The 71,019-nt window shown below is 48.8% G+C and overlaps 1 protein-coding gene across 1 annotated transcript; it reads left to right on the top strand.

Moving 5' to 3' along the window:
• The first annotated feature begins 21,714 nt into the window (after positions 1 to 21,714).
• On the top strand, positions 21,715 to 67,384 carry SFRP1 (secreted frizzled related protein 1). The gene is made up of 3 exons (XM_050940244.1): positions 21,715 to 22,783; positions 34,723 to 34,800; positions 62,855 to 67,384. Exons 1-3 carry the CDS (start codon positions 22,240 to 22,242, stop codon positions 63,175 to 63,177), a joined length of 945 nt encoding a protein of 314 aa, XP_050796201.1. The 5' UTR covers positions 21,715 to 22,239; the 3' UTR covers positions 63,178 to 67,384.
• The last annotated feature ends 3,635 nt before the right edge of the window (positions 67,385 to 71,019 follow it).

Here is a 71,019-nt window from a genome sequence, read left to right as displayed (position 1 = left end):
AAGGGGAAGAGGAGGGGAGCTTTCTAAAAACCCTCTTACAAGCGTTCTATAAAGCTGTCTGTGTAGAAAGGCAAAGTTCCCCCTCCTGGCCCTCAACCCACTCAAGAGCTCAGTTAGCAGCTCGGGGCCCTTTGTGCCACAGGAAATCAGACTCAAGGCAGCATCGGCCAAGTCTCTCACAAGCTGGCTCAGGCAGTGGCTGTGGGTAATGGGAAGCGATCTGCAGACTAACATGATTGTCTTTCCAGCCAAAGGGGCCAGTATCCCCGCTGTACACCAGGCGCTGCCCTGCGGCAAGACGTGGTATGTGACACGTCCCCCTTGGGATGCAGCCCTGCAGTCAGCAACCCAGTGAATTAATAGGCCCTGATTCAGGGAAACACGTAAGCACGTGCTTAGCATTAAGCACATTGAGCTCAGTGGGATTTAAGCACATGTTAAAGTTACATGAATGGGGCTGCTTCTCGGAATTGGTGCCGTATGGGTCTGTGATGGGATGTTCTCCCCACACTATTCAGGTAGCTAGAGGAGGCAATTAACCACATAGGCTGCACCTGGAAGGGAGCCAGGGCTCAAGAATGTTTAATTAAGGACAAAGGTCACCTGGGCAGGAGCAGGCTTCTCTAGAGCTAAGAAGCTGAGCCCAGACGGGGGCTGTCACAGGGCCTCACAAGAAGCCAAAGGGGAAGGAGCCCCAGGGAGCAGAGGAAGCTTGGATGGGTGATAACCCAGAGGATGGAAGGAGGAAGTGGGGCAGAGCGCAGGGAAGTAGCAAGCACGTCAGGGAGTAAAGCAGACCCAAGCTGTGGAGTCTGGGGTCCCTGGGCTGGAACCCAGAGTAGTGGGCAGGCCTGGGTTCCCCTCCCAGCCACAGGGGAAGTGGCACAGTCTTGGACGCAGAGGACTGCCTGGAATGGCGGAGAGACAGCTTGTTCAGAGACCTTTGCCAGACCCTGGAAGGGGAGGATTTGGCCAAAGGGCCAAGCCATGGAGAAGACTGTCATGAGTCCTGGAGGGTGAGCTTGAGACGATGGGCTGAGCGACTGCAGGGAGGGGCATCTGACTGCTGGTGAGCTAGTTCCCAGTTGAGCCTGAGGAGGCGCACCAGTGGTGAGTAGTGAATTCCATTACTGGTGCCCTTTGAAAGCAATGAAAAGGTTCCCACGAGTGTTCTCCTGGGGGGCAAGCTGGAATGGCTACACTGCAATTTTATAGCCCCCAAGCCCTGTGAGCCCAAGTCAGCTGACCTGGGCAAGCTGCGGGTGTTTTATGGCAGTGGAGACATACCCTAAAAGGCTGATTTTCGTGTATTCATTCTTCTCTTCAATACTCAGGGGCTGTGTATCTTTTCTGCATTAGTTTTATAGGCACCCCAGAAAATCCCTCAAGATCCCACAAATCATACCAACACTCGTAAGCTGTTGGCACTGTAGCTAATGAGATGCTATTTTAAGAGGTTATTGCCAACAATTAAATCTGGCTGCATTTTTTGGTTTTAAAATTGTTTGTAGCAACTGTGCTTACCCTGTATATAATTTCAACAAGTGCATAGGAGAATCTGCCACAGTTCAGAATAGTTGCCTGATAACTTTTCCTGGCCCTTGCATAAAGGTGTTATTGCTGAACAAAAGTCAGAATGGAAAACAATTGTTTATCTTAGCAGCAATAATCCTGGGTTATGATAAAAGTGGTTTGTTAGCAGAGATATTAAGGAATGACTGATGCAGCAACATGCAAGAGTTTTTGACGAGCCTGGATTTTTCCTTTTGTAGAACCAAATGCAAACATACTGTTTTATTCCTGTGTTCCTGGAATAGAGGCAGCAACTCATTGGGTTGTAGGTTTCCTTCTTTCCTCAGGTTTCAGAGTAGCAGCCGTGTTAGTCTGTATCCGCAAAAAGAACAGGAGTACTTGTGGCACCTTAGAGACTTAACAAATTTACTCTGAGTAAGGAAAGATCGGAGAAGATGGTTCTAACCAAGCCAGCGCTGAAACTTTTAAAATCATATGCTTGGTGCCTAGATGCCATGGTTACTAGTGCTCTATACCATACATCTGTAGGTATCTAGAAAGAACAAAGGCCCCAGACCCAAGCTATGTGGGAAGTGGCTGCAGGGCCAGGTATTCGGGTTGCTGGATGGGATGCAATGTATTCTTCATGGAAAGGGATCGAGCCTTGCATGGCTAAATGTGGCTGCGATTTGAGGGGCTGGGAATACTCTTTGTAAAACTATTGATCAATTGTTACAGACTTTAAAACTCCTGTGACTGAATGGTAGCAAACATGTAGCAGTTGTACATGTATCTTTATAGCTCCATGTGGAAATACGTTTCTGCTTGAGAATATGATGAGGTACATGGATAGGTGCTGTCTGTGTCTAGATCAGGGGTCAGCAACCTTTCAGAAGTGGTGTGCCGCGTCTTCATTTATTCACTCTAATTTAAGGTTTTGCATGCCAGTAATACATTTTAACGTTTTTAGAAGGTCTCTTTCTATAAGTCTATAATATATAACTAAACTATTGTTGTATGTAAAGTAAATAAGGTTTTTAAAATGTTTAAGAAGCTTCATTTAAATTTAAATTAAAATTCAGAGCCCCTCACACTGGTGGCCAGGACCCGGGGAGTGTGAGTGCCACTGAAAATCAGCTCACGTGCTGTCTTTGGCACACATGCCATAGGTTGCCTACCCCTGGTCTAGATGCTCATATGGGTGCCCCACGGCTGATATACCTGCTGAATATCTCCTTCTTTGTCATACTCACACTGTGGAGGATGGCAGTTTAAGGTCATAGTCTTGGGGCTCATATGTTATAAGGAGAAAGACCATAGAGCATTGGTGTCTGGCCGCATTTCAGGAAAATAGAATGGGAGTTTTAAAGTTGGTATGATATCAATTTATCAGCTGGAGTTTTGGCAAGACACCTGGGCTAACGTTCCTCCTTTGGGTACTTTCTACACATTTTTTTACGCTTACTGCCTGAACTTGTACAGGATTTGTTCTGTGAATTATTCTCTGTTTTTTAATTGTATTCTATAGAGGCTAATTTTGTATCCTAAAAGCAGAGCTCAGGCAGGCCCTGCAGCATCTCCTAATGGTGAAGGATAGCATAGAACCTGAGCAGAACAAGCACTGCTACTTGCAGTCTCCTTTCTCTTGGGGAAGTCAGGGCAGTTAAGTTAAATGTTATCACAGAAACACAAAGGAAGGAAAATTATTTCCATCTTTAACTGAGCCTGTTAGCCTATCTCCGCTCAATTCGGCAGTGTCTCTGACTCACGTACCTGAACAAATTGCTGCTGCTGATCAACACTGTGTGACTCTTGCACCTTGACATGGTTAGGATCAAATTCTGCTCTTCTGAGGCCTCAGGACTGGACGGTTCCTCCTCCCTCCAGCCATGAGCATCTTTCCAGCTGATTCTGTGACCTGTCCCCAGGATGCACAGGGATCTCCTGTGGGTAGCAAAGCTCAGTGAGTTGCTGGTAGTTGTTTCGGTTTAGTTTTCTCCATCACTGCCAAGATCAATAAGGCTCAAAGTGTGAAACTCGGTACTGACAACCAGAAGCCAAATGCTGATGATATCATCAGGTCTTGGGCTGGATCCAAATGAGCTGACTGTCACATCCAGGAAGAAATCAGGCCCAGACTTCAAAGGTGGAGCCATTGTGGAGAGGATAATTAAATCTTTTACTGGGCAAGACGACTCCACATTCTGGAAGTGGAGGTCCCCATAATGGGTTCCATTGAAATGCACAGAGCTAGGAAAGCAGGGCTTTGCAGATGAGAAGGAGAAACCCAGTTTGTCAGAGACATGAGGCTGGGAGATCAGACGTGGTCAGTGGCTGAACGTGGGACACAGATGATGCAACTTGTGGCTGCTATCTGCTATGACAGAGGCATGGCCTGAGGACAGTGCTAGTCTCCATGCTATGCTCTGTCTTGGCCCCAGAGCTAGCCTTCGTTGCATGCTTGGACCATTAGTCTGTGTGGGACGCACCTCCAGTTTAAAGATGAGGGCTTCATTTTGTGTCAGTCAGGGCAGTACTCGGGCTCCTGGCAACCCATCGATGCTGCTCTTAGTGAGGCAGAGTTGGGGATGCACTTCAGTTAGCATCTAGGTCTTCTGAGGCCAGGCTGAATGCTAACCCCACTAGCTGCGTGGTCGGGTACTGTTCTGCACTATAACAGCAAACACCTTACCATAAGCCATGTGGGCACACAGGAAGGTAGAAGAACCTGATATAAGAACGGCCATACTGGGTCACACCAAAGGTCCATCTAGCCCAGTATCCTGTCTTCCGACAGTGGCCAATGCCAGGTGCCCCAGAGGGAATTAACAGAACAGGTAATCACCAACTGATCCATCCCCTGTCACCCATTCCCAGCTTCTGGCAAACAGAGGTTAGGGACAACATCCCTGTCCATTCCGGCTAATAGCCATTGATGGACCTATCCTCCATGAACTTATCTAGTTCTTTTTTGAACCCTGTTACAAGACTTGGCTTTCACAACATCCTCTGAAAAGGAGTTCTGCAGATTGACTGTGCATTGTGTGAAAAAATACTTCCTTTTCTTTGTTTTAAACCTGCTGCCTATTCATTTCATTTGGTGACCCCTAGTTTCTGTGTTATGAGAAGGTGTAAATAACACTTCCTTATTTACTTTCTCCACACCAGTCATGATTTTATAGACCTCTGTCATTTCCCCCCTTAGTCATCTCTTTTCCAAGCTGAAAAGTTCCAGTCTTATTAATCTCTCCTCATATGACAGCTGTTCCCATACCCTTAATCATTTTTGTTGCCCTTTTCTGAATCTTTTCCAAGTCCAATGTATCTTTTTTGAGATGGGGCGACCACATCTGCACGCAGTATTCAAGATGTGGGTGTACCATGGATTTATATAGAGACAACATGATATTTTCTGTCTTATTATCTATACCTTTCTTAATGATTACTAACAATCTGTTCACTTTTTTGACAGCTGCTGCACATCGAGTGGATGGTTTCAGAGAACTATCCACAATGACTCCAAGATCTCTTTCTTGAGTGGTAACAGCTAATTTAGACCCCATCATTTTATATGTATAGTTGGGATTTTGTTTTCCAATGTGCATTACTTTGCATTTATCAACATTGAATTTCATCTGCCATTTTGTTGCCGAGTCACCCAGTTTTGAGAGATCCTTTTATAGTTCTTGGCAGTCTGCCTCGGACTTAACTATCTTGAGCAGTTTTGTGTCATCTGCAAATTTTGCCACCTCAATGTTTACTCCCTTTTCCAGATCATTTATAAATATGTTAAATAGGTCTGGTCCCAGTACAGACCCCTGGGGGACACCACTTATTTACCTCTCTCCATTCTGAATACTGACCATTTATTCCTACCCTTTGTTTCCTATCTTTTAACGAGTTACCAATCCATGAGAAAACCTTCCCTCTTATCCCATGACAGCTTACTTTGCTTAAAAGCCTTTGGTGAGAGACCTTGTCAGAGACTTTCTGAAAATCTAAATACACTATATCCACTGGATCTCCTTTGTCCACATACTTGTTGACCAACTCAAAGAATTCTAGTAGACTGGTGAGGCATGGTTTCCCTTTACAAAAACCATATTGTCTCTTCCCCAACAAATTATGTTCATCTATGTGTCTGACAATTTTGTTCTTTACTATGCTTACCAGCCTGTAATTGCCAGGATCACCTCTGGAGCCCTTTTTAAAAATTGGTGTCACATTAGCTATCCTCTAGTCATTTGGTACAGAAGCTAATTTAAATGATAAGTTACAGGTGACAGTTAGCAGTCCTGCAATTTCACATTTGAGTTCCTTAAGAACTCTTGGGTGAACACCATCAGGTCCTGGAGGCATATTACTGTTTAGTTTATCAATTTGTTCCAAAACCTCCTCTAATGACACCTCAATCTGGGACAGTTCCTCAGATTTGTCACCTAAAAAGAATGGCTCAGGTTTGGGAATCTCCCTCACAGCCTCAACCATGAAGACCGATGCAATGAATTAATTTAGTTTCTCTCCAATGGCCTTTATCATCCTTGAGTGCTCCTTTAGCATCTCAATCATCCAGGGGCCCCACTGATTGTTTAGCAGGCTTCCTGCTTCTGATGTACTTAAACATTTTTTTGCCATTACTTTTTGAGTCTTTGGCTACCTGTTCTTCAAATTCTTTTTTTGGCCTTCCTAATTATATTTTTACACTTAATTTGCCACAGTTTATGCTCCTTTCTAATTTCCTCATTAGGATTTAACTTCCACTTTTTAAAGGATGCTTTTTTGCCTCTCAAAGCTTCTTTTACTTTGTTGTTTAGCCACAGTGGCTCTTTTTTGGTTCTCTTACTATGTTTTTTAATTTGGGGTATACATTTAAGTTGAGCCTCTATTATGGTGTCTTTAAAAAGTTTCCATGCAGCTTTCAGGGATCTTACTTTTGGTGCTGAACCTTTTAATTTCTGTTTCACTAACCTCCTCATTTCTAGTTAGTTCTCCTTTCTGAAATTAAATGCTACAGTGCTGGGCCATTGTGGCGGTTCAGTTTAAAGGTAACTGAGTGTTTTCAGCTCCTCCTGACTTTGCAAGCTCAAGGATAGTGCTTTCTGCACTGACTAGCATCCCCTTTCTCCTTAAACTTGGAATGAAAGTGACGTGGGAGTGCTGAAGCCTGCATGTCTTTCTGCACTGCAATTAAAAACCTGTAGCTGGCCTGTGCCAGCTGATTCAGGCTCCCAGGGCTCGGGCTAAGGGGCTGTTTAATTGCAATGTAGAAGTTCTGACTCAGGCTGGAGCTCAGGTTCGAGGACCCTGTGTGGAGGGAGGGTTCAGAGCTTGGGCTGCAGCCTGAGCCTAAACGTCTATGCCACAATTAAACAGCCCTGAGCCCGAGTCAGCTGGCATGAGCCAGCCGCAGGTGTCTAATTGCAGTGCAGACAGACCCTAAAAGCCTTAATGAATGCTGGAGGTTTGACAGCATCCAATTGTAAAGGTGTGTGTGTGTGTGTGTGTGTGTGTGTGTGTGTGTGAGACACACATGCACAACTGATGGCTCCTGCTCTCCTGTCTCTCTCTGTCCAGCCATCCAAGAGCTCCTGAAAAGGTTTGACATCAATGGGCTGATCTGGCTTCCTTTTTGTTTCTGTGCCTTGCCCTTTCCCCTTTGGCCTTTGCCCAGTCCCATGGGCAGCAGAGCTGGAGTTTGGCCACAGATCGCTGCACAGCTGGCCAGATCCTGGGCGTACAATGAGCCTTAGCTGATCTGTCTACAGCAGGAGTTTGGAGACTCTCTTGGTTCACTGTTGTCCCAGTGTGGCTGCGGGGAGAAGTTTGGTGTGAGGTGATGCCAGAGACTGCATCTTACGTGGGTGCTTATCTCTGTTAAATTACTGGGGCTCCCCGTTTAGAAGAATGATCCATTGCTACCCGACCAAACCCAGGCCCAGGTTAATCTCTCTGAGCGCTGGATCTGAGGGAGCAGCGTTGCGACCCGCTGGGCCTGGGGAAGCATGGCAGAGGCGGAAGTGGCTGCGCTGCTGTCATGGGATGGTTCTGACATGTTCCATTTTGCTTGTCGCTGCCTGGGGTGAGTTCTGTGGCCACACTAGGAGAGGCATTTCCCCTCCCATCTGGGGAGTCTGGGCTGGCTGTTTTTCCAAGAGAGTCTATGGCTCTCAGCTTGTGTGCGCGCTCCAGGTGTGGGATTTCTGCCGTGGAACATTTGTATCTATCCCTCACCCTTGGTAATGCCGCATCTGAGGGCACGGCTTTGTCCAGAGCGATTCTCGAGGGATAATGCACTGTCCAGACATGTCTTGAAACATTTGCGTGTGATGCCAGCTAGGGAGTCAACCCGTGAAATGGAAACTAAGCACAGTGCACATGCGGTCACAGTGGGTCCAGGTTAATCACTAGTGGCTGGGCCCCTCCTCCTCACCTGTTACAAGGGCGTCTCTGAAGTTCTCCTGGAACGGCCCTACATGGGGAAGATAGGGTTGCCAATCCTCCAGAATTGTCCTAGAGTCTCCAGGAATTCAAGATTAATCTTTTATTAAAGATTGTCATGTGATGAGACCTCCAGGAATACATCCAATCAAACTTGGCAACCCTAGCGGGCAGAGTCTATGTAGAGCAAACCCCTCTGTCACCCATTGCCTGCTTTGAAGCCAGGCAGGGTCTGCTGCCCCTCCAGTGCAGTCCCTAGCCCCTACCTCTATTTATTAGCAGAGATCACCCAGATTTGGTAATGATCTGCATAAGTTATTGTGTATATATCCAGATCACTACATCCTGTGACATCCTAGTTGAGTGTGTATGCACCTCTCTGTGTGCATGCATGTGTCCATATGTGCAGGGGGCTGGCAGGCTCAGAAGCAATGGGATTCTTGTGTGGACAAGTCTGTGCTGGGTAACCTAGTAGTGGGAAAAGCTGACAGAGGGAGCATGACACCAGGAGCTATTTGTTCAATCAATGATTTACCAGATGTGTACACTGCACTAAAGACTTGTAAACATACTTTAATGGCCAGCTGTAAATCCAGGCAGTAGCAATGCCATCTCCATCAGACACATTTTAGCAACAGCAGTGTGAAGACTTTGAATCCCTTTGCTTTCGGCTCTGTCAGTTTTGCAATTTTGCATGTAAATCAAAGAACAAATGTCCTTGGGTCAAAATTATTTGAATGCCAGAAAAGGTTTTAGGATCAGCAGCTTCTCCTTCTCTGGATTCCCTGCAGTTTCTTGTCTTCCCCAAATGGCATCTCCAGAACATTGGGTTTCCATTCAAGTGCCCTGAAGTGGATGGCTGTGTTTTCACTGACTGTATTGGAAGTCTTTTTTGTTGACCACTGAAGCAAAGCATCATTAGTGAGAAGTGCAGAGTGTATACAAAGAGGAACTTGCCAAATTACTAATAAGCAGAAACTCCATCCATCTTAATGAGACAGGATTAAGAAAATAGCAGCCTAGAATATACACAAAGGAGCGTTTCCACACTGTTTGTTTATTCATGTTAGAAAGTAGTTCAGAACGCCATCTCCGATGCTCCTTGGAGATTGTGACACAAGTTCCAACCGCAAACTGTTTATACTTTTGCAAATCATTAAGTAAATAATAAATAGATGGATTGTTCAGAAAAGCATTAAAGAGGAGACACAAACATCTGGCACCCAAACAGACAATCAACCCCTCTCTAAGCAGCTGGAAGACCTTCTCAATGCTGAATGAGTCAAATTTGCATGAGGAAACTAAGGGAAACGAACATGTTGATCATGTCATGGCTGAAATCTTCATTCTTGCAAGTGGGAATAATATCACACTGGGCCAAGCATGCAGTACCCTGGCATAGGACAACGGGGTGTCAAGAGGGGCCTATACCATGGCTGGCATCCCATCTTCCCTTCTGGACAACTGCGCCAAGTTAGTTCTGCTACTCAGCATAGCTGGAGGGTCGGTGTGTGGGGAAAGCTAAGAGGAACCAAGTGAGGAGGAAGTCAGGAAACAAAATCAGACCCTTTTGTATTCAGATTTTATTCTGGAGGGTTCGAAGAAGAAAGCTCAGAGGGCCAGAAAGCCACAGTGGGGAACCCAATATTTTTTCATGAGGCAGAGAAATTTGGCATACTCTGCAACATCTCATCATATTTATGTGCACAATGCAGATGTTTGAGGGAATCTGTGGCCCATTTGTTTTTCAGTTCATCGAGTCCATGTGACCCAGGGAAGCAGCTATCCCAACAGGGTTCCTTTTGGCATTTCATACTCTTGATTTTGCAAATTTCCAACACTAGTGAGAAATGCTCAGAGCATTAAATAAGGTGCAGCTCCACACTAAGGAGCAGATCCAGCTGGCCTGACTCATGCTGAACAGCACCTGGGGTGAGAGGTGGGGTTCTGATGAGCTACATAGGCAGTGCAGGCAGGCCCAGCTTACCCAGTGTGCATTAGGTGCACTTGCACAGGGCCCCAATCTCTGGGGTCCCCCTGACCACCAACCGCCTCAAAAACACCAGTAGCTCTCAAAAAAAACCCAACCCGGGGCCAGGAAAGAGGGCGGAGGAAGGGACAGGGGCCTGGCCAGGGCAGGGAATTGCCTGCACACTGAGGTGAGAGCCAGTGGGCTGGAGCAGGAAGCTGGGCCAGCCCCACAGGACAGGAGGTGCTGTGGGGTGAGGGCAGGGAGAGCTCGTGCTCCAATGCCTCCCCCCAGGGCAGGGATGGTACGGGGAGGTGAGATCCCAAGAGCCATAGTGCACGGGGCCCCAAAGTTCTTTAGCCCAGCCCTGACTGCAGGTGAAAAGCATGAGGAAGGACTGTTCCTCTCCAAAACATAGAGCCCTGCATTGTGGGGCTGGAACGCTCCGATATTCAGGTTCTTCAGCTGAGCCAGCCGAGGGCCCATGCAGGTTAAGTTACGGTGGCCGCTGTTGCTGTTAAATGTTGTGAGTCAGGTTGAGGCCTCCATCCTGTTACGCCTGGCATGTGATTTATGTCTCCGTAGTGGCTCACAACGCTGCCCCTGGGTTACTGTGGCAACAGAGCAGGAGTTTGCCCCCGCACCGAAGTCCCTGCACACCTGTGCTGCTGAGACACATTTTTCTTTTGTTGGGTAAGAACTGACATGTGGCGTGTTTCCCACAAGCAGCTGAGCCGCTTGCTATTTTATTGAACTCCAGTGCTTGCTGCATGCCATTTATAAGGACTTTATATAGCCAACAGTCCTGCTCAGCAGCCCCCACCAGGGCCCAGGTACAGCATGGACTCCTGGAGAAGAATATGTGGTATTACAGAGCTATTACAGGATAAATGTTTATAAGCCACTGTAAATATTTGCCATCCATTCCCTTCTGGGATTAAGGGCAGATAGAGTTTTCTGCAAGGTGCTGCCATGAGCGGTTGCAGCCAGTGAACGCTATATCGGTGGTGGATAGCTCTATAATGTAATGGTGCTCGTTTCCCATTAACAGGAGACATTGATGGGGTATAGCTTCAGCTCATAGAATAACTCTACGCCTTGATACTCAGCCCAGCCATAGGAACAATTATCCTACCCTGCGGTAGGCACTGACTGGCTGCAAAGTTTCCAGCAGGTTTCCAGGTAGTGCAGACTCAGGGAACATTCCTGATTGTATCTACCTGATTTAAACCTTTGAGCCATCTGCTGAGTAAAAACAAACAAGGCAGAACTAACATCCTGCCCAGCAGTCCAGCCCAGATACAGGGGCTATCAGTTTGGGGATGGGGTATCTAATCTAAAGCAAATATTCCCTCTGGTATTGCAGATGGCTTGACCCAGTGCATGGCTGTGTTGTAGGAGTTGTACATCTTCATGAGGAGTGGCACGGTCTAATTCATATAATTCACGGGGGAAGGGTGGGGATTTGGGCCTTCTCTACTCTAGCATTTTACTTCAAACTCCTGGTGGGAAGCTGGGGAGAAATGCCTGTGCAGGCAAAGCCGTGACTCTTCCATGCCCACAAACCAAGAAATGCAGTAACGGGCCCTGGGTGATTTGGGGAAGCAACCGTGCTCATTAGATAGCCACAGCTGCCACCCTGAATCCATCTGGGGGCTCCTCCATTTTGCTGCTCATGTGCTATGGCCTGTCATTTGACAAAACCCAGCTCAGTCAGCAGCTGTTGTTCTGAAAGAGCCTGGGGCTGTCGGGCATGGTGGCTAATTTGTTCATACCACTCAAGCTGGGCTTCCGTTGGGAAATCTGGGGAAAACTACATTCCACAAACCAGGGCTGCCCTGCACAGCACGTCCCCTGCCAGCCCACGGGCATCAAATGCGACCATCGCCTAAAATGCATGAGAAAGGTCAACTCAGCGAGGATGGAGAGAAAGGCTCCAATTCCAAAACCAGCATTCCCTGGATGCAGGGCAGTCCCAGACGCTCAGGATGGAGATGGATGTTGTGCTTGGGGACATGCCAAGGCAGGCCTCATGCCTGAGGGGTGGCACATGGGGCCAGGGGACCAGAGATGCAGGGCTCACAGCCGAGTACAGTGATAGAAGAAGGCTAATGGCATTTTGGGCTGTATAAGTAGGGGCATTGCCAGCAGATTGAGGGATGTGATCATTCCCCTCTATTCGACAATGGTGAGGCTTCATCTGGAGTATTGTGTCTAGTTTTGGGCCCCACACTACAAGAAGGATGTGGAAAAATTGGAGAGAGTCCAGTGGAGGGCAAGAAAAATGATTAAGGGGCTGGAGCACATGACTTATGAGGAGAGGCTGAGGGAACTGGGATTGTTTAGTCTGCAGAAGAGAAGAATGAGGAGGGATTTGATAGCTGCTTTCAACTACCTGAAAGGGGGTTCCAAAGAGGATGGATCTAGACTGTTCTCAGTGGTACCAGATGACAGAACAAGGAGTAATGGTCTCAAGTTGCAGTGGGGGAGGTTTAGGTTGGATATTAGGAAACACTTTTCCACTAGGAGGGTGGTGAAGCACTGGAATGGGTTACCTACGGAGGTGGTGGAATCTCCTTCCTTGGAGGTTTTTAAAGTCAAGCTTGAGAAAGCCCTGGCTAGGATGATTTAGTTGGGAATCGGTCCTGCTTTGAGCAGGGGATTGGACTAGATATCTCCTGAGGTACCTTCCAACCCTGATATTCTATGATATGGTCCTTGAGCCTGGGACCAGGGGAGAGAACCCATGCCTGGGGAGTGTGGAGGGGAAACTGGCTATGAGGCCCATGCTATAGAAAATGTCAGTGGGAAGAGCTCAGGATTTCATGGGTGTTTCAGGGACCCCTCATTTCTGCAGGCTTATTTGCATTCCGGATTTGCCTTATTAATTAACAACAGATTTCACAAATCCCAACAGTCTGTGCAGCAAATGCCCAGGTTTTCAATGTGTGTCCATGGAAGCCAGTTGTGAGAGCTAGCCAGCTAGGCTTCATATTTGCACTCTGGACAGTGGCAAGAGACTCCTCTCCCTTTCTCTGGGCCTCAGGTCATCTGCAGGGGAACAATGTGGCCTGCAGTGCTGGAGAGAATTCCCAGTGGGGCTGGCATGTCGCATGCTACTCGCTTCTCAGAGCCCCGGTTGGCTCACTTGACTAGTTTGTCACAGATTTATCCCAGCAGTAGGCCAGACACTGCAGTGGTAGGCACAGGATGGGACATAGATCTACAGATAGATATGGGGATGCCAGGACAGATAAAGGTTTCTCCAAAGCTGAAGTGATGAGGACTGACCCAGGTGGATGTTATTTACTGTCCCTCCCACACTGTTTCCTGTTTTATGCGGGTTTTCAGATTGAGCTGTAGTTCGAATGTAGATGGGCCCCTATTGACTCCCTCGGCCGGACTGTTGTGCTGATTTGATGGCAGCTTTGGCCGTGACTCTCCTGAAAGGCCTGCCCTTTGTCCCTGGAGCAGGTGTGACAGGCTTTGAGCTATGAATGGCCATGATCATTTAGCGAGAACTCAGGTTCAGCTGCACAAGGTAACGGATGAATCGCAGACCAGCAGAAATAAACATGTTGAATTGGACAGAACTTTCCAAGAAACAAACAAACAGAGGACTGCAGATCGTTGAAATTATGGATGTTGCAAAACATTTCATTATGCAGTGAGGATACATCACTCTCCTGTCGGCAAGCCAGCAATAAATGGCAGTAAAACAAAGTTACATGAAGATATTAGAGATGATGCGGTAATTTAAGAAACAGCTGGTTACATATTTATGAACTGCAATGGCTGAGTAAGCGTCATGCAGGAGAAGCTAATGCCTAACTTGGAAGGAGTTCCAGAGAAAGCAGTTCTTCTTGGGCAGAATTGTTACTTATGGGGCCTCATACTGTGTATTAAGCAATTTAGCGGGTCTAGACCAGAGTTGGGGAAAAGGACGAAAAAACGCTTTGATGGACAAACACAACATGTTTTGGTTTCTGATTTACTCCAGAATTCTGATGAGGGGTATCATGCCTGTAAATACAGATATTAAACATGATGGAGTGCAAAGACTGTATGGACTTTGCATTAGATTTCAAGAGAAAGTGTCATCCATGCTGCTGAGTACAGATCTATTTAATTTGAATAAAATCTGGCTATGAGCTAGTGACAGTTTCAGTCAGAGAGTCTATAAAAGCTGAGTTCTAGCAGGCAGAACTTAGAAGGAATTGGGATTTTTATTTTGACAGTATTGTTTCATTTGTTTTAATAATGTTGAAATATTAATCTATCAAAATGAAACAATGTTTCTGAACTGAAATACGTCAGGATTTTGACTTTATGTCTGAATTTGGGATGAAAACAAAATTTTGAAATGTTGGGATTTCCTGCTGGACAGAAATTCCATTTTGCAACCAGTGTTCATTGCAACATAGATCAGTGCTTCACTGCCATTTCCTGAGCCCCGAGCAGCAGGAAAGGTCTCACTCCATCCAACTGCTTCGCTTTATGCCTCTTTCCTGCAGCCAGTGGCACGTTGTGGTGAGGATTTCTCTTGTTTACTGCTGAATTCTCCACTTCATTAGTGTTGCTAACTGGCTTCTCTCTTCTCTTAGGCCTCAGGTGAAAGTGGCTCTTTCACGCTTCCAGGCTGCAGAGCTTCTTGCATTTACTTCTCAATGAGGTGTAGTTCCTGTATTAAATGGCACAAGCTGTTTAAGCAAAAGGCAGCAGCAGTAACAGGAGCTTTGTACGATTGTAGAGGAAAGTCCTTCACAAACTCCAGCACAGACGTCTGGGTACGTGCGCAGCGCAGAGCGAAGGTGCCTAACATTACAAAATACCATGGGCAGCTGATCTGTGCTTCCTGGGTGCTGGGATTTGTGGACAGTGCCCAGCTGGCTTTCACTGCAGCACCATGCTCCCAGCATGACACACGGTGGAGTCTCTTTGGCATCTATTTGAAAATAATAATTTGAATTCATAGCCTCTTTTCTCTGAGGAGCTCTGAGTGCTTTGCTGACACTCAGAGACAAACAGAAACACACAGGTTGGGGAATGATGTTTGCTGATTCTCTGGCTGTTTCTCTTCTAAAGGAGTCATTCTCCTTAGATCCAGACGTGAGCATAGCAGCAATTCCTGGACACCTTACGTGTAGTGTTACACAACACATGGCTTCACCTTTCTCCTGCCAGCTGCTGCTGGTGCCCTGATGGTGCAGTAGGGAATGCATGCAAGGAATAACCTGCCCCTTGGAAACAGAAGGACCACTTGCCTCCTTCCTATGGAGCAAGGGCAGATGGCTTAGGATGCTACCTCGCACGACTTACTATCTGGGCTATATTGGATGCAGAGGTAAATCTGCACACATTCCATCCTGTGCTGCAGTGTGCCCAAGTGATGAGTGACCCTCGGGGACTCCTGCAACCTGACAGAGCCAAGCCCTTCTGCACTCACATATCCCAGGTGACTAGCCCCTGCCAATGCTCCTACCCCCCACTTTGAGCTCACTCCTTTGGGAACCCGAAAGTTATTTGAAAGAAGGACAAAAGACAGGCTGAAGGGAAGCAGAGGAGGCCAGGTTAATCTGTGCCAGTAGAAAGCCTGATCTACATATTGACGTGGCTGTGCCTGCAATTTTCTTGTCATGCGTCATCCCAGAGCCCTGTAGGAGGCATCGTTCATTCTGAAGATCCGTGTGTCCCTGATGCAGAATTCCCTCCTCACTCAGATCCTCTGGGTTATAACCAGGGGTTGGGGCTCCCAGTCTGCCACTTTGTTAGCAGCGAGGGGCTCCCAGCGGCAGGTCTCCTCTCATGCGGTATACCACGGCCATACGCTGCAAGCTTGAGCTCTGCAGTGCTATGGGGCATCATTGCTACCTTTCAGATATGCATTGAGCCCCGTGGTGCAATGCACCCTTTCCATACAGGAAATGAGACAACTGCAGGGTCAGATGGCTGCCCCCAGTGCGCCCTCTTTCCATGACAAATGCATGGCTGTACTTGCCTTCTCGCTGTGTGGTGCCTTGTGTTCCAGTGTCCGTACTGCATGCCAATCACCTGTCACTCGGTATTATTTTTCATATGCAAAGCCCCTTTGAAACAGGCTGTATCCCACTGGCTTCTTTGGGGCTCCGGCTGTTAAAAAAATAAATAAATAAATTATAAAAATAGCATATAGTAAAGATAATTAAATCCAGCTCCCCAGGGTGAGTGGGGCACAAAAGCAATGCGCTGGGAGGTGGTGGGGGGCGGGTATGGGCCGAGGCAAGGCAGGAGTGGTGGAGATCAGGCTCCGGTGCCTGCCCACTGCGGCTCACGATCTAATGGTCTGTGTGCAGGGCAGGATTCTCCCTTGCTCCTGACTCTGATGGATCTGGCAGCCAGAATTCAGGACCCTGGACCCAAGGGAAGCAGGGGTTCAGGACCGAGTTTAGCTGGCTTGGTCACCAGGTGTTTCTGCAGGACGATCCACACCTGCTGCGCTTCCCATGCTGCAGTGAAGGGAGCTAGGGAAGTGTGTCACTGGGGATCCATGGGCCACAGCCCCGCCTGGGCAAGGAGCTCCATGTGGGCATGAAAGAGCTGGACCCCTCTTTGCCTCTCCCATGTGGCCAGGGCTCTAGGGCAGGAGGCATTTACCCCCAGTGCCAGGGGATGGTCGGACACCATTGGAGGAGTTCAGAAACTTTTTCAGCTCCATTTTTGCAGTCTGAGGCGTTTCCATGAAGCCCCATGAATCTCTAGGCTGTGCTCGGCTTCACTGTGAGCATGGCAGGGAGGGGATGCCACTGGAGCACCCAGTGTGAGGGCTCACCCAGGCTGGGGGTCATTGCTGGCGCCAGCTCACCTAGGAGCCGGGCCAGGCCTGAGGTGGTCCAGGAGAGAGGAAGAAGTAAATCACAGGCAGACGGCACTCGGAGTCAGGGCCACCCCGAGCGACAGGAGCTGAGGCAGTGATTTCTGAACACAGGCCAGCAATGTCAGTTCATGTGTCATTGTTGTACCCACCCCACCACAGCAGGTCCCAGGGTTCTCTTTACTACCAGGGGGGATGCTCAGGGAGTGGTTGTAATGGTGTCTTGGAGACACCAGGCTAGTTCCCACTTGGAAAAATAGCTCTCTGGGGCCGGAGGAGGGTGAAGACAGGAATGCTGGGCTGCCTGCACCCGGGATAGACATGCTTCCCCCTTTGTCCCCTAAACAATACAGCCTCTATTTTAGTCCTAGCGATTATCACAAAACCAACAAGACCTTGGGAAACAAAAGGAGCTGCCAGCCCCACAAAATAGCCCAGGAAAGTGTAATTCCCACAGAGACGTGTTTAACTCCTGTTATCACTGGCTGTCAAAGGGACGGGACCAGCTGGATACGGGAGAGATGATTCCTGGGGACACATGCCTGTTCTTACATCCAGCTCCACTTAGTGAAGTGGTCTGAAAAATGGCCCCACTCTCCAGGCTTGCTGCTTTAAATGAGAGATACCAGAGGTTTCTCTTTGTCCTCTGGCCGACATTTGTATGTTTAAAGCTGAGCAGTGAATTGTGTGACTGAGACATAGAAAAGTGTAAAAGCAGCAAAGAATCCTGTGGCACCTTATAGACTAACAGACGTTTTGGAGCATGAGCTTTCGTGGGTGAATACCCACTTCTTCAGATGCATGTGGTGGAAATTTCCAGGGGCAGTATATATATGCTAGCAAGCAAGCTAGAGATAACGAGGTCAGTTCAATCAGGGAGGATGAGGCCCTGTTCTAGCAGTTGAGGTGTGAAAACCAAGAGAGGAGAAACTGGTTCTGTAGTTGGCAAGCCATTCACAGTCTTTGTTCAATCCTGAGCTGATGGTGTCAAATTTGCAGATGAACTGAAGCTCAGCAGTTTCTCTTTGAAGTCTGGTCCTGAAGTTTTTTTGCTGCAGGATGGCCACCTTAAGGTCTGCTATAGTGTGGCCAGGGAGGTTGAAGTGCTCCCCTACAGGTTTTTGTATATTGCCATTCCTAATGTCTGATTTGTGTCCATTTATCCTTTTCCGTAGAGACTGTCCAGTTTGGCCAATGTACATAGCAGAGGGGCATTGCTGGCATATGATGGCATATATTACATTGGTGGATGTGCAGGTGAATGAACCAGTGATGGTGTGGCTGATCTGGTTAGGTCCTGTGATGGTGTCGCTGGTGTAGATATGTGGGCAGAGTTGGCATCGAGGTTTGTTGCATGGATTGGTTCCTGAGCTAGAGTTATTATGGTGCGGTGTGCAGTTACTGGTGAGAATATGTTTCAGGTTGGCAGGTTGTCTGTGAGCAAGGACTGGCCTGCCACCCAAGGCCTGTGAAAGTGTGGGATCATTGTCCAGGATGGGTTGTAGATCCTTGATGATGCGTTGGAGAGGTTTTAGCTGGGGGCTGTATGTGATGGCCAGTGGAGTCCTGTTGGTTTCTTTCTTGGGTTTGTCTTGCAGTAAGAGGCTTCTGGGTACACGTCTGGCTCTGTTGATCTGTTTCCTTATTTCCTCGTGCGGGTATTGTAGTTTTGAGAATGCTTGGTGGAGATTTTGTAGGTGTTGGTCTCTGTCTGAGGGGTTAGAGCAGATGCGGTTGTACCTCAGTGCTTGGCTGTAGACAATGGATCGTGTGATGTGTCCGGGATGGAAGCTGGAGGCATGAAGGTAGGCATAGCGGTCGGTAGGTTTTCGATATAGGGTGGTGTTAATGTGACCATCACTTATTTGCACCATGGTGTCAAGAAAGTGGACCTCCCGTGTAGATTGGTCCAGGCTGAGGTTGATGGTGGGGTGGAAGCTGTTGAAATCGTGGTGGAATTTTTCCAGAGTCTCCTTCCCATGGGTAGATGATGAAGATGTCATCAATGTAGCATAGGTAGAGAAGGGACGTGAGTGGACGAGAGCTGAGGAAGTGTTGTTCCAGGTCGGCCATAAAGATATTGGCATATTGTGGGGCCATGCGGGTGCCCATAGCAATGCCACTGATCTGGAGATATATATTGTCATCAAATTTGAAATAGTTGTGTGTAAGTATAAAGGCACAGAGCTCAGCAGCCAGTTGTGCTGTGGCATCGTCAGGGATAGTGTTCCTGACAGCTTGTATTCCATCTGTGTGTGGGATGTTTGTGTAGAGAGCCTCTACATCCATGGTGGCTAGGATGTGTGTAAAACACTCGATATCTGCCTTCCCTTCCCCACCCAGGCTGCTCTATGCGCGTGGCAGCTTCCCATACCCCATACCAAGTGTCTCCATGTCTCTCCTTTTCCAACGTGGATCAGCCATTGCACTCTGCTCCCATCTCGGCACCTTGCCCTTTGTTCATACCGCAACCGTCCCATATCAACAGACAGGGCCCTGCTCAAGGAGCTTTCGTAAAGGGCCACAGCGCTGCACAAATAATATTTCTGTGCCCTCACAGATCCTGTCTCTCTGCACTCCCCCACCACTGGCCTCTGACAGAGGCAAGGTTCAAGGTCATCTTGATTCCTTGTGGCAGTGAGTTCCATAGGCATGCAGCAGCAGCCAGTCAGACTTTCTCTCTGTCTCTCTAAAGTGTCAGCCTGAGGGCTGATGGTTCCGTGTCTCCTGATTAATGTAACCGTGGTGGGAAGATACAGTCACAGGTGGCGAGAGAGAGAGAGGTAATCTCCAGAAGAGGCCTTTCAAGGCTAGGAATGAAGCCTTGGATCTGGCCCTGGGAGCAGTGTACCAGGGTGCCATGCTCTCAGCAGCCTGTCCTGCCCCATTCTGGGCGAACGGAAACTTTGGTTGTGACTATTTCTGTTGCTAGGTCCAGTGAGGTCATGGAAGCGTGGATCCCTGTGCCCCCTATTGTGTCTGACAAGTGGGAACAGCTCTGGGGGCTGGAGGAAGCTGGTTGCAGCCATAGCTACATAGGTATCCAGGAAGGATCCTGTGGGCACAGGTGCCTTGGACAAAGGGTGCTGTTGGAGTGGCAGCTAGTTTTTAAAACTACTTTCCTCTCCCTCCTCACCACCACCATCTTACCCAGATGCCGGAGATGCATTTCCTGTCGATGTCCCCACTGTGGGGATAGGAATCCAGACAGTGCAGGGGCTTTCTGAGGCTTTTCCATTTCACTTCGGGGTAACTCCTCTCAGTCATGTGATTTTTAAGCAACAGTCACAGCTGGGTTTGAAGAAACACAATGGGAGCAAACTAAGCTGACCTGCCTTTTCATGTGACCTTAGGGTGACCAGATGAGATGAAAAATATATTGGGACACTGGGGGGAGGAGGGAGGAGCAAAAAAACCCCAAAAAATGCTGAGTGCTGCCCCAGTGCCCTAGCCCAGGGATCTGTCCAGCCCACTCTCCAGGAATGGCCAGTACCAGGTACTGGTAGGGAAGGTGCAGAAAACTCTGAACGGGGCAGGTATTCTGACCGTCCTAAGAATGAACACTCCAAAGGACTGCCCCTGAGGCTGCTGGGATGGGACCATTCATAACAGCAGAAGAGTTAAGCTGCTGGCTACCAACATTACTTTTCCCCACTGTGTCCCTTTTTATGAGGAAAGGAAAGAGTGCTGCTGAGATTCAGAGAAGCCACAAAATTGCTGCTGTCACATAGCCGCCCCCACCAAGCCCCAGCTGAATTTCATTATGGGTAATACCTCTTTAAGAAACAACCTGGCTTTTTCTGCCAATACCATAGTTTTTCTTGGACTCCATCCATCGGGAAGTAAGGTTTGCCGAGTCCAGACCAGGTTCCCAGAAACACTTTGCAGCTTTGGAAATGCTGTTTGCAGAAAAGCTGGGAGTTTCGGAGAGACCCTAAATTCCCTGATGGCAAAGGGCACAAGGCCTTATACAGTTCGGAACAGATTTTTTAAGGTATTTAGGTGCCTAAAGATGCAGACTAGGTGCCTCTTGTGCATAGATGCCTCCCATTGATTTAAAAAACCTGCCCTTCAGTGAGTCTGTCTCACTGCAGCACAGCTTGGCAGAGTCAATAGAAAGAATTATACAAATTAACACATCCGATTCTGACCCTGGATTTCTCTGGAGGCAGCTGGCAAATATAAAACTACTGCTGAATTAACCCCTCCTGCACAGAAACCAGGAGACAGCACGTGCAGCCATTGCTGAGGGACAAAGGGAATCGCTGCAAAACACAACTGCTTTGAATTGTTTATTCTGCAACGTCCAGACCCGGGGGCATGTGAACCCAGCTGGACCTGGCATAGAGCCTCCTATGTAGGCATCTCTCCTTTCCCCTCCATGACTGAAGTCTTTTGGAACCTTCTAGCAATCAGCTTCCTCAGAATGAGTTCTGTCCTGAGAGGAGAATTATCAGCCATCAGGAACTGGGGAATAAAGCTGCCCTGCGCCGCAAGGTGTTGGACCATTTACTGATCCTGGCCAGGTGCTCTGGAGCTGAACAGCACCAGAGAATTGCTGACAGGACTATTCACTTAGGTAACAAATTGGACTCAAATGTGTGTTTGAGTGACGGGCTTGTCAGATGGATACAAGCAGCTCTGATGAGCTAACGTGTGTTATTAATGTTTGCCTCTCTAACACCCCGCATCCCCTACAGTAGTAATTATTTAGGGGAAGACAGCCGGGAACGGAGTGCTGGTTTCAAACTGCAAGAACAGGTGGACTGTTCTCTGGGCCGCTGGACAATGCTAACTGCAGAACTGCCATATCTTCACCTTTTCAGAAAGTGTTGACAAGAGAAGTCCTGCACTTGGCAGCACAGCAGACTCTGTAAGGAGCAAAAAGTTCCTGGGCTTGTGCTCAAGCCTCTCAGACATGTCACTCGCCTGCCTGGAGCTGCAGGGAACTAAGACTTTGTTGATTTGTGAGTCAGCGTGTGCAACTGTGAAGGTAAAACATGAGCTCTCTCCATTAGCTGGCATCCGAGAAGTTTGCTGCTTCCTGCAGGGAAGATGCAGTTCACTCTGTTGTGCAGCTTTGGGTTTTGTTTTAAGGGGAGTTGACCTGTATCTAGCTTATACCCAAATAAGCCTGTGCTAGGGAGGTGATTGGCTAATCGAGTCTGTGACTGACACTCGTAAATGAGTGCACTAGGGGCAGCTCAGTGCTGATTGGCTGGTGTGTGAGGCTCAGAAACTCTCTCCAACAAGAGCTCTGGCCATTCTCAGTCCTGCTGCCTTCAGAGTAGGTGCTCCAGGCACAGCCACCAGGCGAGAGGCTGCTTCCTTCGCTCAGTCACTCAGAGGCAAGTGAAGGAGGGCAGACCTCTGCCTTGCACCGGGAGAGAGGATTTCGTTGCAGACCTGCAACCCAGGAGGGGAAAGGAAGCAGAAGGCTCCTGGAACTTGATTTCATTCAGCTTAAAGGATGGGCAGAGTCCAGAGTCCAGGAGGCTCCAGCTGGAGCGGAGCTGGGGCTCTGCTGGCCTTGGCAGCCGGACTCTTTGCTTGCAGTCATGCAAATGAATACGACTATGTGAGTTTCCAGTCCGACATAGGCTCTTACCAAAGTGGGCGATTTTACACCAAACCCCCGCAGTGCGTGGCCATCCCAGCGGACCTGCGCCTCTGCCACAGCGTGGGCTATGACAAGATGGTCCTGCCCAACCTGCTGGACCACGAGACCATGGCCGAGGTGAAGCAGCAGGCCAGCAGCTGGGTGCCCTTGCTCAACAAGAACTGCCACATTGGCACCCAGGTCTTCCTCTGCTCCCTGTTTGCCCCCGTGTGCCTGGACCGGCCCATCTATCCCTGCCGCTGGCTCTGCGAGGCCGTGCGTGACTCCTGTGAGCCCGTCATGCAGTTCTTTGGCTTCTACTGGCCAGAAATGCTCAAGTGCGACCAGTTCCCCCAGGACGATGTCTGCATTGCGATGACCACTCCCAATGCCACAGAGGCTTCCAAGCCCCAAGGTAAGTCTCACTGGTGTTGGCCCTGTCCCTACTAACCCCTGGTTTTCCCCCCTTTCCTAGCAGAGCAGAGGCTGGCCTGAGAGAGATGCAGCTCCAGTCCAAAGAAGAACTCCCTCCAGAAGCGATAGCAAGAGTCACCTGAACTTTGCTCTGGGGTAGCAGCCCCTCCTCCTGCCTCAGAGGGGGGATGCGAAGGGACATTTTCTCTTTAGAACTTGCCCCAGCTACCACTTTGTGAGTAACTCCTCTTTGAGTGTCCCCTCTCTGCAGCAAGCGTTCTGCCGAAATTCAGTATCGTAGACACTAGCAGGATCAGCCTCTAGGCATGTAAACATTCTCCTCTGGGCTGGGCTCCTTCCTGGTGGTTCTGATTCTCTTAGGCTGGAGCCTAGTATTGATATCTGGGACCCATCCACCACCATTGACAGTGACGTGAAAGGGACGGCTGCTGCCTCTGTTCTAACGGACCTTTCCTCGCATTCCTAAGTCTCGTGGAATCATTTTATAGCAACAGCCCAAGCCACACGTCTAAACCTGTGCTAACCTGGGGAAGCAGTGAAAATAAACCTGTCAGGAACGCCTTGTTTTCCTAGCAGCGCTGAAGTTTGAGGCTGGATGGGCTTGCTTCAGTCATGCCACAAAGCAGCCTCAGTGCAGCAGGTTACATGTATTTTAGAAAAACAAATCCTGTTCATTTCAGATAAGGGCAGTAAACCTGGACCTGGGGCTGGAGTTTTGTACAGGGCAACGTTTCTGATCAAGAATTTTACTGTAAGTTAAACAGACTTCCAGGTTGTTTGGACAAAGCAGAGGCAAACTGCTTGTTTGATTCTATTGGACAGTAGGTCTATTCGATATTATAAAGGCTTGCATGGATTGAGTTACACTAATCTTTGGTTTATTGCTTAAAACTTATAAAACAAATACAAGACCTGGTGTTTAGCTCTCCAGTTCTGGATCCTAAAAATATTTCAGAGGTTGGCAGGAAAGAGAATATAAAAAAATGAAGACAATGTATTTAAAAAGAGGTTGCGGCGCTCTTCTTCTGGTGCCTCTAGCTTCATTTGGAAGGGACAGGCTTACTTGGTTTTCCTGAGCTGCTTTTGAAGGGAGTTCGTGGCAGCCAGGGGAATAATTCCAGTGATTTATTCCCTGTGTGTCCAGGGTTCATCTGAAGATAAATTTGCCATTCGCTATAGCTGCTCAAATGCAGTTACCTTTGGCAAACAAAGCACTTTGTTCTGCTCAGTGCTGAGGGAGAGCGCTTGCCCAGCCAACCTGGGTTTCTCCTCTCACTGTGGGTTATATAATATTATGCTCCTTTCCACACCAGAAACTGTACTGTCCAGAATCCTCCAATTATCATTTAATTTCCACTCTCTAGGGCAGGAAATGAACGCAGTCTGGAATCAAGGAGTAACGTCCTCAGAGTGTCTGTAAAAATTAGAGCACAGAGCACTTGCAGAGAGAGAGGCACAGCTCAGTTAACTCTTAGTGCTTAATAGAGTGGGGAGCAGGGGGGTGGAAGATACTTTCTCCCTGTCCATTCACAGCTAGGATCCCAGCACCTGCCAACATGGGGGCTGCTCAGTTTGTGCAGCGAGTCAGAGTTCTGGTGCTTTCGTTCAGTAGGGATGGGACTGACCCAGTGCAGCAGGGGCTTCCACAGCGTTTCCCATCTCCTGAACCTTCCTTGGCAGGAGGGAGGGTGACTCCTTGGAGAACAAGGAGCTGGATAGCCCCTGCTGCTGTGAATTAGAGCATCTGAGCCCTCAGTTTAACACTAGGTGGAAAAGGGCAGAGTGATGCCATGTTTGGGTTACTAACCTGACCGAGTGACAATGTGTGACAAGGAATGTGGGGGGAGATGCCATCTCTCAGGGGTCCCCTGGTACAGCGGGGCCAACACAGTCTGTCTGGACAGCAGCATGTGGGATATGATACGCTCTGTAAGGTCCAGCTATGGCCAGTAAATGAAGGGGTTGGGGAGGAGAGAAGCTTAGTCTGCTATCACATCCCCATAGGGAACCCACCACTCCACTCACAGTCGAGGCAAGCTGGGCAGCCCAAGTGAGTTCCCAGGTACACTGAGAGTCCCACCTGAGAGGTGAGTGCAAGGGGCAGGACGTGGGGGAACAGCAGGGATTTGTGGAGCACAATCTCCAATTTTCAGGCTTTTGCTGGGTTTTGTCCCAACTTTATCTCTTGAAAAAAGGCTTTACTTTGAAGGAAGGCTGTGAAATCGCTGTCTTGAAAGGTTACAGCAGCTCAGCAGAGCTGCGCTCTCGTCTTCTGAGAACGTAGGAGGACTTGTTCTGTGCCTCTTGGAATTCTCAGGGCAGTGCTGTCCCCATATGCTTTCACGGTAACACTCATCATTACAGATTCCCACCGCTCTGGGTCAGCCCAGACTCAGCACTTCCCGACTTCTTCTAAAATCAGTGCTGTTTTCAAGGGCTTGGAAAGAAGATCTTTCCGAACAAACTGATTCTGCTCAGCTTTCCCATATGATTAGGCTCTGTCTACACGGGAGACCATGTACTGCTGCAGCTGCGCCATTGTAAGGTCTCCCGTGTACCTGCTTTATACTGGTGGGAGAGAGCTCTCCGGTCAGCATAATTAAACCACCCCAACGAGCAGCGGTAGCTGTGTTAGCAGGAGAGCTTCTCTGTGCTGCTGCTTCTGTCAGTGTAACTTATGTCAGTTGGGAGTGGTGGTGATTTTTTGTCACTGACAAATGCTTTTCCTATAAAAGTGCTAGGTGTAGACATAGCTTCAGAAACGTCCAACTATAGTTTCAAATAAACACTGGATTTAAAACTCAGCACCCTCCCCTGGGCAGTGCTGATGAGAACTGTCTCTCTCTAACCATTTCTAACATGCTCACCTACACAATATAAATATCATTATGCCATTCACGGTAGTCATTAAAGTCACTGTGTTACAATAAATGACGTCAACTCTGGTGTGAATCCTTTTCTGTGGGTTGCAGAGAGGACCTAGGTTAGGTCTGCACTTAAAAGTTACATCAACATAGCTATAGTGCTCAGGGGAGTGAAAAACATTCACACTCCTGATTTCCCTGGTTAGGTCGACCTAGAAGCGGGAAGGTTGATGGAAGAATTCTTCCGTTGACCTAGCTACTGCCTCTTGAAGAGGTGGATTGCCTCCAGCGATGGAAAGACCCCTTCCATCAGTATAGGATCCTGTAGCACCATAGCAGTGTCTCTGTAGTGCCCATAGTGTAGACATGGCCCTGTTCTATCAGCTCTTGAGAAACACACCCATCACAAAAGCTTCAGGATCCATTTACAGTTCACTTAAAAGCACAAATTAGTAACTAAGCTTGGGCAAGTTGTGGAAAGAAAGTACCGAAGTCCTCAGCTACACCCACACCTCTGTTAAATGGCATTCACACTCTTGTTTGCCATGAATGTTCACACAAGTGATTTTGTTTGTTTGCAAGAACATTCCCAGAAAGCAAGAGTCTTTGGATGTCCGTGCAAAAGTGTGTTCACGTGAAGGCACGTGCTGGGAAAGTTCCTGCAGCCATCTTGAAATCCCTTTCACTTTTCTGGCTCCTGCTGGTAAGGCTTCAGTTGTCCATTTGAGAAAAAACTACAATGTGACATAGCTGACCAGTCACCCACCAGGGATAACAAATAGTGACTGCTGTGTGACCATCTGCAGGATATTTCTGCATCAGGCACATAGTTTCAAGTAGAAAACATTTTGCAACAATCAGAGTGCTTGATCCTCAGCTAGTATCACTTGATGTAGCTGCAGTGACGTCAGTGAAGCGATTTACAGCATTGGAGTCTGGACGACAGTCTCTTTGTGGATAACTGACAAACAGAAGAGGGTTCAGTTTCCTAGATGCATTATTTACTAAGATTTGTTTGAAACAAACAGCTAACAGGCAGAGTGAATTTGCACGTTAATCCCAACTACCTCCGTAATCTACAGCAACTCTGGGACCCCTCCCCAGCCAGTGTCTCCTACCCAACCACCTAGCAAAGAGTTGGACCTTGGACTGAAGATCAATACATGCAGATGCTGAGCCTGTGCATGTCCCAGCACCTCACACTCCTGCAAATAACCACTGCAGAGCAAGTTGCAGAGCTCCCTCAGAAAGCCCCCAGCCTCCCAGCTATGGGCTGATAACGGACCGCTGAGGTGAGTGAGTTGCAGTGTAGCAGTTCAGCCTGGGCTTTTCTGCTGCTAAACCGGTGGGGCTGTTGGGCTCCTCTGGGTTGTTTTTTTTGTTTATTTTTTAAATAAAAAGAAAAATCCAAACTGAACTGGAGCCCCCTTACATTTCAGGTGCTGGGGCTTGTTTCCTGTTGACTTAAATAAGGTCAGAGCCCAGCACTGCTTCCCCCTCCCATATTAATAAAAACGAACGAACTCTTTCAGTATTTTCCCCCATTAACACCTTGGCACTGGAATTTGGTTCTGCCTCTCAAAGAGCTGACCTGCTGAATTCCTTTCTCCTTAAGTAGGAGGCGGTAAAGCCTGCAGGCCTACAGGATGCATCAGGGGAGTCACAGATTAATATAGCATTACACATTCCTCTTCCTGCCCCTGGAGTATGGCTGCTTGAAAGCCGAGTGGTAGGAAACGGGCAGCAGGGGAAAACCCGGCTGGGAACAGACTGAGGTTGTGTACAGAACTGCTGTCAAATGCAGAAAACAGCATGTTGGCCCAGTCATAGCTCACACCAGCTAGAAGATGCTCAAGCAAGGCTTTGTCCATACCTCCGGTAGTCTGAGCTCACTGTGTAGCCTGGGAACCCAGGCCAGCATCAATTTCTTTGCAGCCCCAGAGCGTTATTTTAGGCCAGGTGTGGACTACAGGGTTAGGTTGACGTAAGCTGTCTTGCATCAACCTAGCTGTGGAAGTGTCTTCACTTAAATTTGGCTCCAGCCGACGTAAGTGTCTCTCTAGCCAATTTGGTAACCCCACCTCCCCAAGCGGTGGAGAGTCACGGTCGATGCAGTGTCAGTGTAGACACTGTGTTGCTTACGGCCACTGTTACTGGCTTTCTGAGGCCATCCCACAATGCCCCATGCTGACAGTACAATTGCTACATGGTGAATATGTGCACTGCCGACACCAGGAGCAAGTGTGCACCTCTCAGGGATTTAATAACTGCAGGAGCCGTATGCCGATGTAAGTGAGGCTGATGTAACTTTGGAGTGCAGACGGGGCCTCAGTGCTGCTGAGCGTTGGCCCACGTCAGAGCCAAGTGTTGTGTTGCTCCCCAGTTTGTACTGGGTCCCTCCTGGGCCCAGTGCAGGGGCAGTGGAGCTGGGCCATGGGCTGCAGGGAAAGACTCGGTCTGGGCACTAAACCTATTCTGAGCAGCCTGGGGGCTAGTGACTGTTCAAAGTCAGACAGCTCTCACAAGTGCCCAGCAAGGAGTCTCGGAGTCTGAAGAGTCCCCTTTGTCCTTGAGGGGCATGCTCCCTCCCCCAGGGCATCATGGGGCTAAGAGACACACGCCTGGGAATCCTGCTGGGCCCAGATAACAAGTAACTTGTTTCACCTGAGTCCCGCAGGCATTGTGGGGTTGCCCTGCCCCGCAGTGTCCATACAAGCCATTCCTGGGAGCCAGCCAAGTGCCAGCTTCTGAATATGTATTGCCAATACACAGGACTTAATTTGTAATGAAAGAGGGGCGGAGGCTCAAGTAATTTTTTTACATTCATAACTTACGTGCCAAGCCCAGAGGTGCTGGGCTCTGAACCACCAGGCCCAGAGGTGCTGGGGCTCTGACCTGCCAAGCCCTTCTCTCCCCCTTCCAGCTGGAGATCTCCAAGAGCTGTGCAAACACTGGTATGTAAATCCTCACATCATCCTTTCAGGCAGGTAAACGTTACTAACCCCGGGGGGAGCTGGCGGCACAGGGCGGGACGGTGACCTATCCAGGCTCATGCTCTTACATCTGTGATGAGGAGATGAGTACTTAGCCGGCGTCCATGTGCCTTTCTCTGGGGTTTGCAATGGTAACCATAGGATAGCACATCCTGTGCCTTGGCCTGCACCTCACCAGGGGCCTGACATGCAGGCAGGGTGAACTCCAGCAGGGTGGCTGGAGACAGGATGTGACGGCCTTCTCCCCAGAATAGGGGCTGTACGTGCACAGCACAAGGAGACGTGGCCGTTAACAGTGTGTGAGAGAGAGGAGAAAGCACAGCTATCGTTAGGAAACACCACTGAGGCGCTTGGTCTCAGTGCTGGTGAGGTGGGGCTGAGTGTGTGTGTGTGTGTTTAAGCTTAGTTTGGCTGCTCTCCACCACACCTTCCAGCATGGGGATCGCACAGTCCGTGCTCTGTGTCCTGCCATGCAGGGAAGCTTATGCAGAGCTGCTAATTGCTTCTCAGGTTGGGATGTTGAAAGGAATGTGGCGGAAAGACTTTAACTTCCACGAGGCATGCTGGGTGCTGCTCTGCCTTTAGATGGCAGCCTTTTCCCAGGAAGAACTACATGGCTTGTGTGAAACTATGTGACAACCCCTGGGGGCAGATATTATCAGCAATTAGCTCACAAATAGTCTGGGCAGAATTTGCTGTTTTTTATATAATATGGGCAGATAACGTCAATGTTCATTTTTAAGGATTTGTTTTTTCAATTTTTATCATTTAAATGTTCACAGTTGTGCAAAATTATGGGTTTTTAGTATTTTTTTTCTGATTTGTTTCTATTTAAATTTTCACAGTTGTGGGAAATTATGGGGGGGTCAGACAATTATTTAATGACAGCAGATGTTGAGACTCATAAAGTTAAAGCTTTATAACCATTAAAACGCAAGCTGTCAACATCACATGTAAATAGCCCTAAATCAAACGCTAACAAGTTCTCATGCAGCATTTTCCTCACTGTGCCTAGCTGTGAATTTTGATTATTATTGATGGAAATGTTTGTGGTCAGTTTGTTTGTGTACGGTGAAATCAGTGTTTATTGACACTTACTGATAAAAATCTAATCCTTCTGAGCCTGATAGCTCCCCACAGCATCGGCCCTTCAAGCCACAGAGAGCAACAGCTGCTCTTTGGGCTTTCCCATGTTCAGCTTTGGTGTCATGGTCCTCAACAGTTCCCCTCTCTTGTGGGCATGCTGTGAAGTAACTCCTGGAGCTCCTGACCAAGTGGAAAGCACTCTGCATTTGCTCTCGAACCAGCAAGAAGTTTAGTAATGGTCTGAGGACACTGCTGCTATGGTTTATTGCTCACTCTTATCGGTAGGCTTCAAAGCATTTTACAAAGGAAGGCAGTATCATTAACCCCATTTTACAGATGGGGAAATTGAGGCACATAGATGGGAAATGACTTTCCCAGGTCACTGGCAGAGCTGGGAGGAGAACCCATGTCTCCTGAGGCCTAGGCTAGTGTTCAAGCCACCACTGATTTCTCCGGGTAAAGTCAGACTAGAAACTGTTCTGCAGCTGCTGGAAGTGAGAGGGGGCTTATACATTCCACCCACGGATTGCACCTCCCTCAAAGTACAAAGCAGAGTGCATCAGCTGGTAGGAGGCTGGTTCTGACCTCACTCTGCACCCCAAACGCCAGCCTGTATGCATGTCCCAGGGGATGTGGGGGCTGGCCCAACAATGGGTTAAAGTGCAGTGGGACCAGACCCAAGGAAAGCCAGTGGACAGCACAGGAGAGTAGAAGGTCCACTGGCAAACCCAGTGTAGATGAAACTTCTGCTCACAGGTCAGTTATTCTGTGGGAACAGGAAAGGACTCTGCTGTCACTGCACCTGCCTGGAACCAGATTCCCTCTCAGCCAGCACTTTGCTGGCTGCAGTCTACGTCTGGGTCTGATGCTGGCTGGGACTTTCTGTGAAGCCATCTGGAGATGTATTCTTATCTGCCAAGCTCATTCTCATTTGAAACAAGTAGAAATTGGCTTGATTCACCCCCACCCAACAACAGGTGTTGGCACCCGCCAGCTTCCAGATGGGCTTCAGCAAGAGAGAGCAGCTTTAAAATACAGTGAGCTGTCTTGGTTGAGGCTGCACAGGGGATGTGCTGAGTCAGCAGATTGGCCAAAGGGTCAGTTACTTTCAGGACTTTTCTGCTGGCTCTGGGCCCTTGGTGTAGGGGGCACCTTGCTCTGCTGCTGTGCACTGGGGCTCTGGGGTAATTCCTGCCACCAGGTAATTCTGCTGCCATAAACCCTGCAGCAAGTCTAGCCCTGCTGCAAACATCTTTTACAGCCAGCCTTTTGATGTTGAGTCTGCTAACAGGAGGAACGCAGTGAAAAGTCACACTGAATAATCGAGTTACAGACACTGAGGGAGGGGATCGGGGAGTCCAGGCGCAGGGCACTGGGCTGGGATTCAGGAGCCTGGGCTTTGTTCTCACATCTGCCCTGTCCTGCTCTGTGACCGTGGTCGAGTCACTTCCCTGCTCTGCCTCCCTCCCTCCCTTCCTCTCTTACTGGGTCTGTGCAGCACCCAGCACAACGGGGAGTCTCCGGGGCTCCAGTGACACAGGGGCTAACACATGGTAAAAATCCTTGTGTGGAGAAGGCAATTATAGTTTTCACATGGGCTAATTGGCTTAACTCTTCAGCTCCCCCCAGTGTTTACCTCAGCCCATTAACAGGTGTGCAAATGACAGACTGCCCCGGCCACATGGCTGTTTCCAGATGTGAGCTAATATGTGGGGAAATCCCACCTTTTCTCCCTAGTGTGGTGCATGCAAATAGCTGTGTGACTAACCTCCCAGATCTGAGCTGTTCTTGGGACATGCAGCTGCAGCCTCCTGGCTCTCAGTCCAAGCACTTGGAGGAGAATGCCCTGTGGCTTCCTCTGTCCATTTCATCCAGTTCGTTAATGTTTGGAGGCTGGATGGAAATATTCCTTGACTGCTTATTGAAAAACAACATCCTGAGGAGTAAAATGAGGCCCTGGTTAAGCCCTAAGGGCTGGATCCTGCTCCTATCAAAGTCACTTGTAAATTAAAAAGCTAGAAGTGGTGATTGCATGTTATTGTTTCACAGGGGGCCTGTTCCATACATCCCTGCCCACTCCTCCCACCCATGGTGGAGAAAGAGAGACAGAATCCATGGACATTGGATCATGAGATGAGCTCAATTCTAGGTGTTGCATGAACACTGTGGTTAATTATTTGTTCCCCAACAGCATTTAAAAACTTGACTGAGATCACGGCGCCATTGGGACCTGCACATGCAAATAGTAACAGACAGTCCTTGACTCAAAGCATTTAGAACCTAATAGACAAGGGAAGGTTTATCACCTCCATTTAACAGAGGGGGACAGAATTATTATGTGACTTGGATGAGGCTATCCAGGGAGCCAGTGGCAGAGAACTGAGCCTCTGCCTCCCTGAGTGGCAGGACAATGCTGTAAGCCCAAGACCATCCTTCTCCTCTGAGTTTACACCTCACTTCACATGGGATCTATTTCTGTGTCCAATAATCTTGAAGTCATTGAGGAGGGATGCCCATCCTTCTGCCCTCAAGAGCCTGGGGGAAAGCCTCCTAGATTAACAGATTCAACATACAGAAGGGACCATTGTGATCATCTAGTCTCACCTCCTGGGTAGCACAGGCCAGAGACCTGCCGCAAAATAACTCCTGCAGCAGATCTTTTAGAACAACAGCCAATCTTCATTTAAAAAGTGCCAGTGAGGGAGAATCCACCCTGACCCTCGGTAAATGTTCTACTGGTTAATTACCCTCTCTGTACGTTGTATCAAGCAGAGGTGTATTCTTTTATTCCCTGAGAATCTCTATCCTGTGAAAAAGGGCTCTCTAGTTTGATGTAACAAGAACAGAAGCAGTGTCTCATTTTCAACAAATGTATCCTTCAGCAGCATAAATCTGTGCTGCTGGGTGGTCTCAGCCCGTCTGCCGAGAGCTGGGCGCAGGGACCTTGAAACAGGATGGTAGTTCAGTACCTGGCTTTGAGCACAATGTACTCTCTTCACAAGGCGGATCTTAGGAAAATGACCCGGGATGGCATATCGCATCCTCTCCTAAGAGCCTCCTGCTACAGTTCAATACTAAGCTAGGGCTCAGAGCGAGGCATGTGGGTGGGAGGGGTGTAGCTGCCTTGCTGCAGCCAAGGTTGGGTTTGTTCTGGGGATAACTCCAGCCTGTAGGGTTGTCAAACCTGCAGGCCCCCTCTGATGTATATTCCACCTCTGTGGCTGCGGGAGTCCTTGCTGTAGCCATGCCCTGGTGACAGAGGAGCCATCTCGGCGGGAGCCTCACCCCTTCTCTGCATTGTTAGTTTGGGATTTTACACGGCTGAGCCATGCTGCAGTGCCCTTATGGTGATGCCCTTTCCCCTCATTCACTGGAAGCTTTGGAGGCAGCATGGAGTGATGCTGCTTAGGATCTGGCCCCAGAACAGCTTCTCCCTGCCAGTTTGGCAGCTGCCTTCCCCAGCCGGCTCCCCACCTTGCCCAGCAGCTCAAAGCCAGGCCGCAGTTCTGTGTGTCTTTGTTGGTTGCACTGTATTGCTCTTAGGCCAGCCCTGGGGAGGGCATCAGTCAGTTGTCTTGTGGCCCTGCTGCGGCAGAGAAGCCCAAGTGCAGTCAGACCTTTAGGAGCAGGAGCAGGGACTAGTTTCTCAAGAGCAGAGCTGTGGGACTTGGGGGCAGGGAGGGGCAGAAAAGCACCATTGCAGCCCAGAGCGTGGTTTGTAATGAGGAGGGACGGTACGAGTGCGGTGCAAAAGGAGAAACGATGGGTCCCGTGCTTCCCTCCACTTCTCAAATAAACACGCCCACCAGCACTTGGTGGGAATTTCTGACCCATGCTTAGTGGGGACTGCCCCTCAGGGGCCATCCCAGCAGGTGACATGGTGCTAAAACCTTCCTGAGCCACAGAGATATTGTGTGACACATAGACTCCACACACACACTCGCTCTAGCAGTGAAGGGGTTTTGTTTGCTCAGGGAGGGGGGAGAGTGAGCTGAATCTCCTCAAAGCCTGTGGAAAATAGCACCATTGCAATAGGACCAGTAACAGGTAAAAGCCTCATCTCAGTCGAATAATTCCCTCCTCTCCATCCTTCAAATCTAAACAAACCTCTGACTGGGTAAACTTTGTACATGTTTGGGTAACTCTTTAAGTCCCATGTTGGGCCACCAAAAAGATGCTATTAATGTAGATGGAATAACTCAATACATTTCTGGTTCCATAGCTTCTGTTCTTACCAGGCAGGATTTCGTCAGTTGGCCCTTTTGGTGTTATCGCAAGAGTGGCAGTTCTGCCCATTCGCTGAGCAGTGACTTGTGGCACAACTCCCAGCTGGCAGCCTTTAGCCTTCAGCGCCATTGTACGGGGAGCTGGGAACTGCAGAAGGAAGTTGGTGCAGAGAACTCCTGTCTGTAGGAGGCTGTGGCTGTGAGCCCCACTTCACCACAGAAAGTTCCCGGCCAGGGCTCTGGGAGCCTCTTTCAGCTGACCTGGTCTAGACTAGAAAATTAGCTACGTCTTTCAGTGGTGTGAAAAATCCACACCCTGGGAGAACATAGGTAAGCAGACCTAAGTCCCTGTGTAGCCAGCACTAGGGAGGAGCCAGAAGAATTCTTCCAAGATGGGAGAACCCCTCCTCTCAGCATAGGTAGTGTCTGTGCTGTAGTGTTTTAAATATAGACCAGCCCTCACTGAATGTTAACGCATTTCCCTTTATCTGCGCACCAAGCCAGGCTCCTCATCCATCTGACAGCGGCTCCTTTAGGCCTTTCCATGGGTTTCAGGTGGCAAAATGTTTCCCAGGCCTCAGACCCTTCCCAGGGCTGGGCTATTGGTCCAGCACGTCATGGGATGCATAGTGAATGCCTTGTGGGAAGGTAGCGCTGGTGGGAACTGGTCTGAGAATGTAACCAGTTTGGCACCAAATCTCTCCAGTTTGAGTGTGTTCTGTACTGATCCCGTCTCTCCTCCCTGGCTAGGAACGGCTGTGTGTCCCCCCTGCGACAACGAGATGAAGTCAGACGCCATCATTGAACACCTGTGTGCCAGTGAATTCGGTAAGGAAACATTCTGGCCTCCTCTTCTCACTTTCCAGAGTTTCTAATGTACATGAAGGAGGAGAAACTCAATATCATGCAGAGCCCCCTCTCCTTGGGCTGCTCAGCTAGTTACTGGCAGTTTCCTGTCTTGGTTAGGAAGTGCCATGGTGCAGTAATTTAGGTGAAGGAGAAGCAGCTTCCTCCTAGCATGCTGGGAGCACTGCATGGCTGCTGCAGGGCCACCGTGCTTTGCCTTTTCTTTCTGGTGCTTGCGTCAAAAACCAATGTGGCTCCACCCTGCTGAGCCAGCAGGAGCCCAGATGGAAGTTCCCTTGGGGTGGCCATGGCTGTTCGGCTGAGTCTGGTTATCAGATGGGAAGTGCACTGTTGGTGCTGGAGCTGCATGGAGCCAAATCTGGGACTGCAACTCGCACCCAGGAGCAGGGCCTGACGCTGTATGTGTCCTGCACCGCATGTCATCATTTACCCAGTGCCCGGGCTACTGGCCTGGAGCAGTGGAACGGCACCCCCAGTTGGCAGTGGGGAGCGTGGCCACTCAACTAGCAGGGCAGCGGGGGATTGGCCGCTGGGTTGCCTCTCTGCCATGCCCAGGCAGCTGCAATGTCACTCCAGCTGGGGCTCCCCGAAGCACTTGGGTGGCAGGTTTCTCTCTAGTAAATGGACATGCCCCTAGATGTCACTGTTGTGCCGTGGGAGGAGGGGAGAGGGGAGTGGAGAGATCAGGAGGCTAACGGGAAGGCAGGCAGTGAGGTATAAAAAGCTCAGGTGCTTACAACCCGGACGCAGCTGTGCCCTGGAGTTGGAGTGATTCAGACTTAGCCACGCAGGGAAGCTGGGGAGGTGGCGGCAGTGGGAAGTGGAAGGGGCGCATTCCCGATCGTGGATCCTGTCTTGCTTTGCTAACCTGGGCTCACGTGCAGCTGACTTTGGGGGCTGGGATTGTGGAGGGGGAAACTCCCACACTCCTGTTCTGGGCAGGAGAGAGCTCGGTGTCCCCAGTGGTGCTTTGCCTTTCTCCACCCTACACAGTGGGCCCTGTGGTTAGTCATCCAAAACAAAGATGTTTATTTCTGCAGCGGCCTCCACCCTGTGCAGTTATGTGCAGTTTCAAGGGCCTGCTCTCCGGGAGTAGAGGCAAGGACAGCATGGGATCTTGTGGTCTCTCTGACCAAGCTATTGTGATTTCCCAGGACTTGATAAGGTCTCTGACAGCCAGAAGCCACTTATTGTTCCCTGTCCCACTCTGCAAACCCCTGTCATCACCCACCTCACCCAGATTACTTCTCCGCTCCTCTCTCTGGAGCCAGGCCATTGCAGCTCTGGAGTTATACTCCTCCACACAGCAGTGTCCCCACTGCCCGTGGCTGAAGGCCCCACTCTTCGCCCATCTGTTTCTCTGGGGGCTCTCCTTGGGAGGCCACCCATCCCTACTAGACCCTGCTTGAGGCAGTTCATGGTCTTGCCTCCAGCACGGGCAGGTCCTCTGTGCAGAAATGGGGCAGCTCCTCCTGAATACCGCCATCTCACCCCGTTAACTCTGCACTGCAGGAGACATCACCTAGTGTCTGTGTTGGCTGCAGGAGGTGGAGGGGGTTTGGTGGTTGCTGTAAAGATTGTTAGGCGCTCCAGGGTTAACATGGCTTCCTTAGCACATTTGTGTTTCGACAGCATCTCTGGGTCTAAAGCCATCCATTTGTGTCCTGGCCAGTCAGCCTGTGGTCTGCCTTGGGGAAGGCTGCAGCCGAGCTGAGCTGGCTCTCTGCCTGGAGCGTAAGTAAGATTAGTAACTGCGAGTGACATCCCAGGAGCCTTGCACCTGCACCTCGGCTGGAGGAGAAGGGAAGAACGTATTCCCCATGCAGACTGATACAGGCTCCCAGCTGGGCTGAGCTGCTCTGCAGAGAAGAGGCCCAGCACCCACTCTCTGCTGGAGCTCTGGCACGGCTCACTGTTCAAGTAGGAGCATTTTTGACTCGCATGGGAAGGAAACTCCTTCCAGATGCCTCCCAGTCACCAGTGACTCTTGCAGAGTAAACTTTTAGCAGGTTTCCCTGGCCATGTCTGAGACAAGGGAGGAGTTTGCAGGAGTGGGGCCGTGCTGCTGCTCAGTGGGACCCGCTCCTGCTGTCTGGCCATTGCAGAGAGGAGACCAGTGTGGTCCAGGCTGAAGTGGAGGGAACAGAGCCAGGCTGTCAGCAAAGTGGTTGGTTCAGGGACATCATCTGTGCTGGGCTGCACCCCTGCTGGCCAGTCTAGAGCTTCAGGGGGATCAGGTGTGCCAGTCAGGTGGCTGATGAGTCCAGGGCTGGTTGAAGTGAATGCTCTGAGCTCCCTGGCTGACGTGCTGCTGACACATTGGAGAGCCAGCCAGTGCCCTTAGTGACTCCATTTTCACATAAAATGCAGCATTTTCCCTCCAAACCACCCTGGCTGCGGTCCTCTGCCATTTGCAGGAGCCATTCAGACTTCTACCCTCTCGCCGCCTCCTCCCACAGCCCCATGGGGCAGCCTGTGTGTTTACAATAGCTGCTCTATGGGTCACGGAGCCCCCGTCTCTGCTCGGAGCCAGAGGTCAGGAAGGTTCAGCCAGTTAGTTATCTGATTGGCCAGCCATTCACCAGTGCCAGGGAGCAGGGGGGTCCAGGAACAATCCCAGCCATCTCTATTGGAGCCAGCGCAGAGCAAATGAACCACAGATCCTCCCAGGCCCCTGTCAATCAGCATTGCCCCGGCCTGAGAGAGTTTTTCCTATGGCTCCACTCAGTGGATCACTCTGCCTTTCTCCTCTGCTCCCTCAAATGAATAATGCCCCAGGAGACACACACATGACCCTCTGCCCCACCCCGGGCACCTGGTGACCCAGAATGCTGGGTACTTTCAGCTATTGCTTTAAGGGATTGAACAAAGATCCTTGGGCAAGTGTCCCCACTGTGGAATGTGTGTGTGTGTGTGGGGGGGGACAACTCAAAGGTGGGTTTCTTGAATGTGGATGTAGTTCCAGCTGGCTGAGCTGTGATATTGACAGGGTGCCATGGCTTTCCTGGGTGAGTCTGTGTGATGCAAGAGGTCAGACTAGATGATCATATTGGTCCTTTCTCACCTTAGAGTTGGTGAAGAGTCAAGAGTCTATTCCTAGCTGGTCCCACAAGATGCAGCCTAAAGCCCACAAGGCAAGTGTGTGCCACATGGCTAGTGCAATGCAGGCACGTGTGAGCAGGGTCAGGGGAACTATGTTACCTTGTCCCATGACTCCGTGCATTGCCCAGCACATCTGCCCAGGGGGAGTGGGGCTGCAGGATGACAATATGGCTTAGAACTTCAGAGTCATCAAGATGCACCCAAAAGTTTGGATGCTTCTCAGAGCTCCTTTGGCCTGCCAGACTGCTCTGCAGGACTTGCAAGGCTTCCTGGTGCTAGGATATCCAGGCAGAGAAAAATAGCTGAGAAAGGCTATGCTGGCTGCTCCCCCTGGCCGCCTCTTGAAGGCTTGTGGTAGGCTTGGATTGGGGGGGGCAAGGTGGGAGATGAAGAGGGAGGCCTGTCATTAGTGGATGCTCAGGTGTGGCTGTGCAATGAATTCAGTTAAGTCCATTATCTACTTCAAAGTGTCGCATTCCAGCTTCGATTCATGCTTTTGTGGACAAGGCACAAACTTGCAGCAATGAGCGAGTGAAAATCCCCAACGTTGGCCTGTTCTGCTGGCTTCCTTTTATCAACTCGGCGTTTGTCTGCCAAACCCATGTGCAACTTTTGCAGCTACAGAAAGCAAAAATAAACCCTTATGGTGCTAGTGTTGAGCAATGAGGACAAGAATGCAGAGCTGGTGGCTTAGTATGTGAGGCAGACAATCATAGCTAAACAGAACTTAATGAAAAATATTGTAAGGAAAAATATCAGTTTTTTTCAGATCAAACCAGCATTAACTGTTTTTGACATTCTTGCTGGTAAATGTAACTTTCCTGGAAGGTTCTTAAAGGCCTTTTGAACAAGGTGTGCATTCGTCAGGGATTAGCACTTGAACGTGCCTTGTGCCAAAGTGTGCTATGCAATCCCAAACCTGCTCAGCATGCAGGCCTCATTACCCTTTCTGCTAGCAGTGAATGCTTGACTCTCCACAGATTTGATTGGCCAAATGTCCCAAATTCAAGGCAGATTTTTTCCAATAGAGAAAAACATATACAGGAAAACCTATGTAATTGCTTCCCAAGAATGCATATGCTTCAGATTGGATCAAGTAACAGATGTGGAAGCCAAAGTGGAGTTTGAATTCAATATGGCAGCCAGCCTGCAAGCCTGCTGTCTTTAGAAATGCTTGTTCAGGTGAGAGAAAGCAGTCTGAGTTCTGCCCTGTTGCACAGGTCTCCTCTCAGTCTCCTGAATCATAGAATGTCAGGGTGGGAAGGGACCTTAGGAGGTATCTAGTCCAATCCCCTGCTCAAAGCAGGGCTAGTCCCCAACTAAATCATCCCAGCCAGGGCTTTGTCTAACTTTCATGTTGAGACTATTGGTTACTGTAAAGAGAGATGAATAAAGGGGGACATACATGGTTAAGGTATTCAGAATAAATAATGGGACAGAGAAGGCTGCTGGGGATTGTCTCTTGTCCCAAAGCACCGGAACCAGGAAATGGAAAGGAGGCTAATTTCAAACTGATCAGATGAAATATATTTTCACACTCACAGTTATCTGGTGGAACTCGCTGCCACAAGATATTATTGAGGCCAAGAGTTTAACAGCATTCAAAAAGGGATTTACATGCATACAGGTGAAACTAATATCTAGAGCTGTTGTAGTAAATATTGAACAAATTTTGGGAAGGGATACAAAATCTAGGACAGGCACCATCCTCTAGTTATTGGGGGCTGGGAGGAAACTTCCTGTGGACAGGTTAGCCCATCAGTCCCACACTGCAGGGTTCTTGCACCTTGCTTTGGAGCAGCTGGTACCAGCTACTGCCAGGGACAGGATACCAGGCTAGATGGGGCCCTGGTCTGATCTGGTCTGGAGATTTCTGTGTTCCTAGAAATCAGGCTACATGATCATTAGCAGTTGAACACCAGCATCTATAATTTTATTTCATTCCTGATTTCCATCAGATCATGTCTCTGCACTGGACTGTCGACTCCCTCTATCTTCTCCCCCTGTTTAGCAATTCCCTTTTGGCCTCTCTAGCATTACATGGTGATAGAGCTTTCCCTGAGGTGTGTCACATCCTTCTCCCATCGTGTCTCATATGCAGCTTGTCCTCACTGCTGGACTTGATCTCAGACAGCGGCACTTGCTGCCTGCTATCTGGTTTGCTCTGTCTATAAACAGAGGCTTTTCTTTGCTGTTAGACATCTCCCGTGTCATATTTCCTACGCTGACTGTGCCTGCTCTTTGCATTGGACTCTGCAACTCTTCTGGAGTTTGCAGCTCAGCCACTGTGGTGACTGCAGCAATTGGAGCCAGCACTACATTGCACACCCAGTCTTTGCTCTCGCTTAGTCTGTGTTTGGAAAGGGGGAGACTTTGCTTGTGAACAAAGCAAATCCTGTGATATTTTGTTAGACCTAGCTATGGCTTTGCCAGGAGAGAGGTGGTGTCCATGCCTGCTGAGCCCCATGGATGGTGTGCCAGCAAAGAAACTTCCAAGCGACTGCTAATAAACCCAGAACGCCAACCTGCACTTTATGGTTGAGTGCAGCGAACACCTACAAGCACTGCCTGAGCACCAGAGCTGGTGCACTTAAAGGGAAAGTGTAGCATCTACAAACCCACTTCGCTCAGAGCAAAAATAAATAAACCTGGGAGGAGGAGCTGTTCCCCGAAGTCAGGCTGGCAGACTCAGAACAATTGTCCCTGCAATGCACGTTACATCCACGGTGACTGGAATGTGAGGAATGAGCCATTATGGGCAAACACTGGAAAGGGAAATAAACATTTAACCACGCGCTTGTCATCAGTGTCTTGTTCTGAATATTCTTCCCAACTGCTGGGATTGTTACACAACACACCAGGGTGGCCAAATCAGAAGTATTCAGGCCCTTAGTGGAGCAGCCCAGGACATTAACTAACCCATATGGCAGTTCGATTATTGAGAAACTCTGTTGCAACAGAGTCTATGGGGTGGAAATACTCCTTTGGAGACAGTTCCCTGGGCCAGGCTGCCCATGTAGCTAGCTCCCCTCAGGTCTCATAGTGTTTGTGGGGAGATGAAGCAGTTGGGTTAAACTTAGAATAGGCTCTAGGACCCTGCAAGGTGGGAGGGTCCCAAAGCTCGGCTGCAGCCCGCAGTTAAACAGTCCTTTAGCCAGAGTCCCAGGAGCCCGCCCAGCCTTGGGGGTCTAACTGCAGTGTAGACAGACCCTTAGATGCTGCCAAAGGGCTCATGCCCCAACCAGCAGCTCTCAGGAATATTCCTATTGGCTCTACTCAGGTATTATTCTGGGGTATAAGGTATATAAATCACTTGGAAGTGGAGAGTAGGGAGAGTCCCCCTCAAACAATGTAGATCTAGAAACCTGGGGTTAGTGGTATATGCCAGCACTGCTAAAATCTACCTAGAGTCCATTGGCAATGGCTGCATATGCACATCAATTGAAATATAATTCTAAAAATTCATATGATCAGAACCAGAGTTACAGCATCTTCAGATCACTGTAAGATCCTGAAGTTTTACTGTGATTTGACAGATCTTGAATTCCTGGTGTTCTCAGGGCCCCAGACCATTTGGAGTTCAATAAGTAGATCTGTAAACCCACTGCAGTGTGTGTGGCTGCACGATAATATAGACTCTGGGACTCATTTTGTTTGGCCTGAACTTTTCATAGACTGGACTATTATGGAAATACATGTGCCATGTCTTGCCATTTTTTAAAAATAATGTTTTTTATTTTTAAAGAAAAATGCAAAATTAAACCAATGCAATGGGTGAGATATTTAAATGAATAAAACAAACATCATGACAACACCAAACATACTGCAGTATACTTGTATCTTCTTCTTTGTTAGTCCCAGATACAGGAAAGAGGAATAGGGTTGGCATGTACTGGTTGAAAGAAAGTTGTTTTAGCAATGACATCACACAGGAGCTCTGTTACATCATAATGGCGTGAATGCATCCATCTGGCACTAGATACTAGTGTGTTTTCCCATGTTGTCATTGATGGATTTTTCTCTCCCAAACCTGGGTTGGACAGTTCTTTCAGCCATTCCAGATCACCTTGAAGTCAGTCCCAAACCAGCATGACACTGAGGTGTACTTGTATTTTTTAAACAAGTGCTGAAGCTGTTGCGGGTCTGAAGTTCAACCCACTCCTCTCTTTTCCCAGTGCCTCTCCCCTGATTGTCCCAGACTCCCAGAAACTGTTTCTGTTTGAAAACAAAATGCTCTCCCAAGTCTAGAAAAGTCTCCAATAAGCTGATCAGCACATGGTTGGTGTCTGTTGTGGATGAGTTTCCTGGTCCTGCTTGGCAGCTGGTGAATCTCAGTGACAATGGGAAGGTGGCCAGGTCTTTGATATCCCTTTGTGACCATGTCCATTTTCACTGTTGTTCTTTTGGGGACAGACTCATGGTTCATGCAGCTGTAGTTAGCGTTCCAGCTCCAGCTGCTGTGTTTTCCTCTCTCCGTTAAGCGGAAGTCCTGAGGAGGGTTAATAATGCTGCTTCCAAATCTGCCCAGTCAGGAGGGTGGGAATAAGAGACACTATAGCCTGATGTATTAGCTACTTAGTTAATTCATGGTACCTGCAAATGTGCCGGTGGGCAGCATGTTCCATTTATACCAGGGGGTGGGGGGAAAAGGGGGCAGGATGGAATTCTGTGAACACCTGCCATGACTTCTGGCCATAGCTGGGGGGAGGGGGATGTGAACCTTTCGTGTCTTGCTCCTTTGTTCATGTGGCAGAGAGGTCTGGGCATCGGACCTCTGGCTCCACTCTGGCCACCCTTGCATGAAAGAGGGTCAGCAGCAGGTGAAACTAATCGATCAGTCACCTTTATCCATCCTGCCATTCACTTCCATGGCTTGTCCTTGTTTTGACCAACAAACGTCTTTTGTCTATGTCATTTACTTGTAACGACAAGGGAGCTTGCAGTGGTGGGTCATGGCTAGCAACCACCCAGCCAGTCTTTGTGCAGGGACCTGGGTTACCGCTTTATACTTTGACAAAAGTCTTTTTGGTGTCACTAAAGACTTGCCAGGCAAGTGAAAGTGACTCAGAGGCAGAATTCTGATTTGCACCGAGGCAGTTGGCTTCAGTACTTCCCATGACACCAGGAGGAGATATCCTAGCATCTTGCTGGTCCTGCCTTAGCCGCACAGTTTCAAACAGCACATGAGCCTGTTACCAGTTTCCCCTCCAGAGGATGAAGGCTAGAGGGAAAGCAGGGAACATTCAGAAGTGCCTTGAGCGCCAATCGCACCATCGCATCTATCTGCAATGTCTTTCTCTATCTCTCCAGCCCTTTCTTTTTAGGCCAACCATAGGTAAGGCATCTACTTAGCTGGTCAGAGAGGTCTCCCGTTCACCTACAAGAAAGGCTTTGGAGAACCAGTCATTTTTTCAATGAATGGCTCTGATGTTCTTCATTCTCGCCCTCTCCATCCCTGGAACCGTGTAAGGTCATTTCCTCTCTCCCCACAGATGTTCCTGGTATTTAGCTAACACCTTCAGCTCCCTTGGCAAGCAGCACCATTTAGAAACAGTAAATCTTACCTGTGGCTTTAACAGAGAGGAAAGTGACAGGAGGAGTGTCAGCACATTTCAGATCCTGCCCTGGGCGGCTGCTCCAACCTGTTAAGAGCAACCAATTAAAGATGCATTAACTTTTGGAAAGTTCCTCAAAGGGCTCTGGATTGTGCTTGAGATCTTTGTTTAGTCTTTGAGGGATACTGTCACATGGGTGATTTATCAAGCAGAACTGTTTATCTGGCACTAAAATAAACTCTTAAGATGTTCAGATTGAGATTTCTTGTGAATTTCCACCAAGGTAAACACTGGTAACTGGCAGGTTACAGATTCTCTGTCAAAGCCAGACACATACAATAAATGTTTAAACTAAAGCTTACTATAAAGGGCAGCTGTCACTGGGTCCACCATACCTCTCTGCTCTCTACAGCCTTTTCCCATTCATTCTTGTAATCCTAGTTTACACTTCTAAAGCTTTGCCTTCATCCCAATGGCAATTTACAGACTAGGCTTAAGCATTTCTCACCCACTGCTGAAATGCAGTCATGTCTGGGGTGGGAGGCAGCAGCAGTTTAACAGCACACAGCAACAGTATGCAGCTAATTAGGAAATGAAGTGAAGAATTCTGTATCCATTTGAAACCACAGGAGGAATGTTAGGGAGTCAGGACATTGGGGTTCACACGCTGAAGCCTGGGAAAAGTGCTAGGACGATCTTTTATGAGCACAAGTGGTGAGGAGCCAGTGTTGCATTTCTCCAGCAGCCCCCTAGCACCAGCACTGACTCACAGGGAAGCAGCACTTCCTGTAGAGCCGATGGTTCCTTGGAGGCTTCTCCTCTGAGTTCTGGTGCAGACCGACCTTGCTACACTTCTGATGTCTGATGGGGTCACAGCCCCCTGCACTTTCCTGGGGGCTGCCCAGAGAGCTTTCTGTTGGCACTTTGGGGTCTATTTTCACACAGCCTTGGGATCCCTGATGAACCCAATGAACTGAATAGCTTCACTGCAAAATGTGATTTTGTTCCTTGTTATGAATAGGAAGCATTTCCCCGTGTAACCAGATGGCTGATGGTGGGTGAGGTTTCCACATCAGCTGGGTGATGTGAAAGTGGTGCTAACACATTTCTAGCTATAATGGCAAACACTCTGCCAGAACAGCTCTCCCCTCCTCACCTTCTTATAATGGCGAAATAACTGGCAAAATTCTTTACAACTCTCCGAAGAGGAGAGTTGTGTCTAGGAGGCGAGCCTGGAAGGAGTTCTGAAAGATAGGGCCTGGCATGATTCATAGGAGGGGGAAGATAAAGGAGAACATTTACATAACTCAGCCTGTCTGTAACACTTGGCTGCAAAGCCCAGGACCTGTTGGGAATCCCAAGGTCAAAGGCAGGACCATGCACAGCTAAGCTGAGGCTAGAGGAGCTGCTTTTCCTAACACCCTTTCTCATGGGCCATCACCCTTCATAACATGAAAGCTGTTGGGAAGAGATGGGGCTTTGAATAATTCTGCCAGCCCTTGTAATACACGTGAGACTTTGTTTCCTTAACACCTATAATTATTATTGTTATGGTAGCATCTAAAGACCCATATCAGGGATCAAGGTCCCATTGTGACAAACCTGGTACCAGTGAATGACTCAATGCCCTGCCCTGCCCCAGGCAGCTCACAATGTCTCTGTACAAGGATAACATCCCAGTTGTACAGCTGCACCCAGCTTTAACAAACACCTTCAAGGTTGAGATTGTTCAAAGTGGTGAATGGATCCGTGCCCCAGCGCAGCCTTGCCTCAGCAGCAGGCACTGCACCTCGTCAGGCGCTTCCCCTGGACCACCTGCTCAGGGCACATGGTCCTAACCGCAGCAATCGTAAGGACAAAGGGGCAGCTGTAGCCTCCACACGATGGCAGTTCAGTGGGATGATGGCATGTCACTGGGGTGTTCTGTCTTTGGGAACAGCTGGTAATGGTACAGTCTGTGCCTGCAAAGGAACACCAGTTCTGGGAACAGGTGTCATGTGAATGCTGATGGGTTACAGATACTTGTGGCTGGGATGGTGCTGTTCTCACTCTTCCATTGTGGGAAGGGGAGTGGGACTTTGTTATTGACTGACACTTCTCTTCCGTCTCTGAAGGGGAGCAGAGCCAGAGAGCCAGGGACCAAGCTGATGTCCACGCCAGAGCTGTCTGAGGGGAGTGAGGTTGGAAGAGGGGGAATAGTTCACTCCTAGCAGGAGCTGGGTGAGTCTCTGATCCAGGCTGCTCTTCCATGACTCCCAGTCACTTCTGACAAGCTCCTGGGTCCCAGGCTGTAACAGACACTTCTTTGTGATTCATTCTCCTCCTCGTGAGCAGTGGGAGAGCAAGCCAGGCAGCCCAGGTGTAACTGGAATGTGTTGGGATGACACTTCCACACACACAGACCTCACGTAGGTGCAGCTGAGGTTAGATGTTCATGGCTTGAGCGTTGCGCTTGGTCTGAGGCCTGTGTTTTTGGAAGGCAGTTGGCAGAGCTGGAGCTGGCACTGCTGTATGTGCTGTGGGGTGAACCCTCTGTGTGGGATCTCTGAGGTCCATGTGTAACATCTAGCGCAGGTTCACTTGCCCACGCAGGGGTAACGTTTGGAGGATTGCTTACTGGCTAGGAACAAGGCTGGAGAATGCACTTTCCAGTGTTAAAAATGTTTCTTTGTGCAGCTTTAGAGAAAACCTCACTCTGATACGGACCTCTCAGACCATCTGCTTTGGCTTTCACTGTGTGTCAGTAGCCAAGGAGCATTATGGCTCAATGTTTTTGAATCAGGTCTCAGAGACCTGCAGGGAGCAGAGGGGCCTGGAAGGGCTGGGGCAGTGAGCAGAGACCTTCAGAGAAAGGGAGGTGGGAGTTTTAAAGCCAGAGGAGTAGTTTTGCCCCTAGACTGTCGATTGGCAAAGCCAGGCAAGGCACAGTTCCCATCAAAGCAGTGGCTTTCTGAGTCCCAAGGACACATGGTGCCTTCAGGTTGCCTCTGTGCCAAGCCCACTGACTTCCATGCAGCAGAGCAGCTTTTGAATCAATGGTGAGATGCTTCATGTGAGATGGTGACATGGAGCCTTTCCACACCCTCGGTGCTCTTTGCAATCATGCTCACAGCTCCATTCTGCAGAGGGGGAAACTGAGGCAGAGCAGGTCACCAGCAGAGCATCTGTGAAACAGCTGGGACTAGAACCCAGCAGGAACTCTTGGTTCCTGTCCTGAGCACTCATCTCTCTCCGAAGCAGAGGAAATGCTGTAGTGCACACAGATGTTCTCCCTGGAGGAGACACAGCTCTGCAGAAGGGGGCAGAGCTTGTGTTGCAGTACCCTGAACTCCCAAGTACTTGGCACAGCATGGCTCAAGTCCTGATACTCTGCAAGTGTCTGGAAAATTCACTATGTGGCTGTTCAGAATGTCGGAGGATCAGTGGGAAGTGTCTCCTGCCACGAGCCCAGGAGTAACATCAGTCCTGGTGTGTTGCAGAGGTTTGGGCTGCATGCAGTAGTTCTAGAGCACCAGCGTTCCTTGAGGTACCGCAGTGGCCTTGGCCATGGTTCGCCAGTGAATGGGCTGTGCAGATCTGTTCTCACTGTGACCAGGACTGCCGCTCTCTGCCACCACGGTCAGTGTCCCCCTCACACGCGGAAGGAGCGGGGCTCTGACCCTCGGTAATGGAGGCCTCGATTGACTGGAGTGAAGTAATGAGATCTTGAGGTTTGCATTGCCCAGGGGCCATGAGGGATCATCCCTTCAAGGCAGCTGGATGCCTGGAGATTAGCAATGGCTTTTATTTGTGTTATACCAGTAACATCCAGAAACTGCCTTTCATCTTCTTCACAAAGCCCTTCCTGGAGGGGGAGTCTGCGGAGAGCCCCGAAATGTGCTTCCAGGGTGATCCTTCAATGTTTTCGGAAAGGAGACAAGATGGGAGCATTGGGATGCTTCTTCAACCAGTCTTGGTAATCAAAGGGTCTCCCTTAAAATCCATTCTCTCTCCCCTGTCACAACTGTCATTTCTCAGCTCCTGCCAACAGCTGGGACTTCTTTCCTGGAGCTCTAGACTCTGATAGTTCGAAGCTCTGTTTTTATTAGGCTGTCAGCTCTCCAGGAGAGAGACTGTTTGTGTTTGCAGCGTGCTCAGCACAAGGTCAGCAGAGTGAGGCCGTTCCTGGATGGGGTGGGTAGGCAGCGGTGGGTTCTGAGGAGGGATGTGTGTGAGGAGGGGGACGTTGCGTGGCAGGCAGGATCTGAGAGCACTCTGGGTACAGGCAGTGGCAGCAGGGGAGTCAGAGACAGAGCACCGATTTGCACCGCACTGTGAGCTGAGTGGCTGTCCCAGCAGAACGGGTCCCAGGCTCAAAGCAGGAGAAAAGAAGGACTCATAAAATGAGATGTGTGTCTCCTGTCAACACCACTGACTAAACAGCGCACTCTGGTGCTGAAGGTGCAAACCAAGAGCATCTCAGGTCTTATTTCCACCGCCTGACCAGGGTCTGAGCATCATTATCACCCAGCCATTCCTGCTTTTCCTACTCCACCAGGACCCTGCAGCTCTCCTCATTCCGGGGGATGGTGAGACCAGCCTGGAGCTCAATCATTTTATACATTGGGAATGTCACAAACTGCTTAGAGCTACCAGTAGATGGAAATCTCCCTGGGGCTGGTCCCAGCTTGAAAGGGCTCAGCACTGCAGGTCATTGCCCCAGCTGGGGGATAAAATCTAACAATAAAGTCAACTTCTCCCTTCAGTGCTTCTCACCTCCAGTGGGTAAAACGCCAAGCTTTGGGTGTGGGAGCCCATCCAGGGCCCTTCACAGGAGCAGGTGTGTTAGACTCTCGAGTCACAGCTACAGTTCCTGCATGCCAGCAGCCTCCCTTCAGCGCCTGCTGTGGGTCCGGGAGAGAGGGCTCTTCCCTTCCCTTGCTAACCTTGTGGGTCTTGTAAGCCTGCTGCCATGTCCCATCCTGGGCCTGGCTGCCTGTCAGTGGTGGGCTAAACGACTGCTGCAGGTTGGACCTGGTCAGCGCAGGCTTACCGTGCCTGTCATGTTTGTAAAGTGCTTGGGGATGAGCTGGAAGGCAGCAGAGACTCGCATGAAATTATTTACCCTCTGCTTGTGCTACAGACCAGCTCCAGGAATGGTTGTCTCAGAGACTTTGGGTTAGGTTTCAGCGTGTCTCTGCCATGCTGAGGGCACTGACAAATGGAGGCTGGAATGCAGGGATGCCCTCCTGGGCCTCCCACAACTCCTCCCAGGAATCTAGCTCCTCTGCATGTGACCAGACTTCGCTTCTCACTCCTCACCCGGCCAGGCTGATCCTGGAGCCTCCTGGGATTCATTCCTGGATCTGTTTCTCTTGGTGATTTTATTTATTGTTCTTGCCCTTTCTCTGGGGTGGGAAGGGATCCTGCTGAACCCGCGGCTCTGATTGCAGTAGCGACTGGAGTAAAATCAATACACTCTATTTATTTTCTCCCTTGACTGACAGCTCCTTGCCTGCAGCCTTCTTCTCTTACAGTCCTAATGTGTCTCCTGGCAGGTTTCCTTGCTTTGAGTGGTTTTTAAAGGAAGGAGCAGTTAGGCTGAAGGAAAAGCCGAATTTTTCCGTTCTCTCTTTCCCCCACCCTCCAGTGGTGCTGGAGTGGGGCCCTGCTTGCACATGCCGGGAAACTGCAGCAGATGGAGGTGGGTTTTCCCCAGTGCCTGACTCCACATTCTGGACAATGGCAGGGACTGCAGATGCATGTAATGCCACAGGGCTAATAGTTTAGGTGCAGGGTCACAGTAAGCCATGGTACACTTGGCTCTTCTGTAGATCTGTGGCTTGTGGCTGGGAGCTGATGCTACGTCTTTTGTGACATAGCTAGCGTAGACTTGGCTTTAGCAGGACGAACTAGTGGTTAGCAAATCTCTCTTTTCACCTGGGCACTTGCCATGCTGTCAACATTAGACCAAGGGTAGTTACCTGCCTTCTCCAGCTGCTAAGCCCTGTGTTATCTAGGACTCAGAGCTTCCCAGGACTACAGTTCCTTTATACCCCAGTTGCTTGTTATTACAGCAACCCAATGGCTTTCAGTCCAGTCCAAGTGTGGGGGTGGGGGTGCACAGAGGAAGATTACTTTGTCTCTGAGTTTCCCTTCAGTCTTCTCCAGGGGTGAAAGTAACTTACAGGACTTACCGGTACTGCCGGAGTCCTGAGCAGGGCGTGGCCTCATCAGGAAGAGGCGTGGCCTCTCAAGATTTAAAGGCCCTGGGGCACCAGCTGTGGCTTGGAGACTCAGGGCCTTTAAACCAACCAGGGGCTCCCAGCTGAAGGGGTGGCTGGGAGCCCCCCGGGGCTCAGGGACAAATTAAAGGGCCCGGGTCTCTGGCAGCCGGGGGGAACCCTGAGCTTTGCGGGGCTGGGGCAGGGATTTAAAGGGCCCAGAGCTCCTGCCGCTGAGGGGAGCCCCGAGCCCTTTAAATCCTGGCCCCAGCCCGGCTGCCAGAGCCACGGCCAGGATTCAAAGGGCTCTTGGCTAACCGCAGCCGTGGGGAGCTCTGAGCCCTTTAAATCTCAGCCGGGCCAGGGTTTAAAGGATTCTGAGCTGCCCACAGCGACGGGAGCTCTGAGCCCTTTAAATCCAGCCCCAGCCTGGCCGCCGGAGCCGCGGCCAGGATTTAAAGGGCTCTGGGCTGCCCGCAGGAGCGGGGAGCTTGGAGCCCTTTAAATCCTGGCCCTTGCCTGGCTGCCGGAGCCGCTGCCGGGATTCAAAGGGCTCTGGGCTGCCCGCAGCTGCGGGCAGCCCAGAGCCCTTTAAATCCCCACCGCGGAAGCCGGTGTGGTCCAGCACGGCGTATTGGCTCTTGCCAGTATGCCGGACCGGACCAGATCGGTTTACTTTCTCCTCTGGCCTTCTCTGTGTTATATTCAGAGGCGTATGTTGGGGAGAGATGACAAGGGCACTTGCCTGTGCACACGCTGCTGGTTTTGTCACAGGTCAACATGAGTTACCCTTGCTGGAGCTGACAAAGTTTGAATGTTCATAACCAACGGAGCCAGCCCAGGGATGGTAAGGGCCCTTTGTCACATGGCATCAGCAGGCTCAGCCAGAACATCCAGAGAATTAAAGCTGGGACCAAAAATAAAAAAGGAAAACGTGAGATTCTCTTGGTTTGGTTTGGTACTTGGAATTTTCATCAGCTCTAGAAGGGTAAAAAACAGAGAAAATGGCATCAATGATTTCCCAGTTTTTGTTTTAAAATTTTGAAATTTTCATTGAAAAATTTTGACCAGTTCCACCAATTATTTGTGGAACCCAAGTGTCAGGGCCAGGACAGGTTCTGGAGTGTAAGAACCGTACAGGAGAGGCTGGGAATGACAAGAATATGGGGCTATTTCGTCAGACTTCAGTGAATAAGCAGGAGCAGCATAGCTAGTCATAGCAGCTGTGGGCTTTCTGTGCGGGAGGTTACTTTACACAACCAGCATGTTCATGTTGACTCCTACTTCTTGAACCACAGGGAGTTCAATTGGCTGTAGCTGCTCTGAGGTGAGTAAATAGAGAATCTGATTATAACTGCAGATGGAAGAGCCAGTCACAGCTGAGCTCCCACACTGCACAACACCTATCTCAGAGGACCTTACTGAGATGTTTTAGGGATGGAGTGTTTTTTGTGCTAATCCTTGCAAAGAAATTCTGCATGCATCCTGCGAAGGGGAGGGAAGGGCTCTATCTCTGCTTGTGTACTGAGTAATATCTTGATGGAGCTTTGGGTCTTTTGCCATAACAGGTTGCTCATTCTGCTTTCTCTCTGTTGCCTGTCCCCCAGCCAAGAGGGAGTGAGATGGTGACCATTGATAGCACAAGGGCAGCAGTATGGGGACAGTCTTTGAGAGACTTTCCCCATACCCCACAAATCCTGTCACCTGTCCCGCTTGGCCTTAATTCCCCAGTGATGGGAGGAGTGTCTGGGTGCAGAGAGGAATGCTGTGTATAATGGGAGATTTGCTACACACAGGATATGTCTGTATTTGGGTGGGGTGGTGTGTTTCCCAGTGTGTAGACTTACCCATGCTAGCTCTGTTCAGGCTAGCTCAGGAACAATAGCAGTGTCGCTGGGGCAGCACCAGCAGCAGCTGGGGCTATGGGCCCAGGGGTCCCTGCGGTACTGTCCTGAGGCCGCTAGCCCAAGCTGCTGCCCATGGTGCTCCAGCCACATTGCTGTTTCTTAGCACTAGCCCCAGCAGAGCTAGTGCAAGTACGTCTACATAAGCTGGGACTCACCCTTCCCAGCTCAGAGGTAGATGTCGCTGCCTCCCCTCTGATCCTGCCTTCGGAGCTGAGTCGTCCCAGGCCCCTCACTCCTACTCCTGGCATAGCGATTCTCTGTCCCATTTAGGAGGCAACACTAGGTGTACAGGCCAGCTCTACTGACCCCGGCAGACCAGGTTTAGCTTCCTCTGCAGGCAGGGGGTGTGGATTGGGCAGGGCAGACGGCCAGGAGCGCTATAAAACCTGCCTCTCGCCAGTGGAATGGGGAGCGTGTCAAGAGGAGGGCTGGTTCCAAAAGTGCCTGACTCTTGCACCAGGCCTTGTTCATTTCAGCTAAAGCCTGGGAGGTTGGGAGACTCTTGTTTCACTGCTGTCTCCTGTGCTTTTGGAACAGGCTGCCCATTCAGGCAGTTCACCTGCACTGTGGTGAGGATCTGATGGAGGCACCTGGTTTGTGACCTTCCCTACCATGCCCAGCACGGAGCGTTTGCCTGGCTGCTCGCCAGCCCACCTCCTAACTCCAGAGAGGAGCGCAGTTTAGTCTATAACCTATCAAAGTTATTGTAGTGGATTGGCTTAGGGAGATGAATAGACTCCAGTGCTCTGACACTCCAGCCTCCTCCCGAGAGTAGAAGGAGCACGAGATTCATAGTGTCAGTGTTCAGGTGCAGCCTGGGTAATCAGGTGGAGGAAGAGCTTTGAAAGGTGTCCCTTGGTAAGAGACAAGGCAGCTGGATCCTACCGAAGCTGCTGGTGCTGCACAGAACTGCAGACAGGGTAAGATCACCTGGCTATCAGGGTTTTCTAGTGGGGCTTGGCCAGACCAGTTCCTTTGGCAAGAGGCAAAGAACTGGGGACAAAGCAGAAGACAAAGTGTAGTTCGGGGAGGAGAAAAATGTTCCTTAAATCCTGCCCTTCCCAGTCGACCTCACGTCCCCTCTGCCGTCAGTGCTCATCCAGAGAAGGGAATGGAGCAGCAGAACCCAGAACCTTTTGCTCACAAATCACAGGCCTCTCTACCAAGGACTGGCAGCTCCTCTGAGCAGAAACGGTGCCTTCTGCGTCTGTCCTGTGGCGCACCGAGGGCACTGCTGAGTGCTGTGAAACAAAGAGCAAGCTAGATGATCCCAGTTGAATGGGGTGTCAGGGGCCAAACCCTGGGTACGGCATGGCCTTCCCTGCTCACAGAGGTGTGATGAGGTGCTCCAATCACATGACCATGGGAGCCACATAAGTACCACCAACAGATAGCCCAAGGGGTGTGCATGGGGATGGGTCGTCAGCCCGCCCGCCAGCACAGGCTGAGTCTGACATAAGCAGACCAGACATCCCACCCCCTAGAAGACATCTGGGCACAGCCACACTTCTTACGATATGGTGTTTGCAAGTGCTGAAGAAGTCACTACTGTCTTCCAGAGAATTTCCCAGGGAAGGGAATTTGACAGGTCTGGAGCTGTGGGAATGTGAGGCCAGGTTTATCTCGGCTCTCAGGAAGCACCAAGACAAAGCATCTTGTTTGCTGGAGAGACTGAGTTTCCTCCTTCCTCATTTGGGAGATGGGGTTTGACAGCCTGAGCCTTGAAGACTGTTGCAAAAGAATTGCAGGAGCGATGAAAAACGTCTTGCACTCTCCCAGACTGGAGCCCTACCAACTTCTGGGGGCCTTTGCTCTTTCTGGAGTTGTCGCTGCCAAGACTAATTTCATTCTGAGTGAACAAACATTTTCATAGATCCTGTTTCATGTGAGCGGAAATCAGAAAGGACACTTTTATATCTTCAGTGCTTACTGCTCTATCTGCATTAGCGATAGCAGAACTATGCTACAATCTGATACAAGCCCTTTGTAGTCAAGGCCAAATTCCTGGCTTCGTCTAATCGGGCTGCATGTTGTCTTAGCAGAGGAATACTGCTCCTGAAGACCCAGATTCATGGTGGTGTCAGGGCTGAGCTCCTAGAGCCATTGGCTTGTCCCTCTCAAACGTGCTCTTTGTGGTCCAGGAAGTGAGACAAAAAACAAAAGGACAAAGTAGAAAGCAAAGCTGGATGCACAGCAGGGCGAGGGGCCCAGATGGGGATGCCGGGGCAGAGCAAGGAGCCCATGGGGGAAGCTAGAGCAGGACAAAGGACCCGCCTGGCTGGGAAATGTGGCCCAGTGCAAACCACTAATGTGGACATGCTGCACTGGGAAAAGCAGGGTCTGCACGGAGGCAGCTCAGTCCCCTAACAGTCTGATGCTGGCCTGCTGCAGCCCATCTGCACTGTGCCAGCCTAAGCAAGTGGAGGTAGTTGCTTGTGCGAATGTCCTTACTTCAGGCATAAAATTGGACTGAACTTTGGTTTCACCTACCCATAGGGTGTTGGGGGGCTCCTGGTTCCCAGCTGCCCTCTGGAAGGGAGGCTCTGAGCATTGTGACTGGAGCCATCTCAGACAGGAGCTCCCCAGGAGGGGTCTGTGGGACTCTGCTCTCCTGCCATGGTACAGTGTCTTGAGGCAGGGATGCTGGGGGAGAATCAGCTCCATGCACACAGTTGGGCTGTGAACCCACCCCACTCCCTCGGCTTCAGAGCCCAAGCCCTAACTTCAGAGCGCTGTCAAGGCAGCTATTTTAGAGCACTAGCATGAGTCCTGCTAGCCTGAGTCTGTCAGCCAGGGCAGCGGCTTGTTCCTACTCACTCCAAAATGCAGGGTAGACACACCCTGTATAGGGCTGGATGTCACATTGCCACCCCGGCTGGTTACGCTGTTGTGCTTGGTCTGTTGAGCGGCTGCTGCCCAGACCCTAAGTCTGGGGAAGGGCAGGTGAGGACTGTATTGGCATGAGCCCTGGTGCAGCCTGTGAGTTGACACCCTGGGTTAGAATTTTTTGTTGTAAAAACAATATGGTTGAAATATGTTGAGGTCTGAGATTAAAAATATTTCCTATAATCTGGCCTCGTTTCCCCCTCAGATGATTCTCAGTCTGAATAAAGCTTGAACTTTCGGGCGTTCTGGGAAGAGGCTTTGAAGTGGGTGGTTGGAAACTTGTACTCACAGTAGTAAATTTTCGTTACTCACCAGTAAGTGGCCTCAACCGCAGCGCTCACAGGAATGGCATGTTTCATAATGGCATCTGGTATGAAATGAAATCCTAACCCAAACAGGGCCGTCACCACTCCTGTCCCCAATACTCCACTTCAGCACGGCACTGGGCAACAGGGCATGGATCACTCCATGACTATCTGTCCTGTTCATCCCCTCTGGCGCACCTGGCGTGGACCTCTCAGCAGGCAGGATACTAGGCTAGAGGGACAATTGGTCTGGCCATGTATAGCTGTACTGATAGCCCCAATTTTGCTGTGGGAGGAGTTCCAGGGCCTTCAGTGACACTACTCAGAAGCTTAAAGTTAAGCACACATGTAAGTATCTTGCTGCGTTGTGGCCAAAGCATGGAGTAGGTTTTGTCACTGGAATGCCGCATAGAGCAGATGGCTTGTAGGAAATTACCCAGCAAACTTGAGAGAATGACTGGTCTTGGGGTCAGGGCTCTGGATTGGGCCTCCAGTGACCTGGCTTCAATTCTGGGCCTGCCACTGAGTTCCTGTGGGACGTCTCAGTGCCTCAGATCCTGGGAGAATGCTTACTAGCTGCTGCCTTGTTCACATAGTCTGTCAATTCTTTGGGGCAGTGACTGCTTCTTGCCTAGCACCGTGGGGTGCCAGCCTGGGTTGGGGACCACTCTAATATGAGCAATGAATAATAATAACTACATCTAGCTGGTTTCTGTGTGACTCTCACTGGCCTCATCAGGTCTTGCGTTACTATTCTGGGAAAGTGATTGCGGCTCTGGCATTCCAAACAGGACATGCTACAGGGGAGATTCCATTTTGGGACTGCATCTCATCGTCAAGCCCCATGCGCCTCTCCCTGGGGCAGTCGCATAGTTGATTGACAAGTCCTCTCAGCAGACACTACTTTTAAAAATTGTATTTGGATTTTCAGATCCACATAAGTAACATCTGGAAGCAATGATGCTCAAGGTTGTGCATTCTGGGAAAGAGGCTGAGGCTAGGAGCCATGTGTTCACTAGTGCTGGTGCAGGGGGAGACATGATCTTGACTGGACTGGTCATAGAGACCTAGAGCAGGCCTGGACCAGTTCAGTCATGAGAAAGCAGTGTCCATGTTTGGGAACGGTTGTGGTCAGGTCGAGGTTGAGTTTCTAGTGTAGACAAGCCTGGAGAGAAAGGAACACACTAAATTCCACTCTGTTCTTTTATTGGACTCATCACCATAGTATCTGAGTGCCTTCCAGTTGTTCATTAAGCAATGTGCCTAACATCTGTCACGTATTGGTATGCAGGGGGGTGTCTTGCTTTGGAATTTATTTAGATAGATGATAGACAGATACACTCACACGCACACATTTGTGTTGCTCTATGTTTCTGCTGGAGAAGACAGGTCAGAGAAATGCACCTTGCACTGGGATTGGAAGCTGGCGAGGTTTGGGATGGCCCTTAGTTACTGGGGCGTTCATTCCACAGTCTTGGGCCAGCCCCCAAGAAAGCTCCGTCTGTGTCTCCTAAACAGGACTGGGGATGCTGCACACACAACAGTGACCCCCATGTCATATCACTGAGTTGTCTGTCTATGTGAGACAAGGTGGGTGAGGTAATATCTTTTATTGGACCGGCTTCTGTTGGTGGGAGAGACAAGCTGTCGAGCTTACACAGAGCTCTTCTTCAGGTCAGTGTAGGTGTATGGAAGCTCGAAAGCTTGTCTCTCAGAGGTTGGTCCAATAAAAGATATTACCTCACCCACCTTGTATCTCTAATATCCTGGGACCAACATGGCTACAACAACTCTGCAAACATCTCTATCTACGTGTCTCATCTGGCACTGGCCACTGTTGGCAGACAGGATACCAGCTAGATGGATCACTGGTCTGACCCAGCGTGGCTGGTCTTACGTTCTTATATTGCAGCTCATGTAGTGTCTTGGCAGCGGTATGATGTTGCATACAAGAGCTGGCATAATGGCCTGATCTTAAGTAGCCTTCACTGGCTTGTGCGTTGTCCTGAAGGTGGCGGGCTTCTACTGCTGCAGCAGCACAAGCAAAGGGCCTTTTCTTGTACCCATCTCTCCTGGGACACGGCAGAAGCTTTGCTGTGTTTTGGGCACTAATCCCGACGACTCCCTGTAGCTCTGAGTTTGTTGCTGGGGATGGTGGTGGATGCGATTTGCTCAGCTGTCAGCGCTGAAGGATGGCTCTGTTCGGGGCAGCCAGTGGGGAGGGACTGGTAATTACTGCACGTTCTGTCACTACTGGAAGTTAACAGCTCCTCATTGACTAAATCTCAGCTGATGTGAGAGTTCATGTGTGGAACAGTGTGTGCGCGCGCTGCTTATCTGGTTTAAAAACCAGTTTCATGCTCAGCTGAAAAGGAAATGAAACATTAAACCGTAATTCCATTCGCTAACATCCTTTCTGCCTTTCTCAGCTAGAAGGGCTAATGGCCAGCCTCGCAAGCTGAGTCATGAATGTCTGGGGGCAGGTGAAGTGAGTGCAGCCGGCTGTATGGAGCAGTGCTTGGAAGATGGTGGGGAGAGTCTGCAGAAACACCCTTTATGGTGACTTGCATTAATAATACTGGTGTGACCACTCCCAGCCCTACCCCTCTTAATCTCGCTTACCCAATGGCACTATGACTATCTGAACTGTACCAGACCTGCTGGTCTGCTATCATGTTGGTTTGGAGATGCCTCTGGTCAGCTCTGGTGTGTCTATCCCACCTCAAAGAGCCCCCATGAAGGAAGGGACTGCGAAATACAATCCTCCACCTCTTCCACTACAGGCACTGTAGAAATACCTTAGATAGGGGAGCCAGAAGATGCACTTCAGACTGACCATCAAAGACAACAAAATAGCAAAACCCTCCCTCAGTCTGTGAGTGGCCAGAGGAATGAGAATTGTTGGAGTTGTAGATTTAAAAACCAGAAGAGGCCGTTCTGATCGTCTAGTCTGGCCTTCTGCATAACACAGACCAGAGAACTTCACTCAAACCTATAGCTTCGGGAGCAGCTGGGGCGTCTCTTTCAGAGAGACATTGGGTTAAAGACTTCCGAGGATTGGTAATGAGGGATGAAGAATAATTCTCTGTGCCCAAGAGTTTATTGCTGCACCAGAGATTTTTCCTCTCCAGTTACTGAGGCAACTCTTGTGCAGTAATAATGCCTGTCTGGCAGAATGCGGCACACGGGGCCTGTCATATGTATTGCTGCACAATGTGACATTATTTAACCAAAGAGTTTTGAGGCCTTCACAGCCATGAATGGTCAAGTAAGTGAGGGAACATACTTGAGATTCAGATAAGGGGGATCGTGGAGTCGAAGTGCGTGGACTGGCTGTGTGTGTATATCGGTACAATCATACAAGCAACAGCAGAAGGACAGTCTGAGCTGAGCATCAGTGCCTATGGTTCAGGTCCCAGTTCTGCTACTGATTTGGGCACGTCACCTGGCCTCTCTGTGCCTCAGTTCCCCATCTGTAGAATGGGGATACTCCTTTTTTCTGGCTTGTCTGGTGAGATGGGAGGGACAGTCTCTTAGCAAGGCTGTGTCCAAACTGCCCCACAGGTCAGACTACATGGACGTGAATAGCAGAGAGCACCAAAGTGCTGTTCCGTAACTTCCCCATGGGGATGCTGTGGGCCTGAACTAACAGGTTCCTAGTTTGCACTAGCGCAGACTACACTAGGAGCCCTTTGGTCGGGCCCACATTGTCCACACGGGGACCTTACAGCGCAGCACTTTGGTGCGCATGGCTGTTCAGGCCTCCACAGTCTGAGCTGCTGGACGGTATAGACAAGCCCTGTGTGTCTGTGCAGCGCTCAGCACAGCAGAGCCCGCATCTTAGCTGGGGCTATCGGCACTGCTGCAATGCAAATAACACGTGATAACAGAAACAATAAGACTTCTGTTCTGTAATGCTGTGCCACTGTTAAAGTGCTTGCAGCTCCCACGTGTCAGCTGGATGTGGGGGTGCTCTGTGCACCTCTAGAAACCAGGCCCATCGTGACTGGCAAAGGGGGGTTCAGAAATGTAGCTGTTAACGGGTCAGCGCTGGCCTGATCATGATGGGGTTCTGCTGTAGCAACTGGGAGGTTGTAACGTGCAGCAAGCCCTGCAGGGCCCTCTATACAGAGAGGGGCTTGTGCACATTTCTATGTGAATTCAAGCCACTCCGCTGCATGGCACCACCCCCCATTTTGGGTTTGATTCCTAAATGAGAGCTGACACCAGGCTGTCCTGGAAATCCTTGGTGGGCAACCTGCTGCCTTCTCCAGGAGAAATGCTGGGCAGGGCCATTGTCCCTCACTGCAGAGAGCTGCCTCCATTTGGCTTGCTGGGTTGTGGCAGAGAGATGGGAGCATTTCTCACTGGGTCCTGAGCTTTCTGCTGGTCTCTGCTCTCTTCCTGCCAAGTGACCTGCAATGACCCCACTCTGGTAGCTCAGTGCCACTGCTGTTATTTGTCCCACTGCACTAATACAGGGACACAGCCCTTCCCAGACTGGACTGGCAAAACTCAGATACCTGTGCTGAGTCGCTGGTGGGTGGGGAGGGGAGCAGGAGCTCTCCCCAGACACTTTGCAAATGCAGATCGTGCTTGGTCAGTGGTGGGGCAGTATTGCCAACCCCAAATGTTCAAAAATTGTGAACTAGGCTCACCAAAAATAATAAGGTTTTGTAAATTTGTAGATTTGAGGTTCTTTGTCATTGCCTTCTGCTTTTGGAGCCTTTAGGGTGCACTGGGGACACACTTTGAAGCTTTCTCCACAGCCGTGAGGGCTAGAAACTAACTGTTCCTTTAAGAATGAAGGCTGAAATTGTTACAGATCCACTTGACTCCAGGAGCTGGGGCTTTAAGGAAAACAATAATTATCACGAGACTCATGACAAAATCATGAGAGTTTGCAGCATTGATGGGGTGTCTGAAGTTAGTGCAATTTGCCCAGATGCAAAGCTCGGGCTGGAACAGCCCCCTCCAGCCAGTTCATTCATGCTCTCTTTGCAGGCAAGATGCAGGTAGCCCAGCTCCTGGGTTGGGAAGGGCTGCACATGCTGTAGTGCTATAAATAGCCCTTTGTGCTGAGCTCTTTCAGGGGTCGGTACCTATCTGCATGAGATGGCTGAAAACCGAGGCAGTGTGAGCAAGAACTTCCTGGGGACTGGAGTCAATTTCAGCTCCTCCAGCCCCAATCTCCGACTCCATCTGGCATTAGGTTGTCAAGACCATCTCAAGCTGAGTTTGGTTTAATGCTGGGGGAGCTGGAGGGCTGGGGCTCTGAGGGAAGGAAGCTGTTTGTGTTGGCAGCGCAGTTAGACCCTGGAGCCAAGATTCGATCAGTCCTGATGACTGACTTTATTTAAACCCTTCTCCTCCTCTTCTTGCCTGTTGCTGGGAGTGAAGGTGTTTATTGGGATGGGATCAGTGTGTGCCAGGACAGGGCTCCCCAATGACGATTCGCACAATGGTCTCCACTGCCACAGCATTTCTTTTTAATAAAACCACAATACAAGTGGCCCTGCCTTAAATACCCAGTGCTAACCCTGCAGCATCAGACAGCTTGGGATGAATCAAGCCATTAGGCTAAGGATTCCTAATTGCCTTCACAATACTCATGCACAAAGCAGTGGTGTTGGCCAGGCCCCACTGTTTTCAGAATGTGTCCTTAGTGCCCAGGCAGCTGACAACCAGCAAATACATCCGACATTAAATGATCTACCCTGAGATGTCCCAGGAAATGCGAGAATCCAGGTCACCAGCAGAGGGGAGAGAGGGAATGCTGCTTTTGTGCCATTTTTTTTCACATATAGCCATTGAGGCTATGACCTAGGAGCATCTGATTTGATAGGCTGGATGGTAGTTGAACGTGACAGGACTACAAGTTCTATATTTTGCTATCAGAATAAATGACCAGAATGTCTTTGCTGTGAACAGCAGAGTCTGCTAAACTGAAATTCTTGTCCCTGGTCAGCCACCTTTTTGTTCCTCTTATCTCCCTGTTTTCGGCTCCCAGTTCTGAACATTGGAGACATCGCTGTACACGGGTGAGGGATTTTAGAGTGTCTTAGCCAAGCCCTAGATTTATGGTTTGTCTGAGCAGGTTACATGTCACCCCCAAGCATGGATCACTGTCCCATAAACAGGACATTTCCAAAGAGTCCCTGCATATTCACTATCTCTAGGATTATACAGGTTTCCTGGACCCTTCATCCTGCATAGACATCTGCAGTGCTTCGTATGGAGTTAAAATTCTGAACTGCTACAGAAACTGGGATTCATAATGAAGGAGATCGCAGCCCAATTTGTGTCTCAGAATGTAGAGTGGACTAAAAACTGTTACTGTATTTTCCAGATCCATTGAAAATTGATCTAGGTCAATTTCTTTAGCTCCTTAAATATCCTGAAGCCAGAAAACAAATGGAATGAAAATGTAACTGACGTTTCCAGCTCTGTTACTCTCATGTATGGTAATAGTATCACACAGCAGGGCCCTTGGCAAGTGGGCTGGATATTTCTGGCACACAAGTGGATAAATACCATTATTCCCACTGCCAGTGCAGTGGCTAGGAGCATGGGAGTAAGAGACAGATTCCGCTGCCTTTTCAGTATTGTCATCACCATCTCCTTCCTCTCTTTGTGTCTGGAATGGTCCACAAAGCTGCTTTCCAGAACTCAACGTGTACCGTGCAGCGGCAGAGGGGCTCCACAGGGCAGACTCCCATAGGGAGATGTCGGAGGGGGGGCTTTCCTCTCTGCTAGAATCAAAGGCTGCCACCATGTCTGCTTCTGCAGATACATTTAAGATGCAAAAGGAAAGGGGCACATGACAATTAACCAACTATTCATGCCTGTTTCTCTGCAGCCCTAAAGTAAACCCCAAATGATGGAAGCGTATTAGTAATTTTTGGCCACATGTGCTTTCCCCCAAAAACAAGAGGCAGAGTCAAATGGCACTGAAGGGATAGTTTAATGTACAACACATTTTCATCATTTTCTCCCATGTAAACTAAGTTCCTCTGCACGGTCGCGGAGAAGGAACATTAATTTTTTATTCCAGTTGTCATTAGCTCAGGAAAGCAGGGAGCCCAAAGAGGAAAATCTTTTCCATTGAAGTCATATTGGATGAGCTCTCCTTCTCTTACGGGAAGGTGTGGGCACCTTCGTTACAGCAATGTGGTTCGCCCTCCTACACCTCAGGTCCCCATTAGATATACCTATTTCCAAGGAGGCTTCGTTGCTCAACTGCGGAAATTCACTGTGTTTGGAAACTTGTTTCACAGATACCCCAGGGCCAGGAGCAACTAAAAAAATGCATTTGAAAAGCTGAGTCGACCTTTTAATTGGCCCTTTCAGGAATTTCTCTTTGTGCTTGTACAGTAAGGAAATAGCTTTGTTTATTCAACTAACATTTTGCCAGCAAATTGTATGCAGTGCCAACTAAACACATCTGTCTTTCAAATAAAAAGCATGCAGCATGGCTTTAAGAAATAGCCTGCTTTGCTCTTTGGCTTGAAACAGGGACATGAAAATCCCAACTTCACTAGCTCCTCACCCAGACCTTCCCCTCTTGGTGGTTGGGTAGGATGCAAGAATTGCAGTGGCAGCTGATGGATAAGACATGGAGTCTAAAAGAGCAGAATGGATATCTGCAGTGCCAGTTCATTTGGCTTCCTGGTGTCCATACATAGTTACTGACACAGCAGGAAGGTAACTGCTGCAGCATCTCTACAGGTACAGGTTAAGCAAGGGGCTAGTTGTTGTTTCTTATTTGTATTGCATGGCACCTATGAGCTGCAGTCCATAACCTCCGTTCCTGCCCCTGAGAGGTTACAATCTAAGGAGAAGACAGGAGACAGTAGGCAGATATGGACAGTCAGGTGGGGGAGCACAAGGAAACAGTGAGACGTTATTGCTCAGCAGCACTTTTTGCACACCTGGCCAAATGTGCAGTGTGCTGGCACTGTCTCAGTTCACTTTGGAAGGCCCAGGAGCATTGCAGTGCTTCTGTTTCATGTATGCAAATGGTGTTCAGGAGTTGTTTTTTCTCTCTTGTTTTTCAGCTTTCAAGATGAAAATAAAGGAAGTGAAAAAGGAGAACGGGGACAAAAAGATTGTTCCAAAGAAGAAGAAGCCCCTGAAATTGGGAACAATCAAGAGAAAAGACCTCAAGAAGCTAGTACTGTATTTAAAGAATGGAGCAGACTGCCCTTGCCACCAGCTGGACAACCTCAGCAACCACTTCCTCATCATGGGCCGCAAAGTGAAGACCCAGTACCTGCTGATGGCCATTCACAAGTGGGATAAGAAAAACAAAGAGTTCAAAAAGTTCATGAAGAAAATGAAGACTCTGGAATGTCCAACATTTCAGTCGCTCTTCAAATGATCAGGTGGCTAGAGGGACTCCTGCTAGCCCAGAACTTGCACAGCCCTAGGACTCGGGGTTCAAATGTTGCTCCTTCTGTAGTAGTGGATGTTGTACCTGAGTCAGTTTTGTTTCTTTGTATTTTTTTTGAGCTTCCTTTAAAGCTCCACCCCCAGTATCAGTATTTCCCTGTAAGCGAATGTCTGAAAGTGCAACACATTCATACAGAACAGTCACTGAGGTCACAAACTATTTACACCTGCAATGTCGGAAGTAACCTATTGCTGTAATGATATGCAAATCTATTTAAATAAGGAACTTGTCAGATAAAAAGAGCGAAGGCGGGGGGTGATACTAGATAATCCTATTGAATTGGTCTAAAATGAAATAATTCTGGGTAAATTGATTTTTCTTTAGCTCAGGGGTGTTTATTCCCTACATGGGATGTTTTCCGCAATTCTTACTGCAGGCCAATTTCGTGAAGTACTGTCCGTGGGGAAAGGCCTTTTAAAGCTAATGGGGTGGTGGAATTAGGACATGAATGCTGCAAAAAATCCCACCTTGTAATCATAGACCAGTATTTGCAGTGTCATCTTTGATGAAAAACTAATTCTAGATAAAGAACTTTATCATTAGTTGCATTTTAAATTATGCAGACTAGAATACCATAGATTGGTGAGGACATGGGGGAAGCAGGTGACAAACCTGGAGCCATCAGGAGGTGGAACATTAAGGAAAACACAGGCTCAGTTGGGACTATAAGACGTAGAGTTTATAGCCGTAGAGGCTATTTTAAAACAACATACACTTAAGCTGTCTGCAAAGCACTGTGGGACATGGGGGAAAGCCTGCCAAGTCCACACAAGGATTATTTCTATTGGCAGAGCAGCAGGGACAGAAAAGAGATTAGTTTTGCATCAGAGACGGGGAGATGCTAAAGGGTTTTAATGACAGGGGAATTGTCATGCTGGTCCCTCTGGTTTTATTGGCCTTCTCTCATCATTGCCTTATCCATAGGAATGTACCTTATGCCTCTTGATGGGCAAAAGCTGATTGTTTTAAACAAAATAGAGATATTTCAGCAGGAACCATCAGGTCAAATAGAAACTCAATTCATGTAGATTTGAACTCTCACTCGCCCCCCTGGCACTTCTCAGAATTAGACTGATTTCTACAAAGTTGATCTTGAGCCAAAAAGTCCAAGTTCAGAGATAATTGGGGCCATAGAACTGAGCAGTATGTCACTTTTTTCAGTGTTCGAGTATATTGCATGAAACAAAATATTTGATCCTTAAAAATGTTTAGCAGTGTCAATTAGTTTCCTACACAAATCCTGTAAGGAAGCCAGTTTAGAAGGATAACGTGTTCTTTGCATTTCTTTCTTCCTCTGTAACTGTTGTGTACAGGATGTTAATTACCTGGTAAAAGTCAGATCAGTTACACAGTAAGGACCAGCTCTAGCAGACATTTGTGCCATTTTGCAGGACCAGGGCCTAAAGAAGTATCTGATTCCAGAACATGGTTGGTTGGCACAAGGTAGGGGTTCTGAAGTTAGTCAGACTGTATGTCCTGGTTACTGGGACGGTATTGCTCTGGGACAGGAGGACTGAGAAAAGTATCAGCTATCAAAGTTACATTGTGGAAAAGCAATTTGTTACTGTGGTTACATATTGAAGACCTAGCATAACTGTATGCTTCTAGGTACTGAATCAGTTTGTTTACCAGCTCTCTGATCTTGTATTCTAGCCCTTTGAAAAGAGGATGAGCTAGATCCTCTTATCAGATTTGTGTGTAATATTTCAGTCAAGGTTTTTTGGACATTTTTATCTAACTGGATAGTAATTTTACTTTCCCCTTTGCCAAACTGCTTGGTGAACTGTCAGCGATTCTGAGATTGTATGGATCTAGCTTTTAGATTTGATTGATTGTCAATTGGACTTTTTAGTTCTGTTTTATGCATGTGCAGTTTTTGATAAAATTAACAGCACCGAAGAAAATGAGTCCGATATAACATCAGGTTCTTTGTGAGCAGTTAAAGTATCTTTACATTTTGTCTTAATGTAACTGTTTAGAGCGTTAATTTAGGGAAGTGTGGCAGATTGGGGAAGGGGGAGGGCTTGTTTTTTGTTTGTAAATAGAAATTTTGAGAGAGGAAGTGAAATGTAAAAGATTAGTAACAATTGGAACCGAAAAGAGGTACCTTCTAAGTGCTGTAAAAATGAACGTAAGGCTTTCGTGTTGTTCCTGAAGGTGACCTGATTTTTCTGCTTCTACAAACGTTATTACACCTTTCAAAAAACAAAAAAAGATATTGCAGCCACTCATATGAAGGCTAATGCAGCTCCACATTCTGGAACAGAAATAGGACCCGAAAGCATGTCCAAAACATTTCAGTGATGTTGGAACAATAACAGGCTTTTATATAGTCCTGTCAAACGAAGCCATGGATGGTGAGACAGTTTGTCTGTGTTACAGGAATTTAGCTACAATCGTTGCTATAACGCCAGTTTGCTAGATACATTATGGTGTTTTTGTGTAATCGTAAAAATAAACCTGCCAGGGAAATCAAGGATTCACTGAGAGACATGATCTGAAAATGTTAGAATTGGCACCAAAGGAAAATCCTCAGTAATGCATTGATGATTTCATGAGAAAATAGTGTGTGGTTTTTGTAATGTACTTCATTGCATAGTTCTAATAGGTACTTCTTGAATTCCTTCTCAAAGCAGCAGGCATACGGTATGTCCTTGATTTTTAAACGATTCCTACACTGACAGGGCAAATGCATTTAAATTTTCAGATGAAGACGCCTTCCTAGAGAAGGTCCAGTAAGTTTCATGCTCTTGAAAGTCAGAACCCAGTTCTTGTCTCTTTTTCAGGAATCACCATCTAATAGCTGGTGATATATTTAATTCCACATGCATTATCTGAATAGCTATTTTAGCTATATACATTAAGCAACTGATGTATCCTAATGGACTGGCAGTACCTATCTTTCATGCAGTAAGGGTGAAGCAGCCCAGTGCAGGGAATCTGCACAAGGCGGCATGCACCACTTAAACATCATGTTAGCCCACATCACAGATGCTCCAGGCCTGACTCAAAGTCCACTGAAGTCTCCCAGCGTCTTCTCCGATGTCACTGGGTTTTGGCTCAGGCCCTCTCTGAGAAGCTTGACTCTTCTCTAGAACTAGTATCGGCTTCTACTTTCTCCTGAGATGTGTATAAAAGTTTAGGATACTGTGAAAATGTTTGACATTCCTTTTTTTTTACTTCAGCGTTTTATTCATGTTACATTATTTTACCAACTGTTTTTGGTGTTACGACTTATGTTTAATAGCAAGTCCAGTGTCTGTTCTTTATTCTTGCATATGTTTTCCCTGTTTTTCCATCCATGTATCAATATTCACTTAACTAAAATTGCTGAATTAATCAATTACAATGTGATTCCCCCCCTCCCCATTTTTTATAAAGAGATGTTGTTTTCTAACTCTAGTCTGGTGCCTTTCAAATGGTCGCTGTAGTAGGATGGATTAAATCAGGCACTTGGGAATAATCTGCAACAGAACCTATTGTGTATTTACACATTCTGCAAAACTTCCAGAAATGCTGTCTATCTGTCTGTCTGTGTGTGTGTGTGAGAGAGAGAGAGAGAGAGAGAGAAACTGAAACTGCTATTTGGAACTTATGGTGAACTCTTATGGTGCAAAAGTAATGTATGGTCAAGCCTAGGGAAAGATCTTTGTTAATTCCTGATGATTCCCTGTTCTGCTCATTCCCTCTAAGGCACCGGGCATTGGCCACTGTCGGAAGAACGACAGGCTACTGGGTTAGATGGACCTTTGGTCTGACCCAGTATGGCTGTTCTTACATTCTTAAGGGAAACCTTCACACAGGCGTCTCCCATGTGCACACTTCTGGATGAGCTTCTTTCAAATTTACTCCCCAGCTGGTGCCGCAGCATGCTGTGCTGCTGTATGCTTCCCAGTGCTGCCCAGCCTCCGGCTCCCTTCACCTTTCAGGTTCGTTTTCTCACCACAGTTAAACCCAGCTGCCATCACATGGTCAGCTGTGCCCTGGGCTGAAAGATGAAGGAGCCAGAGTACCATGGGGACATGGGGTGGGGAGACTTCAGGCTTGTCAAGGGAGTCCTGCCGGGTCACTGATTGCTTAGCAAGTGCATCCACCACCAGCTGGTTAATAGGGCGACCTGTGAGGAGCGTTCCAGCTAGTTGAATGGAATCATTGAGGCTGGGGTTTCACATGGGAAACACCTCAAGAAGCTCTGTCCAGAATGGAGCTGGCCAAAACTTTGAGGATGAAAAGATATTTCACTGAAAAAATGACCTTTCCTAAAATGTATGTTTGAGAGACACAGAGAGAAATTATTGACATTGTCGACATTTTTCTATTTTTGCCAAAAATTTAATGGCTTTTAAAAATAAAATCCCCTCTCCCCAACTTTTATCAAAAACACTATTACAGTACTTCCATTTACCAAGAACCAGAGTTTGGGCAAAATCATTCAATCGATACAATTATGTTTTTGAAAAAGTTTTGAAAAAGAAAATGGAAAAAACCTCACAACAAACATAGCGACACTGAAAACAGGTATGTTTGAACCTTTCAGCATGAAAATAGCTTTGCAATTTTGAAATTTTTTGCAAACATAGATTCCCTTTTTCCAACCATCTCTAGTCCAGACCATTACCATCCCCTCGCTAAGCACCTGTGGATAGAGCACTAGACTGGGATTCTGGAGACCCAGGCTCTAGTCTCAGATTGACCACTGGCCTGTGGGGTGACCTTGGGAACGTCACTTCCCTTCTCCGTGCCTCAGTTTCTCCATATGTGACATGGGGATAATGATACTGTCCTCCTTTGGAAGCACGTTGAGATCTGCTGATGAAATGCACTACGTAAGAGCTGGATATTATTGCCATTAAAGCTCTGGCACATCAGACACATCACATATTTCTACTCACACCATGGCTGCACATCTATACTAAAGAGCAGAGTCAAACTTTCCCTCTACGTGGCAGGCGGTCTCAGAAGTGCTCCATAAAGCAGATTTTAAAGCCTTTTAAACGTATGCCAAGAAGCGGATGTCCAAGCATGCAGCCCAGCAAGCAGAAGTTCACCTTACCCCTGCTTTGCTGCTGCTGATAAAGCCGGGGTCCCTGTTACTTGGGATCCACTCAGAGGTGGCACTGACAGCAGCACAGCTCTGAAGCTATTCCCATGCTCACGCAGCCAATGCTCTCGGCTGCCCTAGCCAGGTGTGTAGACTGCTCAGTGGAATACATCTAGATGAATGGTCCCAGTCAATGAGCTGGATTGGAATACCACGGAGTAAAATATCCATTCCTAGGAGCTGCAGCGAGCTGCCCGGGAGCCCTTGCAGTTTGCTCCTAACCAGGATTACATGGGCGGGATTTTCCTAGTTGTATTCCTTTTTTCAATTGAAATCCCATTTCTGGCTGCACTGTCTCCTTTTTTGTTTAACAAGCTCTCTGTTAATATTCTGGAGGCATAGATTCTGCTGGTCTGCAAGAGCGATGTGCTCTGGCTCTGCCCCACAACGTGGCATCAGGCCTGAAAAGAACATAGTGGCAGGAGTGCTAGAGTGTGCATCCCTCACTGCTGCGCCATTTGGCTGCCCTCACTGAGTCCTGCCGGACTGTTTCTCCTTGTAGTCTCAGCGCTGTCCTTGCACTCACTTCACTTGTATGCTCAGTGCAATGGAATCTACTCCTGGGAACAGTGTTTTTCCCAAGAATTGAAATTGGGAGGGGTGTTCGAATTTACGGGGGGGGGGGTCAGGGCCAATGAGAGGTGAGACCATGAGGGTGAAGGGGGGCTGTATGGCACCACAGTAAAAACTGAAAAAATGTTTCATGACCATTTTATTAGATTTAACTCATGTTTTAAAATCACACAAATTAAAGTTGGCTACTCAAGCCTTCTATCAAGCACGACATCTACATTCTTCTTGGTTTCTTCCTGTAATTTTGCACAACTCTGTTAATGAACTTCTTGAATGCAATGCAGTTATCTTTGGTGGCTTTTCATGTGCACGGTACTTCCATTCCTTCAACTGATATGCTCATTAGTTCATTCACATGATCAGGCAAAAGGTGACTTCTTTCAGAACACAAAATTCTATTCAGTGATGAAAAAGAATGCTCAGCTGTAGCTGTTATGACTGGGAGTAGCAGGAGATGAATTCCTGCTTCTTTCATCCCAGGAAACATAGCATAAAGATCGGGTTGAGCCACTAGTGATGATAAAAAAGAAGTTGAAGTCAAATCTTCATGCAGTCGCTGTATGATATTCCACTCTGTGTTCAAATTCTATATTCTGTCCTGAACACATGGCAGCCCCGTTGCTGGTAGTGCCTCACTCCACTCAACTGTTGGTGTTTTATAGGATAGGGATCTGTAAAAGCTACACAGAGGTTGAGTAGAATCTAGAAGTTGCTGTTGTAGATTTTTAAGAATCAAGTCTGCGTACTTTTTCAGTTGTCTTAACAAACACTTCTTGTCCTCCTCACTTAAGGATTCAATATAAATGCCTTCATTAGTCAACTTCTGGACTGAAGTCTTTGCTTCTTCCAGTACTTTTTCAATGGATAGCTCTCTGATGGATCCAAATGTAGCCTCTATTGCTGGACAAAGATCTACTACTGTTGTAGCAGATGCCTGGATGGCATTGTTTAATGACCCAAGTGGTTTCAACAGTAGACTTACAAGACAGAGATGGCAGTAGTTTTCTCTGAAAGAAGTAGCAAAAGTAATCCACCAGCTTCACTACTTAGATCTGTCCCATCTTGGTAGATACTTTCCAAAGCCAGTAATATCGGCTGGAGTAATTTTAAGACAACAGCCAAGGATTGCTCATGAGAAAGCCAGCGAGTTTTCCCAGGTTGGACTAATTTGAACTTCAGTCCCAGTGTATCTTCTATATTTTCCAAGATATTCAGTCTTTGGACTCTTGCTGAAAAAAGGATATAATGAAGACATTAAATGTATAGCTTTCTAAATGTCTTTTGAGGAGTCTGCATCACGTATTAGCACTAGTTGGAGTAGATGGCCTCTGCAGTGTGTATAGGAGAGATTAGGGTTACACTTTTCTCTGAGCAAAGCTTGTACTCCACCATGTCTTCCAGAGAAGTTTGCAGCTCCATCAAATATACAAGCAGTCATCTGTTTGGGGTCCAATTGACAAGCATTTAACTCTTCTAAGATGTAGTGTAGATGAGCAAACTCACCCCTGCAGCGCCTTCTTCTGGTGACTCCTGGGAATTAGCTCAGTTCCACTCTGGAGCGCCCTCCGCAGGCCGGTGATCCATCTATCCTCTGGCCCCCATGTCCCTCCCAGGACCCGGTGCCCTTTTACATGCTTCCCCCTGCAGTAACCCCTCTTCTCTCAGGGTCTCCCCTTCCAGGGGAACCCCCACCCTCTATCCCCACCTTGCCTCAGTATATGGCTACTGCCAGTCATTGTCTAGACCCACACCCTGGGGCAGACTGCAGTATCAGCCTACTCATCACTGGCAAGGAGGGTTTGGACCTGCTGCCTTGGCCTACCCCTGGGCTGCCCTCTGCAGCCCCCAGTACCTGTTAGCCCAATGCTAGGCTGCAGCCTGGGGCTTTCCAGGCTGGAGCATCCCAGCTCCTCTGCCTTTCCCCAGCCCTGCTCCACTCAGGTACCCTGTCTCTAGCTCCTTGCAGCCAGGCCCATCTCCCTCTACAGGCAGAGGGAGACTCCCGAGCTCCAGGCTCCCAGCCTCTTTATACAGGCCAGCTGTGGCCTGATTGGGGCATAGCCCAGCTGCAGCCACTTCCCAATCAGCCCGGCTTA

Source organism: Gopherus flavomarginatus, chromosome 2, assembly GCF_025201925.1.
Source record: "Gopherus flavomarginatus isolate rGopFla2 chromosome 2, rGopFla2.mat.asm, whole genome shotgun sequence".
NCBI classification, from domain to species: domain Eukaryota; kingdom Metazoa; phylum Chordata; order Testudines; family Testudinidae; genus Gopherus; species Gopherus flavomarginatus.
This window is presented reverse-complemented; position numbering and strand designations above follow the sequence as displayed.

Excerpts from the sequence above, each read along its gene's own strand:
- SFRP1 (XM_050940244.1), top strand. The coding sequence starts at position 22,240 with ATGGGCAGAGTCCAGAGTCCAGGAGGCTCCAGCTGGAGCGGAGCTGGG. Across the intron at positions 22,784-34,722 it reads AGAGGCTTCCAAGCCCCAAG|GAACGGCTGTGTGTCCCCCC; the intron begins GTAAGTCTCACT and ends CTCCCTGGCTAG. Across the intron at positions 34,801-62,854 it reads CCTGTGTGCCAGTGAATTCG|CTTTCAAGATGAAAATAAAG; the intron begins GTAAGGAAACAT and ends CTTGTTTTTCAG.